The sequence below is a fragment of the Humulus lupulus genome, chromosome 9 (genome assembly GCF_963169125.1).
Source record: "Humulus lupulus chromosome 9, drHumLupu1.1, whole genome shotgun sequence".
Classification (NCBI taxonomy): Eukaryota; Viridiplantae; Streptophyta; class Magnoliopsida; order Rosales; family Cannabaceae; genus Humulus; species Humulus lupulus.
The window spans coordinates 22502060-22574148 of NC_084801.1; the positions used below are offsets into that span (position 1 = coordinate 22502060).

Here is a 72089-nt window from a genome sequence, read left to right on the forward strand (position 1 = left end):
TTATATATTAATATAATAAAGGTTCACACCATTTTGAATCTTGTATTTTAGTCGACTACCCATTGGAACCTTTATTTTTAAAAATTAACTTGTGGACCTCAAGTTTTGTCAAAAGTTTAAAATAGGAATAGATAGATTGATTATTTGAACACTACATTTTGGCAAATTACTCGTTTTGATTCTTTATTTTTTAAAATTAACCTTTGGATATTATATTTATTCAAAATGTTAAAAATTCTTTATAAAAAGTAAATTATTGAAATATATATAATTTATGTTTTCTATAAGGGTTCACACCATTTTGAATCTTGTATTTTATTCGTTTACTGTAATGTCCCAAAATTACATAATAATGTTTAGGGCCTTGATTAGGGGGCTAGGATGGAATTATATGTTTATTTGATATATTTGATTGTGATTATGTGAGTTATATGATAATATAACTAGTTATACATGTTTAGGGATATTAAATATGCATGTGGGCTGGTTTCTTATTAGAATGACAACTTTTGTAATTTGGCATGTTATGGGCATAATTGTATATATCTGCATATATGTGATATATGTGAGAGACCCAATTATTATGTGGGTTTATTTGGGTTACTCGGCACGAGATGATCATAGGGAGCATGTTAGCAAGAAAGTCACAATGAGACCCAGTACCCGACTCAGGGCGAGTCAAGGGGTATTTTAGGTATTTAGTATTAAATCGCGTTATCGATTAATGGGAATGAATAATTGAGGATTTATTTGGAGTTAGTGAGATTGAGAGGGAAATTTTGACCATTTTTCCCTCGGGGACGTTTTTGGTACCCCGAGCCTCGGGATTAGCCTAAGTCGTTTAAGCCTCAAGGAAACAAAGCACAAAACACTCAAACACTTCACACACTCAACTGACTTTATCTCTCTCTCTCTCTTTCTCCTTTATATGTTCTAAGTTTACTCTTGAGAAGTTAAGGAGATTTTGGTTGGAAACCAAGGAATTGAAGGCTTGGGTTAGGATTCGGGATTAGTTGTGGCTAGGAGAGCATCACTCATAGTTGAGGTAATACTTTAATCCCTGTTCCAGTGTAATTTCTACCTTATTTTTCTTAAACTTTAAGGTGTTCTTGAGCTTGTGGCTCATGTATGAGATTTTAGATTTTGGTGGGTCTTTAATCTAGTGTTTTGTTGCAGGGAAGATATTAAAATTGTTATGATAATTGAATTATTGTTTTAGGGGTGAAATGGGATGGTTTTGGTTGAACTTGGCTGATGAAAAATTAAGGAAATCTGGGTTCGCAGGGCCAAGTTATGGCCCTGTTCATGAGGTGTCGCAACCCAACCGAACTCAGGGCCCTTGGGGGCTTCTGTCTAGGAGGCGTGCTACGACCCTCAAGTGCAGTTCGCAGCCCGTCTAGGCTGTTTTGGCCATGATGAGATTTTAGTGACGGGAATCTTTTCCTTAGGGCTCGGGATCAATTCTACTACCTGATTTAGTAGAATTCGATGTCTTGGATGCTAGGACTCAGTCCGGAAGCCTTTATTTTCTCATTATTAATGTAATCCTATAACATGGTTGTGGCTAGGTTATCGCTAGGGGCTCAGAACTGGGATCGTGCTTGAGGGTCATTCTTATTTTACGCTATACTCGGATCTGAGGTAAGAAAACTGCACCCATTACGTGTTATATGTGATTAGGTCTTGGCGCGACTATCAATAATAATTATGAATAAGGCTTGGGCCCCTGAGAATGATTATGATTAAGTTATCGTTTCGTTTATTGATTAAACATACTTGAATATTCTATACCTGCTTAAGTGTTTCGTGAATGTTCGCATGGTTTGTGTGGCTAGGGCTTGGCCCCGTTAAATAAGCATGATTATTACTATGATTATGGTTACTTGATGATGTTACGTGATTAATGTAACGCCCCAACTCCTGGGACCGTTATGGTGTGCCTTGTAAACGGTGCTAAACTCGCTAATCGAGTCATTTGGCCAAAATCGTGAACTAAGTATGATTAGCGGTTTAGGGATTAAGCATTTTGGTTAAGATGTAACGTTTCACTAGAACGTTTAATATATACATTGGGATCCCGAAAATAAAGTTTCAAAGTTTATTACAGAAAATATCTACAACAGGCCGTTCTAAGCGGCAAAACAGGGTTCAACCCTAGTTCCACTTTAAACCTCGGCCGTGGCGGACGAGCTGCTGCATATGTACACGTCATCACCTAAGCTCTCCAACTCAAGGATGGTCCAGCTTCCTCTTGCCTTTACCTGCACCACGTAGCACCCGTGAGCCGAAGCCCAGCAAGAAAACACAATATAACATGATATAATATCAACAACGATGATAATAACCTTTCAGGACTATCAGTCCAAACAAATAGGTGACAATAGCCAAAAGTCACAATAATGAGCATCGCTCCCTCTAGCCATGTGACGATAGGGTCACTAGGGCTTAACTGATAAGTGATCCTTTCATAAGTTTGATTAGGACAGGTGCAAGGTGATTAGTCACCAACATAACCTTCCTCACGACTCTAGAGTCGAAACTATGGACAGCGTCCCTTAGCCATGTGACAAACGGTCACCGGGGTCATATACCTTGGCTATAGTCATCTGGTCGTAGACCAGGCAAGCGCTTATAAGTTCTTCGACCCTAGGGTCGGTCTAGCACTAATGCCATAGAGCCATTCAATGCATGATTCTCGACTTTAGAGTCGGTCCCTGACTAGTCAGTGTCACAAGTAAGACATGCCACCAATCATATATCACATGTTCCATATCCATAAACGAGGCATTTAGCATGCTTACTAAATAGGTATTAGTGCTATCAGGGCCATGCATAAACACAGAGGCTCAAGCTCTGAACAATATCATACTCAGTATATAAAGCATGTCCCAATCACATGTTTCTCATGCATCATATGCAATATATCCAGCAATCCAACATGCACCAATAACAGCCATGCATGTCATGTTAAATAGTCAACCAACATGCACCAAGAATAGCCATGCATGTCATACCTAATAATCAACTGACATGCATCAATAATAACCACACATGCCATACTCAGTAATCAACCAACATGCATCATAATAGCCATGCATGTCACATAATAATCAACCGACGTGCATCAATAATAACCATGCATGTCTCATACTCATTAATCAACCAACATGCATCATAATAACCATGCATGTCATACATAATAATCAACCGACATGCATCAATAATAACCATGCATGTCTCATATACACAAGGTGCAGTTTTCTTACCTCAAAGTCGAGCTAGAATGATTTAAAGAACGACCCTTCAGAACGATCAACCTTTAGTCCTTTAGCGGTCACCTAGTCATAACCAAATATAAGATACCATCAATAAAAATGGCCAACATAAGTTTCCAAACCAATATCTAGCCTCCGGGACATCAATCCCCACTTAACCGGGTACTAGGATCAACCCTGAGGCCTTAAGCTAGCATCCCTAGGCCAAAAACCCATTTTTGGCCAAATCTGCCTTGATGGGCCGCGGCTCACCAGAGCCATGTCGCGGCTCACCCTCCTGACAGAGCCATTTTCACCTTTAAAGCCATCACAGGCCGCGGCACACCATAGACAGGCCGCAGCTCATTTCGCAAACCACCCAAGAAACCAGCACGCACCAGCCAACTCTCCCCTGCGTTTTCCTCTCAAACCAACCCTTCAAACCAACTCAAAACCTCTTCCAAACACTCATTTAAACCTCCAAACATCACCCATAACTCCCCCTCATCAAAACCCAAGTTCCCAAACTCAAGAACTTCCATTAATTCAAACTTTCTACAAGTGATTCACAAGTAAAAAGCTAAAACTCAAAACAGAGTATGAACCAGAAACTAATGGTTGAAGCTTACCTCAAACATGATTTGAATCCTCTTTAATGGCTGAACTCAAGCTAAACCTCCCCAAGCTTGACTCCCTAGCTTGCTTCCTCAAGATAGGCTCTCAAAACCTAAAGAAGAGGGTGAAGGAGGACTTGTACGGGAAGGAAGGGAGAAAGAGAGGATAGGCTCTGTTTTAACTCTGTATTTTCTACAGCCTTCATGTCATATATATCCTTAGGGTCAAAAGACCATAATGCCCCTAAGCCAAATTAATCCCTCTAAAAGCTTCCAAGGGTAAAACCGTCCTTTCCCGCCTATCTTGTTAATTATAATTAACGCTCTCCAATTCCCGCTATTCTCAATATTCCCAAATACCAATAAATCATATCCCATTACCCTTTAATTCCCGGTAATGCTCTAATCATTAAATTCACCCCGAGACTCACCCCGAGCCCCGAACTTAAACCCGTTATGACTAGACCGAAAACTTACATCTCATGATCGTCTCATGTCAATTAGCTCGAACCAATCCACCTTATAATGTGGCTATATTAATTAATCACAATCACGCACCCAAAATATACAATTACGCCCACAGTGGCCAAATTACCAAATTACCCTCATAATTAACATATGAGCCCATATGCATGCATTCACCATCATATAATAATATAATCCACGTAAACATGCATATAATCTTTAGTACTATAATAAATCAATTATGGCCCTCCCGGCCTCCTAATCAAGGTCCTAAACCTTATTAGGAAATTTGGGGCATTACAATTAATATGTATGTGTGTTTGTCTTGTTGAAGTATGCCTATCCATATATATTTCTGTATTGATATTTGAATACCTGGATCAGGGCTTCACTTATTAATCAAGGATGGAAATAAAAGTCAATAGTTCCTTTGACAAAAAATTTTAACCCTAACCCTTGACGTTAACCTTAGTTAGACGTTTATATCCGAATGAATTTATTAGCAAGTCTAACATAATTGAAAGTACATAGTGTAACAGTCCTTGATTAGGAGGACGTTACAACTTAGTATCAGAGCTACCTATGAATAGTAGCGCGGATCCCAGAATTTCACTTGTAAGCAAAAACTCTGTTGAACTTGTAGAAAAGCTCCATTGTCAAAACTCTCTAAAGCCTAATACTAGTGACTCTTGGACTAAGGCTCATTAACTCCCCAACCACCTAAAAATTGTGATTGTTCATCTCTAATCCTTTCTTTCCAGCTCTTATTTCATAAGAAAGCTTCAGACAACCTTGATCATCTGCAAAAATGGTGAACACCAGGCATACTATGTTTGATCTTGCTCACCAGCAACAACAAGACAATGGAGAACAATTGCCCAATCAATCACTTCCTCAAGGCCAACCCGAGGACATGCCTTATCAGGGGCCTATGCGTGAAAACTCCCAGAACTTCGGGGAAGGGGGTGACTACGACAGGGGCTATTACAAGGAAGACGAAGGGACGTATGAAGATCACGAGGCTGAGAACCCCATTGATCATGACGAGAAGGATATGGATTCTGAGCAGGAGGATCCAAATATGGTCCGTTTGAGACAACAGGTCCTGGATAAAGAAGCCAGGATGGCTGAACAATAAGAGGCCACGCGCCAGATGCAAGAGTCCCGCCTGGCTCTTCAGCCATTCCTTTCCCAGAAACATAGTCGTCTATCCCGCCTATGAGGACTGGCGTGCTCGAAAATGCTGCTTCTACTCCTCCTATGGGACAATCCCCACATCCCGAAGTTGATCCATCAAATCCAGCTTAAGACAAAGGGAAAGTCAAGATGGCTAACCCTGTTGAAAAAGCAAACCCCCAAAAGAAAGCTCCTCCCGCTCAAAAAACCAGGGCTGACCCAAGGAAATTCCTTAGGAAAGAATGGAGGAATCTCACCCCAGGACGGAATTATTTGAATAATCCGCAAGGGAATCGCCTGTAGGGTACAAAGCCCCGGAATGTCCTGAGACAGGACAAGCAGGGAAAACGCTTTTATCCCAGCGCATTTGTGAACAAGGATCATAGAGGATGCAGACGCGGAGAGGACCCAAAAGTGGTCAATTAGGGAGATGACACATCCCGAGTTGATTTTCGAGCCAGCCTCAACGCTCAGAAGGAGCGGACCTGAAAAGAAAATATCCACCCTCAAGGAGGCTACTTTAGGAATAACCTCAATGACAGGAGGAACGAAAGAGTCCCCCTAAACGATGGAATGGCCAAGAAATTCATGGAACAGCTGCCCACTCTAAAAAATGTCATAGAGATCAGACAGGAGCCATGCGCCAAGCACATAGTGGACATTGTGTTACCTAAGGGGTTCAAGATGCCAGACATACCCACCTATACCGGGAAAACTGACCACAAAGATCACTTGTCCCACTACAATTTCCCGATGATTGTAGTTCACTTCTATGACAACGGCAAGTGCCTATGTTTCTCAATCACTCTGGCTGAACTCGCAGAAGAGTGGTGGAAAAAATCAAGACGGGATCGATCCAGTCATGGTCTGGATTGCAGTCATCTTTCAAAAACAATTCGTGGTCGCCATAAAGGTATACATGGAAGTCAGTGCGCTGGCCAACATCAAACAGCATCCAACGGAGACCCTTAGGGCTTACATCCAACGCTTCATGGAGGAAGCCTCAAAAACTAAGGTGGATGACAAACAATTCCAGGTAGTTCTCCAGTTCGTAATCAGAGTTGGGTCCCCTATCTAGGATGACATGCAACGCAGTAAGGCAGCCACTCTTGAAGAATTTTTAAGGAGGGCACAAGGTTTCATCAATTGGGATAAGGCTCGAATCTAAGCCTTTGGGTGGCAGCCAGCAACCCAGTCGACAGCATAAACCTTTCCTGGTTACGGAGCGGAGTATCCGGCAAATATTTATCCGACACCCCCAGCGGCGTCCAGACCCACTGGAACTCTTGGGATACAATTCATGACCCCGAAATTCTATGGGCCCACTTTGACAGGATATGCTCTGGCTTAATCAACCCCATTCTTCGGGTATGGAGTGGCACCAACTAGGTATAGTGCCGCTCTTAGTGGTGCCCAAACGCCTCAGGCAAAAGCAGCTGAGGTGAGCATAAACCCTTCATGGGGAAAGAGATCGAGCAAAAGTCTGAACTGAACAGAGCCCTCAAAGAAGGGAAAAAGGGGTACGAGCCCCAATACACGGAGTATACCAACTTGGTGGACACCCGGGAAAACACCTACCTTGCAACGGGCAATGTAGTCCATTACTAGAAACCAAGCCGCATGTTCAAATGGGGAAAGAAATGGAGGGACACCAGCAAAAGGTGTGCCTACCACAAGGACGTGGGCCACACGACCAAGGAATGTCGTTACCTGAAGGATGAGATTGAGAACCTCATCAAATTGGGACATCTCAACTAATGGGTCAGGATGCTAATGGGAGATCCGGATTACCAGCAGCTCCCGGACAACCTTTGGCCCTAGCCGCCTAGGCATCGCATCGAACTCCTCAGGGAGGTTACGCTCCTGGGTCGGGAGCACAAGCCCCTCAAGGGACCCCAATAGTGCAATCACCCGAAGGACCTATGGCTCCTAGGCTCGGAATGCCATATCCTCCCAGAACTGTGCCTCCTCGAGTAGACGGCCACATGGCCACCATATCAGGAGGCCCGTACCTAGGAGAACCATCGCAAAACGATCATAAAAGATACCTTAGTGAGCTTGATCACGACCATGAGGTGTGCACCTTGGTCTGGACTCTGGCCCAACGTCTAATGCTGATGAACTTGCCCATAACGTTCACGGAGGAAGACACCTGGAACGTTCATTTCCCGCATCACAACCCTTTGGCCATTGACGCCCAAATCGCCAACAAACGAGTGCCATGAGTGTTGGTGGATGACGAGAGCTCTGTCAATGTCCTATTGAAGCCATCCTTCACGGCGATCGGGCTAATAGAGGCGGACCTAGCCTCCTTCCCTAAGCATATTTATGACTTCAACGAGGATTATTTTCTCCTGATGGGCAAGATTCAAGTCCCCATGACACTGAGAAACGAGGTTCAGGGCTTCTTTAAGTACTGCACTTTCATGGTGGTGAATTGCCCCACTACGTATACAGTGATCTTTGGGCGTCACGCTCTAGTTGACTTCGATGCCATAACCTCCATCCACCATCTATGCATGAAGTTCCTGTGTGATAACGACAGGGTGGAAACTGTATGGGGAGATCAGAAGAGCGCCCAGAAGTGTTATCATGTCTCTGCCCGACCAATCTCCATGGTCCACAAAGAGCCTCTTTAAGAGGAAAACGTTAATCCAATCCCACTACCACAACCAGCATAGAGGGTGGTCCGGGAGGACGACGAATTGGACCCGCGAATAGAGGTGGATAGGGCATTAGAGACCATGGAGGAAGTTGAGAAGGAGTGCATTATTGACACCGACCCGACCAAAGTGATTCGGGTAGGGAGGAACTTAAAGTCGGAGGTCAGGGCTTGGTCTCATTCAGATATGACCGGGATCAACCGCAATGTCATATGTCATGCCCTGAACATTGATGAGAATGCGACTCCAGTTTGGCAGAAGCGAAGGCCCCTAGGCGTGGAAAGGGCAGAGGCCCTCAATTTAGAAGTCGAGAAGTTGTCCTCGATCAACATCATCTAGGAATCCTTATATCCTGTATGGCTGGCCAATCCAGTGCTAGTACCGAAGCCAAATGGAATGTGGAGGACCTACATCGACTTCACGGACCTCAACAAGGCATGCCCGAAGGATTGCTTCCCTCTCCTCTAGATTGACCAGATTGTGGATGCTACATCCGGGTATGAGTTGTTAAGCTTCATGGATGCTTACTCCAGTTACAACCAGATTTCAATGCATGTAGCAAACCAGGAGCACACCATTTTCCAGACAGACAAGGGTGTATACTACTACATCGTCATTCCCTTCAGGCTTACAAATGTTGGGGCCACCTATCAGAGACTGGTCAATAGGATGTTCCGAAACTAAGTGGGGTGGAACATGGAGGTCTATATATAAGGCATGTTGGTAAAGTCCAAGACCTCAACCCAACACGTGAATGACCTAGAAAAAGCATTTTCCATTATCTGAAAGTATGGGATGAAGCTGAATCCCAAAAAGTGCACTTTTGGCATGGCACCCGGGAAGTCTCTAGGCTTCATAGTAACCTCGAGAGGAATAGAAGCCAACCCAGACAAGATTAGAGAGTTGATCGAGATACCATTGCCACGAAAGCATAAAGACATTCAACACTTGACCTGAAGAATAGCAGCTTTGAGCCACTTCATCTAGAAGTCCACAGACAAGTGCATCCCATTCTTCAACATACTTTGCGAAAACCAGAGGTTCGAATGGATGACCAAATGTGAAGAGGCCTTCAAAAAATTGAAGGAACATCTGGCCCAAGCGCCAATCTTGTCGAAACCAGTGGGTGAGGAGCCATTGTACTTCAATTTGGCAGTGTCAGAACACGCCTTTTGCACCGCTTTAGTGCGAGAAAAGGTCCATATCCCAGTCTATTACGTAAGCAAAAGGTGTTAGGCATGGAGTCCAGATACCCCTTGATCAAGAAGTTGACATTTTGCTTACTGACCGCCTCCAGGAAGCTGAGACCTTACTTTCAGGCCCATGCCATTAAGGTACTGACGAACCATCCCCTGCAAAAAATACTACAGAAACCCAAATCATCGGGAAGACTTTTGAAGTGGGTCATGGAGCTTAGCCAATTTGATATTGCGTATGTCCTCAGGATTTCTATCAAGGGACAGGCCCTGGCCGACTTCATCTTAGAATGTACCGGGATAATCGAAGATAAAGAACCCGTCGACCCCATAATGCCCTTGTGGAAGATCTTTGTAGATGGAGCCTCCAATGAAAATGGGACTAGGGTCGGGATCATCTTGATATCCCTTCAAGGTCACCAGTTGCAAAGCTCCCTACGCTTCCGGTTCAAAGTGTCAAACAACGAGGCTCAAGGTCACCAGATTACGCTTGGCCCAGGAAGTAAGGGCAGCAAATATTGAAGTCCACAACGACTTCCAACTGGTGGTCAGGACAATTTCAAGGGAGTACCTAACAAAGGAGGTGAAGATGGCCACCTACGTGGTGTGAACCCGAGAGTTGCTCCAGTCTTCCAAAAGACACTTCATCCATCAGATCCTTAGGGAATAAAATGTGTTTCTAGACACGCTGGCCAAATTGGTCACAGATGTTGAAGGAGAACACTCTGGGGTAGTCCACATCAACCATTTACCCGCACCCAGTATACAAACTCCTGCAATCGTCAACGCCATTGATTACACTACATCTTGGATGGGCCCTCTCATCCAGTATCTAACCACTGGGGAATTGCTCGCGAGCATGTCCGCCGCCAAGAAACTTTAGTACTAGGCTCCCAGATATGTCATGATGCATGGAAAACTCTATCGCAAGGGGGTTATCCATGCTTTACCTTAGATGCGTATCCAGGATCGAAATGAGCGCAATCATGCACGAAGTGCATGCAGGTTTTTGCAAAGAACACACAGCCAGACTTAGCTTGTCCAAGAAGATCATCAAACAAGGATATTTTGAGCCAACAATGAAGAAGGATTGTGTAGAATACATCCATAAGTGTGAACAATGCCAAAGGTACACGAAGATCCCGCGAGCCCCTTAACAGAGATAACCCTGATGACAAGTCACTGGCCATTTGAAGCTTGGGGGATTGATTTGGTAGGATCCCTCCCGACCGGGAAGGGTGGAGTAAAATACGCCATTGTAGCCATCAATTATTACACCAAATGGGTTGAGGTGGAACCAATGAGCACCATCACCTCCAAAAATTCCCTGGACTTCGTCATCAACAACATTGTGTGCTGGTACGGCCTCCCTCACAAAATCATGTTTGATAATGGGAAGCAATTTGATAGCGTCCACTTCACCGACTTCTATGAAAGACATGGCATCATCAAAAGATTTTCCGCAGTATCAAGGCCTCAAGAAAATGGGAAAATAGAGGCCATGATCAAGATTTTGAAGGGGACATTAAAGAAAAAGCTACAAGCCTACAAGAGCAAGTGTCCAGAAGAGTTGCCCCACGTCCTATGGGTGTACCAGACCACCTAAAGAACATCTATCAGTCATACTCCCTATTCAATGGTGTATGGATGCAAAGCGGTCATCCCAGTTGAAATGGTGGTCCCATCTCACAGACGAGATACGTATGATCCTGTCCAGAACCATGCCTTACACTAAGAATCCCTGGATCTCATCGAAGAGATCTGGGAAGAATCACAAGTGCAGCTGAAGATGTATTAGGGAAAGATCTCAAGGCACTTCAACTCAAAAGTTAAGAGCCGGGGGTTCGGAACCGATAATCTAGTCTTGCGAAGAATCTTCCCTGGATCTCAAGATCCAAGAGTGAGGGTTCTGGGACCAAACTAGGAAGGACCCTATGAGATCCAAAATGAAGTATGTCCGGGAACATATCACTTAAAGCGGCTAGACGAAACAGAGGTCCCAAGGTCCTAGAACGCAGAACACCTCCGCCGGTACTATCAGTAGTCGAGAGGATCTAGTTTTGCTCTTTCTAACATTTTTAATTTCATGAAATGTACGCCCCAGGGCCATTTCTTTTTTAATGAAAATGGTGTGGACAAAAAACCATAAGAAATGTTGTAAGAAAAGAAAAGTTCACATCCGTCTTTAATTTTTCTATGAACAAGTGACCTAAGACCACACTCTTCGATCACTTAGGGGGTAAGACCATCTATACAAATCCAAGATTAAAAACAAAAAAAGGATACAAATCTCAGAGCTTAGTCCTAATCCAAACTCGTACATACTGAGGGTTCAAAACCTAACTCCCAAAAAAATAGGATGCAAGGCTGAAAGCCCAGTCTTAGCCCAGACCCACATTGTCCGGGGGGTTTAAAACCTAACTCCCAAAAGATTGGTCCAAACCCAACATGGTCCAAGATAGTCCAGTCCCTCTTCATGTTTTCCTTAACAGTCCAGAATTGTTGGAACTTGAATCTTAGGCTTAGATTGATTAAATTTGGTCTCGTACACGGTCCAGGTTGTTGGAACCTAAACCCCAGGTTCGAGATAAGTTAATCAGCTAAAATCTACCTAAGTCAATTTTTAATAGTCCAAGCCGATGAAACCTAAACATCATAGTCAGGACAGATCAATAAAACGACAGCTAATAACTCCTTAACGGTCCAGGTCATTGGAACCTGAACCTCGGGTCCGGAACAAGTTAATTAACTAAGTCATATCTGAGAACTCCATAACAGTCCACGTCGTTGGAACCTGAACCATAGAGTCAAGATAAATCAATTAAATTTTATTCGGTAAAGTTCAGGACGGTCCAGGCCGTCAAAACCTAAACTCTACTCTCAGGTCAAAGTAGTTACCTTCTACAAACTTTCCCCTAATGGTCCCAGCCATGAGGACCATGACTCCACATTTAACCCTAATTCATTCAAGGTGTTAACACACTTAGTGAATTTTTTAGAACAAATAAATAAATTTAAAGTGTGAATCATTGTATGATGACAATAACCGATATATTAACATGACAGAGAAATAAGAAATTGTCTCAGACGCATCCATGCCATTTAAAAAAAAAGTATGTTTACAAAAATGAAGGAAGGAAAAGAGGGAGCCCCAAAGTAAAATACAAAGGCTCAGGCTTGAGCTTCATTCTGGTCAAGGACGTCTGGAGCATTCTCACCTTGTTGATCCCTAGCAAGAAACTTTGCATCTTCCCATTCCTTCATTTCAAATTTGGCCCTCTTTGCCTCCAGATCTAGATAGAGGAGGAGGTTCATATTTTTGTCTTGGAGCTAGGCCATGGAAATGACCTCATCAAAAGTGGCCTCCAGTAATTCATCAGCCTGCTCCTTCTTCTAGCGAGCCTCCTCACTTCGCTTCATTTCCAACTAGGTTGTGGCCTCCAGAGCCTGGTTCTACCTCTCGACAGATGCAACCTTTTCCCGCTCCTGAAGAAGCTGGACCTCGACCGCCTCCAAGAGCGCCTTGGTAGAAGCCTTTGAATCGCGAGCACGAGATAGCTCCACCTCCAGGGCCTCCGTCAATTTCTTGTGCTCAGCATCCCTCTTGGCCAGAGCCTCCTCATACTCGGTCTGAACCCAAGCGGCTTCTTTGGCGAGGGCCTCCCTGGTAGTCTCTCGCTAATTGATGGCCCCCTCCAGTTCCATGTGGATCATCTCCAACTTCACCGTCATTTCGGCCACCAACATCCGCGTTCTTGTGAGCCAACAACGCATCCTGTAACAAAAGAGAGGTAGAAATAACACAACAAATAAGGTTGATACAGAAAGGAAACCAAGATGGACGTAGGACTTACCATAGTGGCTTGATGACAGATGGCCTAGGAGACAAGGAGTGCATCCTTATTAGCCAATGTGGCATAACGCTTGAGTTGAAGGGTGGACATGGTATTCCTCACCTGGGCCAACAAGTCCACTGCAAGCAAGGCTGTGTCCTTCCCTAGCTTGGGCTGAAACCTAATCTTAGCGACCAACTGATCCATGATCTGCTGGGGGGCGACAAAGGCCTTTGGACAATCGGCGAACGCTACCTTTCGGCATATGACCAGGGCCTGGGCCACCTCGTCCCTTTTCTCTCGCCCTTCGTCCCAAGCTCAGGACACCATCTTCATCCTCTCCTCCTGGAGGATCAAGTCCTCCTCCCCAAGAAGAATCGGGTTAATAGGTAGCTCGAGAGCCTCCGGGAGCTCCTGCATGATGATAAGGCTTTTATCAGAGGAATGCCCCTCGGCCAGGAAGAAATCCTTGGTCTTGGCCCGCTTCGAGGACTCTGCGGTGACCAGATCCATTCTCTTCTTACTCCCTCCACCTCCTTCTGAAGGCTCATGCTCAAGATTAATGACCTGGACAGGAGTAGGTTGGATTGGACGTTACTCAATCGGTGCTTCCGGGACCAACGCAGTAGCTTGAAATCCCCCGAAAGCTCCCAAGTCTGACTATGAATCCCTAAGGATCAGCTTGATAATATTCTTCTTGGTCGAACCCTTGGCCGTAACAACTCTGGCCTCGATCATCTCTTTCATCTTCGCCACTAGGTTAGACATGTACAGGTCACCGTAGATAGAAAGAAAAAGAAGACTGATCGGTAAAGTAAAGGAGTGGGGGTGACAAACAAAAATAAAAGAAACACTTAATTCTAAAGTCCTCTAGGATAAGCCATCATCCATGGAATGGGAACGACTCAACTCTTCTAGTGAAAAAGAATGAATTCGGTCCCCCATGTCATCTAGGTCCAAAAAGCTACCGTATTGAAGGAACCAAGATGAGTACATGAGGGTCAGCGTGTCTATAGCAATGGGTCAAGGAAGCCCCACATTGCTAACAGTCCCAGTCAAATAATCCCAGTAATTTTTCCTATTCAAAACTAAGCCCATAATATGAGGGGTGTAAGTTGAAACCGGAGGCGTTTTACCTTGCTCTGAAATGCTAGCCCCGGGAGCACCACTGTTGGGCTGCCTCCCCTTGAGAAGGGCATCCAGCTCCTTGAACGCTGCCCTCTCTCCAAGGCCCGCTTGCTCTTTTCTCTTCTTCTCTGTGTCCCCCTTGACCGCGTCCTCCACTGCCTCAATGTGAATAAGGGCCAGCTCCTCTCTCAAGGCAAGATCCCTCTCGCATTGTAGCCCTCAGAAGCTAGGGGCATCTATTGACTGGTTCTCGACAATCAACTTTACCAGCCGAAGGTTCTCCGTGGTCACGAAGTCTCCTGTATCTAGCTCATCGACACTAAGAGTGGCATAATACTTCTTTCAATCCAAGATCGATTTACTAAGCCAAGTTTCATTGCACAAGCAACTTATATGCTTGGGGCAGAAGCTGGAAAGACGCGATCCCCATGAACTTGAAGAAGCGCGCAAAATAGTCATGGAGCGGGAGAGTAGCTCTCGCACTGATGTGGCATATGCTCCAGGCCCCAAACATGCTCGTTCTGGTGTGAGCTTTATCTTCCTTCTGGGCCAGTCTGTTGTAAAAGAGCTCTGCAGTCGACTCCACTCCAAGGGCCTTCTCCAACTTATTCAGCATCTGGTAGTTCCAGAACTCGTTCTTTTCCTAGTCCATCTCCCAAGTGTTACCACTGGGAAGTTTGGTCCCCTCCAGGACTATGGGGCCAGCTTGGACAATATCTTCCACGTACAAAGTAACGTCGCGACCCATGATCAAAGACTTGGAAGCGACAAGAAAAGCGAGAACCAAGCAGTTAGCACCGAAACTGAAGAAAGCTAGTTAGGTGCGAGGATTCTCCTAAAACTGCTTGGAGAGGTCCCCTCCGGACTCATATCCGGAACCAATAGAGATCCCAAGAACATAAGTCAGGACTAAAGGCCAAAGGTATTTTCTAATAAACTAATTCACCTGAATGACTCTAAGGCGTCATCTTGAAACCCTACTATTCAACTCTACCACTACCACTACTCAGAACCTCCCTACACGGTGGCCACGGCCCTAACGACTCTATGTTTACAAAAATAAGACGACAATAAAAATGACCAAAAAGAAAAAGAAAGTGACCAGAAAATTTGTTGTGGGATATTGGAGTTGAGATTCATTGAGTTTCAGGCGACAACGTTGGCAAAATTCTGGTCTTGAAACAGAGGAGATGGTGTAGCAGCTTGTCAGTACTCCCAGATGAATGGACCGGGACAGATTCATCGGCTTGATGAGTTTAAAAAGACTCCGTCGGAAACAAATGAGAGCGAAGGAATAGTAATCGCCGGAGAATCTCGTCAGCAATTTTAGACATATAAAACTCTGGCTCTCTGCTCTCTAGATTGAGAATGTGGCATGTGTAAAATGTAGAAATGAGCTTGTCGGGGTATTTATAGGATAAAAATCCACTATTTGATCCAACGGTCCACGATGGGGATCCCAAGATTATCCCCATTTGACAGTCCTGAACGATGCAGGGGCATTAATTGGCCAAACTGATTACTAAATCGTGGATTCGTCAATCCAAGATCTACTCCTACTTCATCCAATGGTCCACATTGAAAATCCAAAAATATCCCCATCTAATGGCTCCAGATAGTGCAGAAGCATTAAACAACCCACTCTAGTACCCAAAGCACCTTTTTCGTACAGACGAGACGCTTTGAGACATGTTGACACCCATCAGTCACCTAGGTAATCAAAAGATTCTATCCAGATTTCTAAGGCACAAGTAGTAAAGACGCACCATCAACCTGGTGACACGATGTAGGACATTAGAATCTGAAAGGATAGAGATCGCCCAAATGGCCCCCAAGTAAATGAACTCGAGTCTTGGTAAACAAACTGGGACTCAAGTAAACGAACTGGGATTCTTGAGATTAATCCAGGAAAAGGAATGCAAGTCTCCACCATGCAAACACGGATGAGGACTTGGGGGTAAATTTTACCCATATTTTCCAACTTTGACACTTGGCAGGGCCAAATGGATCCAAGGGCCCTCAGAAGAGGTCTGGCCCCAAACTGGTCCTAGTGAACAATGTATCAGGAAACCTGACGGCCCAGACCATACTAAACTTGATGACGGGCAAGTAGCATAAACATAGTGAGGGGGCCAAACCAAGGTGCAAGCCCATATTGTCTCCCTGACCACTCTCAACCTACATCCTCTAGGATGTAAATGGTGATGACGGATGACTCACTCCAAGAGACGGATCCCATCAAGTAGGATCCAAGAGAATATGTCTTCAACAAGGTATCTTCCTTGGTAAATGAACCTGGGTACTGGTAGATGAACCAGGACTAAGGTAAACGATCCTGGATATTAGTAAATGAACCTGGATCATATGTTCGAAAAGGGCAAACCTTGTGTTCCTTGATGCTGTCGTGGTCCTAAGAAATCCAGATGTTGGTCTCCCTAACTAACCTATAGAATGAGGTATGCACGGAACATACATTGTTCCTAGGAAACAGTACTGTCACTACTCTGACGAATCCTTGTAAGGCTCGACCATACCTAAGTCGGCCCAATGGGTCCAGATTAACAACAGATAATTATGTTAAATTCTTTGTATTGTGGGTCCATTAACGGGAAAATTGTAGTTACATCCCTATTGGCCCGGATTAGTCCGGCCCAAGGTACTTGACTGCCCATAAATAGGGTTAGTTGTGCACAGTAGTGGAGATCCCAAAATTTCTCTTGTAAGCAAAAACTCTACTGAACTTGTAGAAAAACTTCATTGTCAAAACTCTTTAAAGCCTAATACTAGTGACTCGTTAACTAAGACTCATTAACGCCCCAACCACGTAAAAACTGTGATTGTTCTTCTCTAATCCATTATTTCCAGCTCTTATTTCATAACATATTTCTAGTTTCTGAAAAACTCGGTAAACACTAACATTTCGATCACGTGTTCTGTCAAAAAGTTAAAATATAAATATATATTTATTATTATATAGATATTTTTATCTATTATAATTATTATTAAAATAAAAAAGAGAAAATAGATTAAAAGAAATATCCTTAATTAAATAATAGCCATAAATTAGAAAAGTAAAATAAAAAATGAGAAAAAAATATTATTTACTTATATTTATAATTTAATAAAATAGTTGTGGTAATTAAATATCTAATCAAATTTAAATTATATATGGTTTTAAGATATATTTTTGTAAAACTATTACATTTAAATTAAAAAAAACATAAATAATTTAAATAAACATTTATTATATTTATTAATTTTGTTGTTGTCATCATCTATCATAAATTAGAAGTGTTGTTTGTTTAAGCACATGAATATGTATAACTTAAAAATAATTTCTTCGATTTTAACTTTTTAAAATTAATTTATTTATATATTTTTATTAATATTCTTTTTAATTCATAATGTGTTCCTTATTTCTAAAAAGAAATTTCCGTGCTTCACATCAACCTCCACATTTTTTGTTGCTACGTGAATGTCCACTAAAATTACAATCTACAAAATATTTATTTACTATAGTGAAAATAAATCACAAATCCAAACAATACCATTAGTAATATGTATTGTCACAAGCTTAATAAAATATCAAATGAGAAAAAAATACATTTATTAATATTGATGATTGATGATAATAATCATAATATTTTGTGAAACTATGTACTTTAATTTGAATAAATAACATAATTATAATATAATAAGAAAAATAGATATATAGATAACCGAAAACTATTATGTAATATGTGGGTCTCAATCAATGAGTTCTCTCAACATTTGTCAGGTACACAAAACTTACTTGAAAATACTTTTTTAGAAATTGCAGTGTGAACATAGTTTGAAATTCATATGTGTGTGGAAATATGCATGATATACATTAAAAGTCATGTACTTGTGTATAATACACGAAAAACTTAAGGAAATGTTCGTACACTTAGAATGATACTCATAGGATATACACAAACCATCAATTTTAGATATACAATCTGTATATTTATACACATATATTCATAGGGAGAGAAAAATTCTACATTGAAATTAGAATTATTGATTACTATTCTCTTGAGCAATTGAGAACCAGGCCATGAAGCTAAATAAATTTTTTAATCAAATTAATAGTATATGTATATATTGATATTTTTAATTGTTAAGTTATTTAATGTTAAATTTAAAGTAATTTTATTTTTTTAGTAATTTTTAATGAAAAACTACTTGTTAAAACATGTGAAGTATACTTGATTAGATTATTATTATCATTAAGATGGTAAATAGGAATAACGACACGAGAAAACGTGTATTGTACATTTTTTAATTATTTCTTTTTTTTTAGTATTTTTCAATGATTAAGTAGTTAAGATATTTAAGCTAAATAAATTTTTAATCAAATTAATATGTATATACACATTGATATTTTTAATTGTTAAGATATTTTAGTTTTTAATTTAAATTAATATTATTTTTTAGTAATTTTTAATGAAAAACTACATGTTAAAAAGTGCATGATACATTTTATTAAATTATTATTTAGATGGCAAAAAGAATTGGAATAACTACATGATGACTCAAATTCTAATATATAATAAATGTGTATATAATTTATCGTATATGGTAGTTCAAGAACAGATATTTTTATATAATATTGTTAATATTAATTTAAAGAATAATATGACATTTTTATATATAATATTATCAATTTAAATAATAACATCTTATAAATATCTTATTTTAATTTAAACTAATGTGTAACTAAATTTATACTAATTAGTTCCATGTAACTATATTTTTTTAAATTAATTCATACATAGAATAAAAAAATTAAATGAATAAAAAAATTAGATTAAAGCATAAAATAGAAAGAATGCTTAGAAGATATTTTAGAATATCACATAATCTCCTTGAAGCTCTCTGAATTCAAAGTATTTTTTTTTTGTAATTTTTAATGAAAAACTATATGTTAAAACATGTGAGGTACATTTTATTAGATTACTATTATCATTAAGATGGTAAACATGAAGAACTACATGAGAAAATGTGTATTCTACATTTTTTAATTAATTTTTTTTAGTATTTTTCAATGATTAAGTAGTTAAGATATTTAAGCTAAATAAATTTTTAATCAAATTAATATGTATATATATATATTGATATTTATAATTGTTAAGATATTTTAGTTTTGAATTTATATTAATATTATTTTTTAGTAATTTTAAATGAAAAACTACATGTTAAAAAGTGTATGGTACATTTATTATATTATTATTAAGATGGCAAATATGATAAGAATAACTACATGATGACTCAAAGTCTAATATATAATAAACGTGTAAGTAATTGATCATATACGGTAGTTCAAGAAGAGATATTTTTATATAATAGCATTGTAGAGTCCCAGAATGTTTGCTTAGCTAGCTAGATAGTTAGTAATAGTTTGTAGTATTTTAGATTTCATGGATTTTGGTTCAAACCAAGACTTAGTAGGACACTCGTAGCAATAGTTATGGATTTTATAAGTTTAACCTATAGTTTAGAAATATTAATTATAACATAAGGTTTGATTAATATTTTTTGTCATAGAAATATTTTAATTATAACCTAAGGTTTAGATAGACCATTGAGAGTATGACACTTGTCATAATTATGTTTATGTATAGTTTAAATAAAGTAAAGTTCTAGAAACTTTTAGAATCTTCCAGAACCAATAAGAGTATAACACTTGTCACAATCTTGTTTATTTGAGGATTTAAGCATTTTTAAATGGATAATTAGATAATAAAAGTTTCTAGAAGCTCTAGACCCTTCCAGAACTTGCTGGAATCTCGTATGACTCAGTCAAACCTTTTAATCAACTCTAATTATCGTGCAAAAACGCATTTTAATTATCTATGTATGCCGATATATCGCAGCCTTATAGGCGATATATCGCAGCACGGGAGATACGGAGAACACATTGACATTGCATGAATGAAACCACGACCACTCGGGACATAGGGCCAGGCGATATATCGCATAGGGTGGGCGATATATCGGCCCTAGGACCATAAATTTGAACGTTGTAGAATCTGAGCTTTATTCATCCCTTAGCCTCTTGACTTTCCTCTGAACGTCTTTGACCAAGTCTTAAGCCCCTGTTGACTGAATAATCATTTAATATTCATTATTTTATTCAAGCCAAAAAGAAGATATTTTATTCCTAGAACTCTATAAATAGGACCTAGTACTCAGCCTTTTCTCTCATTCTTCAAGCTGTGTTCAGAGCCTTCCAGCTGCTAGTAGTTCTTTAAGAGTGATACACTTGGGTTTGGGATAAAAGCTTTATAAACACTTGGGGAAGTGAGATATAGTGTGTTTTCAATATTGAGGTGTAGTTCGGTTCTAGCTCATCCAAAGGTATTCTTATTCTTAAGTTCAATTCTGTTTAATTCCTTAGTTTCTTTAGTTTTCATTCAGGTTCTAACTTTTGTTATGGTTTTGTGGTTAGGTTTTTAAGTTATTTGAACTTAAGGTTTCTTTTCGTTAAGTTTCTTTTTGGTTATTTAGTTCTATTCTTTTCATCTCTTTTCTCTAGAATTACTCACCATTCTTGTTGGTTTTAGGAGTGTTCCAAGTCCCGTCCTTGTTCTCAAATATCCCGGTGTTGGTACGGAAAATAGGATATAACTTTATATGTTTGTATGCTATGTTATGTTATGTTATGTTATGTTATGTTTACATTATGTATAGTATATAGTCCTTAGGCATAAGACTTGTCTAGCTAGCAAGCCCCAATAATTTATGGGCATATGACTTGCTTGGCTAGCAAGCCCCACAAATCTATTGGGCATATGACTTGCTTAGTTAACAAGCCCCAAGCAGTATAATGGACATTGTAGTATTATATGACATATGTTTATAGTATATGTTTATGATGTAATTTATGTATATGTTTTATGTTGTTAGTATTTTTTCCTTGCTCGGCATTAGGCTCACTCCTTTACTTTTAGTGTGATACAGGAAAATAGATACAAAGGCGGAATGATTCTTGGAAGCCTGGCATGTGTGTTGAGGTGAATGGAGTGGATGGATCGCGTGTCGATTTGAGGACGACGATATTTTTAATCTCTTTAAATTTAATTTTTATGTATTTTTCGCATTTAGCTTTGTAAACAATTTCATTTAAAGTTTTGTTTTACTTTAAAACAATGGGCTCATTTATGTATTACAAATATTATTTTAAAGTTTCAATAAAGTTATGAATATTTCTCATGTATGTTCTCTTCAAAGTAGTAGTTATGTCTAGTAGTTTTAATGGTCTAAGTCTTAGAAATAGTTGAGTCATTACAAGCATTAATATTAATTTAAATAATAACACGAGATTTTTATATATAATATTAACAATTTAAATAGTAACATCTTATACATATCTTATTTTAATTTAATCTAATGTGTAACTACATTTTTTTAAATTAATTAATAAAAAGAATAAAAAATTACGATTATTATGTTAATCCATAAATTGAATAAAAAAATTAGATTAAAGGAGAAAATAGAAAGATTGTTTTGAAGAGATTTTAGAATGTCACATAATCTCCTTGAAGCTCTCCTTTATATATATATTGTTACACCCAAATTTCGAGAATAGAAATTTTGATCTTGAAAGTCAGGCTCGTAAGGTGTAAGCTCGAAATAAGCGTATTCATCATATAGTTGGCTGTAATGAGAATTAAAGGACGGTCTCACTGAGTATTAAAACAGTGACGTCGGAATTGGTGAGCTCGGAGTTACGCAATCTCGAAGGGGTTCCGAGGCTACAAGTCGAGCTCGAAGTTACAATGACAATGGTTCAGCACTTGTATAAATTTACTAGTTCAATTTCTGCCATCAGGCAAAACAACTCGAGCTCAGGCATTATGAGCTCGGGGAGGGATGATCTCGATAAAGTCTCTTGCTAAGACCAAGGCAAACCGAACTAGCAACCTCGTGATGATTGTTGATCTTGGAGGCATTCATTCGAGGTCAGTAGACACATGTGAACGTAGTTATTGTTTGAATATCCCTATATATAAGGGATTGGTTGTAATCTATTAATAAATCCTGAATATCGTGGGATTTATGCGTGTATTGTGTAATTATATGCATTTAATAATATTTAATTTGCAATTTGGATAATAACTCCCTCGAAATGTGAGGGGAGATATTCTGTAAACCACTCTATAAATAGTGTGGAACAATTCATTTGTGGGGACTGAGAAATTTGTATGGGAAATAATCTGTAAAATTGCTTCCAAAAAAGCTTTGAGAGAATTCCAAAAATTGAATAACACCGACTCGTGGACTAGGAAGATTTTAACTGCTGAACCACGTAAGAATCGTGTCTCTTATTGTTTGTCTCCTTTGATATTTTGTTTCATTGCTCTTCATTTCTAAGTTGACGAAAAAACGGTGTCAACAGATATATATATACTCAGTGCAAAAAACCTCCAATAAATAAACACTTTTAGATTTATTAATTATTTTTATTAAATTTTCATGATTGTCACATAAATGTTTAAATTAATAAAAAATATTAGATAAATATAAAAGAATAAAATAAACATATTAAAAAATAAATAAATCAAAACATTGTCTATGATTAATTTAGAAAAATAATATGATAACATATTTGATTTATACCTTTTTAGATCCATTATTTTGTTTCATTACTTAATGTCTAAATTGGGAACTTGTCACCCAATGAGGATTTCCTTAAACCACTTCATCATAAAGGTTAATGGCGTGGGAATAGTACAAAAAATAATAAAGGGGCATGGTAGTGCTAAATGAAAAACTATTCCCTCCAAACATCATTTACATCCTATCTCAGGGTATGAATTAAATTCGCTTGTGCAAAATATATATATTTAGAAAATTACAACAAGTAATAGGATGTAATCCCCCTACTCAAATCAGTTTCATTCCAGCAACATTTATCAGCCAAGCATTCTTCTTACGGCTAGATCCAATCTCCTGGTCCCTGCGGAAAGGAGCAATACTAAACTTCTATCAAGAAGTTTGGTATTGATCCTTTAGATTTCTTTTTTAGTTATTTTCATGCTTTTCCCGAAGGTCTGGAGAAAGTTTCAATCAATAGGAAAAAAAACCTCAATGTCCCGGCTATTCACGGAATGTGAGAAGCAGATGATTATTCATCTGCTTCCGGAAGAAATCAGACTGAGACACGGCCTAGACTCCTACGGGAGGCAGCAGTGGGGAATTTTCCGCAATTATCAGTAAAAAAAGAATTCAAACACGACAAGCTTTACTGATGGAATGGCTACAAGTGAGCCCTTAATTAAAGGTATATGGGACAATACTTCATCCCTTATAAAAATAAAAATAAAAGTTATAGCTATACACGGTGATTCACCTGAAATCAGTGAGCATAAGGAGCACTAACGAAGGTTTTGGCCTGTAAATGCTTTAGCAATGACTATTAAGGTCTAGTTTTAAGTTAGCATTAAGTAACTTTTGAGGGCATATTAGTTAAAATGGTTCTTGAGGTTAAGTATAAATAGGAGATCGTTTGTAAAACAAGCTTAGAACTTTTGTTTTGGAGAATCACATATGTAAATGGTTGGTGACATGATTGACAAATTTTAGAATCCAAATAATGTAATGCCTCGATTTTCTAGCTAGGTTAGTTAAATTAATATTATTATAAGGATATTTTTCATAAATTAAAACCACAATACAAAATTTTCAAAGTACTTTTACATGTCTTGTACAAATGATGTTAGAGGACATTTAATATCCTACAATGGAAGACATGAAGTGTTTTAAATTTATGTCCTCCAAAGTAGGACATGAAATGTAATGGGGGACGTGAAATGTTTAAAAGCAAACATATGGGCATTTATGTCCCACAATGCAAGACATGAAATGTCTCTTTGAAAACATAAAACAAGTCTCACATCGTTTAGAAACAATACAATTCCGCTTTCTCCCTTCTATAAATTCGATCAACACTCTACATTTCTAAACATAGTTAATAAAATAATAAAAAAAATTTACAATTATTATTATTTTATGATAAATAATTATTTTATATAAATAATCTAATAAAAAAATATAAATTTGAAAAAAAGAGGAGAATTTTACGTCTTTTATTTGGGGATTTAAAAGTGGTACTTTTGGGACTACTTTTTCCATCCCACAAAGGGAATGTGAAAATCCTTTCATGTCCATCCTCGAGGTACTTTTTACGACCTTGGATTCTATGACTCACGTAAGAAACCCTTTCATGTCACCCCTAGAGAGTCCTAATAAATAACCCAAATTGTAGTAGTGAATATTGAAAAACTAAATACAAATTAAGCTTTAATAAACATTATAACTTTCACTACAAAAAATGCATAGTATGGGATTGTAAATTAAAATAAAATAGTACTTATGTTCAAACAAATCCAAAATGTTTACAAAACATTACTTGAAAAACATGCACTATACATAAATAATATAGAGTCTTAAAACAGAAAATATAGAAGCCAGGAACCCGCCAACCGTCTTGGTCCCAGCTGCTTCTTTTCAATCCAGGAGTTGCATGATAAGAAAGCTCTCTTACACTTTGCTCTTACATGTACCACATAATTAACTAAATAAACTAACACCCAATAAGGATTGAAATCAAACAAAAACTAACATGTTGTAAACTATCTGAGATAAAGTTGTTTTCATTAATTTTTGCGAGGATTTTGATTAGTTTAGTATGTTTTAGGTTTATTGTAACATCTCAAATTACCTAATTATGTTTTAGGATTTTGATTAGGGGAAAAAGATGACAAATTATGGAAGAATATGTGTTTATGTGATATATATGTGTATCATTATATGATTATGTGAGTTTTATATAATAATATGACTAGATATGTATGTTTAGGTGTATTAAATATGCATGTGAGCCCGTTTCTGATTAAAATGAAAAATGTCGTCATTTGGCCCGTTATGGGTATATTTGGAGTATATGTGATATATGTGTGAGACCACATCATTATGTGGACATATTTGGGTTACTCAGCACAAGACGATCTTAGGGAGCAAGCTAGCAGGAAAGTCACAACAGGACCAATACTCGACTCGGGGTGAGTCAAGGGGTATTATGGGTATTTATTATATTATCAGGATATTGGGTAATGGGATTGAATATTTGAAGATATATTCGAAGTTGATGAGACTAGGAGGGAATTCTGGAAATTTTTTCCTAAATCCCCCAACATACAAATCACAAGGTCTACACAAATAGTCTATCACCATAGCAGATACAAACGAATGAATAGCTCCTGAATCAATCAATGCAGTAGATGAAGAATCAGCACTAGAAATTTGACATGTCACGATCGAGGGACTAGGCTCAGCCTCGGTCTGGGTCAAAGTGAACACTCTAGCTGGAGTGAGTCTGTCATTTTTCTTTGGTTCTTCTTTTTTGGCTTGTGGACAGTCCTTCCTCAAGTGATTGACAGTTCCACAAATGAAGCATGCTCTAACTCTACACTCCCCCAGATGTTATCGCCTACACCGTGGACACTCTGGGAAGCTTCTCCAGTACTCTCCCCCGCCCTGACGGCCACCAGAGGCACCCCATGCCCTCCTATCTGGACCAGGAGGAACAAAAGAATCTGGGGCATTTTTCTTCTGCTCACTGGGGCCCTTATTACCAGGAACAGGCCCACATGCATATTTAATTTATCTAAACATGAACATATGTCATATAATAATACAATTCGAGTAATCACGAACTGATAAACATATATAACAATTAATCACATAATAATACCATTAAATCATTTAATGCCTTCGGTGTCGATGTGTACATATGTGGCTGCTCGACCACCACGGCCAGAGTTTCTCAGAGGAACTAGGGTGAAACCCTATTTTTTAGATTAGGTCGGCTGGTTGTAACTTTTCAATTGTAATTAACCTTTTAAATGTTAGTTTGGGATCCCATGTATGGAAGTAAACATTTTAGTGAAACAGTTATACCTTTTGACCACATTTTTTAACCCTAAACCGTTAATCACGTTTAGTTACACAGTTATTGCCAAATGACTTGTTTAGCGCATCTAGAACTATTTAAAATACACACTGTAACGATCCTTGATTAGGAGGGCATTACATTTATTTTCTTTAAGTTTTATTGTTAATAGTTACTTTGGTGTTTGTGATGGAAAATCTCAGGAAAAATATGAAGTTTGAGATCTGTGATTTCACATTTAAGTCTTGAATTAATTCGGTACGTGTTACACAAAACTGGACCTTCAACCCTAATTTTGACTATGATCCAAGCGTTTTCTGGGAAAAATTATTAAAAGAGAAGTTGTAGATCTCTTTCTCATCTTTGTAAATCATTTAACCATCTTATTTGGAGTTCATATGAGAAAGTTATGTGAGTTTTTCTAAGGAAGCTTGAATGAGGAAAAATGCTTTGGACAGCAAGTTGTGCGAGGCCTCGTGGAATTTTTGCGAGGTATCATGGGGAGTTGCGATTTTTACCTGTATTAATGATGTTTAAAGCCCATTTAAGGGGGGATTTAATTTTTCACTAGAGTTATCATACGAGATGTGAACATGGAGGGCACAATTTTTAGGAGAAAAACACAAGACAACGTTGGATTTTGAAGATTGAAGACGGATCAAAATACCTAGTTTCGTCTTTCTTTCTTCTTCTTTATTTGATCTTGTTCTTTTTAATTTCAAACCATGAATTGTTATTCTTGTTTGGTATTCTACTTTAAAATGATGAACTTAATTTTTTTTCAAGGGCTTTAATGGAACCCTATGTTTATAAATAAATTTTATTTTTTATTCTTTATTTTGATGTTCATTTTAATTGTTTATATTGATTTATGCTTATTGATTTTCAAAGAGTGATTAACTTTGAAATAGATTTAGTAATTTAGGTGGAACTTGGAAGTGAAAATCTAAATTAGACCCAATCAATTCAGCCTAAGATTGACATGTTTATGTTGATCTGTGTTTAGAATAAGAATATACCTAATCACCCTAGGTAGAACAATTAAGGCTAGACTTAATGCTATTGATAGATTTAAATTCTTTATAGGAATATTGGAATTAATATATTGGTTGGATTCACTTGTGATTTTGAAAAACCTTGTAAATACTTAAGAACCGTAGACTAGCAATTAGATTAAAGATGATGAAAGATTCTTATGGAAGAACATAGGGGAAATTAATGACCTAGATATTTTAATCTCTTGCATTCTTGTTTTGTGTTAGAGTTATTTTATTGAACTGTACTTACTTAAATTATTATTTTGACTTGGATTGAAAGAAAAATAGTGTTTGGTAATTATTAGCTTAAAGATTAGTCTCTGTGGGATCAACTTTAATATACTACTTGTTACGATATGTGTTATTGCATAAGGTTGAGAGAATAAATAACATAAGCAACTATATATTCATTACATAGAAGCTACAATAGTTACTAACCTACATTGTAAAACTAGTCGTAAGGAATAGAAAGATTAATTAAGGTTAACAAACCCCCCTAGATCTCATATGATAGATTGGAGCAAGCGACTCAACTTACTTTTCCCGCATGACAAATCTTCATATTAAGATCATGTAATACCACACACACAATATTAACATCCACAACGTGAACATACAAAATGGACGAATAAATGAAAGAACAAGTAGAAAAACCTAGGTTTATTCAATTTATATCAATAAATATAAAATAAGTTATAAATGTTATAGAACTTGTTAGAAATATATAACAATGCATATGATTAAATTCAAAATGACACAAAATATATATAATATTAACAAATAATATTACATAAGTGAAGGAACAAGATAAGAAGAGATTACATAACTTATGTAAATCAACATGTTGATGCGGTTTTTTTGCCAACAGTTGATTTAGAAATCTAATAAGGATATTAGTGCTTGTTTGTAAATCGTAATGAACTTATAAGAACCCTTTCATACTCACAATTTTACGTGGTTCAGTGGTTTAAATCCACCTAATCCATGAGACAATATTATTGCTATTCTCTCACAATTTCTGCAGAGTTTCAGTAATACAAAAAGGTCGTCCCCTTCCCTGTCCATTATCCCTGATATTTATAGTGGAATTTCCTGGACATGTTTGGGTAACCGTGTGTATAAATACGATATACATTTAAAACAGATAATTCACATTTACATTGGGATACGATTGCAAAACAGAATATGCTCCTGCTATCTCAAATAATAAATGATAAATGTGCAATACATCCTAGGCATTAATAAGCGTATAAATAACTTCCAAGTCTCTTGGGATCCTTCAGTATGCGTTCTGAACAGGTTGCCACGAGTTAACTATCTTCATCGAGCTGGTGATCAAAGATTATTCAAACTTTAGCTCGGATTAACTTCAGAGCGCCCAAAGGGGGATCTAGCCACTATATGTCTCGAATTGGACCATTATCCTAAGAGCTAGCCTAATAATCACCTAAATGTCGTATTGCCAAGTCCGAACTCTAGCTGCTCACATCATCATCAAATAGAATTTTTACTTGTCTTCTTCTCCATATACTCATCTTCCAATTGTACCCCTGGCTGAGTGACTAAACTTGTGCAAATTTTTAGGGTACAACATTTTCCCCTAAGCTCCTGCTCGTGCTTGATGTCATCACTATCTGACATGCATAGTATGAGCTTTTAGGCTTCTGTCATGTAAAATCGTGCCTGCCTTCTACTTGAGTGTTGGACACGCCGCTGTCTATAATTGGCATCCATTCAGGTTTTGAGGACTGTGACAACTGTCTCGTCAACTTTTTACCCCCGTATGGCTCATTTAATCTTGGCCCTTGGATCTCGAGCTAACCAAATCAAATGGCCCAAATTAATCCTCAAAGTTTACGTATAAATAGGGAGATCAGACTTGAACCTTACAACCTTTGCATTCCAAAACTTTTATTTCAGAAACAAAAACTCCCTTTTTCTCTCAAACTTTTCCCCAAAAACCTTCATCGCCCTTCAATCTCTTGGAAGCTTTCAAGCTTATGCCTGTGGACGCATCGACATTCTCTTTGAATGAACATACAAACTGTAAGTATTTCCTCTTCTAGTTTGAATCTTTCATTTCTTTACTTTCCAATGAGTTTTTTACTTCGAAAAACATTCTTTTGTTCAATATTGTTTCATGTTTTTTCTATGTCTGAGTTTATATAGGGTTCGGTTTAGGCTAAATGAACGTAACTAGGTTTGTTTAGAAATAAGGTATTCAAAAACTGGGCAAATTTTATGGGTTTTACAAAGAAAATGTCACTGGTAAATCGAGTAGGATACCTTTTGGATGTAGAAGTCGAGAGGGTTTTAGGTTTGGTTCTGGGTAGCTTAAGGGTCATGATTCCTTTAGCAGTTTTGCATTAAACTGCTTTCAAAAGAAAAGTAGTGGGTCTGACAAGTTTGACACATGATCCCGAAGTATCAAATAATTTCACAAATTCAAAGAGTGTGGCCTAGGGATACGCGTGGAACCACGGGTTGATGCTAGGACACATCTAAGCTCGTGTAAATTTTAAATCACCAAAAGTAAACCACTTAACCCCTAGGATCATTGTACCTTTATCGCCGTAGCTAGTAATTGTCTTAGGTCGCCACTAATAGGCCACTTTGTCGTCAGGCGAGCTATATCATGGCCCCCCAAAGAAAAACTTCGTGAGCTCCTCTACTCTGAATAAGAACAAAGGCAAGCAGGTCGCGTTTGACTCTCCAATTCCTCATTTCAGTCCAGTGGTGGAGAGGGAACTTGTCCTCGATCCCAACACTTTCTTCAAGGCCGAGCACATCGTGTTCCGGATAACGACACAGAGGAAAGTTAAAAAAATCCTGCTGAGCCATGGGATTGAGATGGGAGTTGATGGCCTCCTTGCCCGACCTACGTTTGAAGGAGAGCGGAGCTGCGCCCCTCTCCAAGATGACTATGGGGCTTGAAGTGATAAGCACCTAAAGGCAGGTTCATTCCTCCCATTGGACCAGTACTTCGTGGATTTCCAGAACTACGTCAAACTGGCTCCGTTCCAGCTCCCCCCAAACTCATATCGACCTTTGGCAGGGTTAAAATATCTGTTTTTGAGGAACAAGTGGGAGGTCCCCACCCCGGTGGATATTATGTATTTCTTCTGCCTCAATGCCAGTCTTGATCAGAAAGGGCGAGGTGACGGCTTTTACTACCTCACTCGCTTCCCCAACTCGACATCCATCATCGACCTCCCTAGCCACCCAAATGACTATAAAGATCAGTTCTTTATGTCAAACAAGTTCAAGAACTGCGATCACTGATACTTCAACCGCCCTCATAAGTCTTCTAACTTTATGATTTCTATTTGTGAACTCTCTTATCATTTTCATCATTAATTTTTTTTTTGTTTAATCATTCTAACTGAGTTCGTTCCTTGTGTAGCTATATTCGTGAGGACAAAGTGGTCTGAGACCCTTGGGGGTCAATATGAGACACTATCTCATCTTCCTTCGAAGGAGAAGGACTTCCATCAGGTTATGAACCATGCTACCATGGTGGCCTGCAACCTGATTAGCAAAGGCCAGACGCTGGCTCTCAGGACCTGAGGTCCACTTCCCGTTCTTCCAGATCTCCCCTATCCTCAAGGAGTCTTGCCCGCCATTGAGGACACCGAGGAGGAAGAAGACGTCACACCACTGGTGCGCAAAAGGATAGCTCCTGAAGATGATTAGGGTCTTGATCCAGAGCGAGCTAACTCTGGTGCAGCAGCCGGCCCTTCCGGCCAAGGTAACCTCTATAGAGAATTAGATCGAGATGCTGCCAGATTTAGGCTAGTTCACTTAAACCCCCATTAGCTCGTTATTCGCCATCCTACTGACCAAGACCTAAACACAACACTCCTCTAATGTGTGGATCATTTGGTGGTACGCTATGACCATAGCTACCCCAGATGCACCATTGTGGTTGACAACACTCTCCATTTTAGGTCCTCCATTTTTTAGGAATATGGGACAAACCATAGAACATGGGCTTCCTTACGTCACAGTGTATTCTCCCTTGTTTTTAGGCAGTATGAAGATGAGTCCAGCCCCAAAGAAGGACTTGAACCCCTTAAGACCCAAGAAGTTATAATTCTAGACTCTCCCCCACCTCCGGTAATCCAGGAGTTAGAGGTTATGCCTAGTCTAGTCCATAACCCCGAGCTGATCGTAGTAGACTCCTCCCCTAGCTCGGAGGATAGGGTTATTTTTCTTGCTCTTGTCTTTGCATAACTTTGAATAATTATCTCTTATATTTGAATCTTCTGTTCGTTCTTTTTCAGTCGAAGAGATCGACTTGCCAGATGCCTCAGGTTTAAGGGGTGCCTTCAAGGCTGGCGGAGTTGGAGCTGGTCCCATGGTGAAGAGCCCCATATTGTCAAAGAAACACGCTCCCAAGACTAGGACTCCCAATGAGTCTTCATTCAAAGACAAAGGTGCCAGCTCCACTCGGTAACATCCACAAAAGAATCAACCCCCACTCCGGTGACAGCAGTCACAGTTTTCTAGGTTGCGCCTCCTCTTCCTTGGCATGTACCTCCCTCAATTCCTTAAGTGATCCAAGGTTAGGCTCCCTCCATTTAGATCCTAGTAAAGCCACTTGATCTAACAAGGATCCCCGAGGTATACGAGATGGCAAGCCATATGGTGGGCCACGCCTATAAAGTCAATGCCAAGGGCCTGAGGGCCATGGAGGAGCACACTCCTGTCGACGTCCTCGAGGCTGCTATGGGGATGAACCTCACTATGAGCCCTTCTCATTCTTCTAACTTTTCTTTTTCTTTTCTCTTAAGTTTTTTTAAACTAACCTTGACTTGCCTTATCCCTTTACAGTCTGTCCTGGCTCAACTCCGTGAAATTGCTCGGGTTCGAGCTAGGGATGAGGAGCTTCAAGACACCTTGAGTGCCGCCCAAGTGAGCGAGCAGTTCGGAAAAGCCGCCCTGGTTTCCTCCCAGGAGAGCGAGCGATCTGCAAAGGAAGGCGAGCAGATAACTAAGAACCAGGTGGTGGAAGTGAGTCGTTGCCTGGACTAGCTGCAAGCTGAGAATGAGGGGCTCAAAAAGAAACTTGATAAGGTTGAGGCCAAAGCCAAGGAGGAGGCTGAGAGGGCAAGTTTAGAGACTGCGGATTCATCGAATCAAATGGAGGAGATGCTTTACCACAGCTGGGCTTTCAACCAGGACGGGAACTTCACCTACATGCAGCCAGGGTTTTGGGAACCATATCTTGCTAAGTTGAAGATTCGGTTGTCACAAGAACCCTCAGAGACTGCCGAAGCTTCTAACACTGCTGAAGGGGATGGCGAGGAAGTGACCTCCTCTGAGCGAGTCGATGGACCTCAATGATTTTATTTTTATTTCATGATTTTGTAGCTAAGTCCATAAGGACCAAACACAATCGCCTTCGGGCTTAGGTCGAGGTTTTTTCTCCTCGAGATAACTATATATTTTTTAATACATATTTAATTTGTGATCTATTCGTGTTCCCCTTATTTTATTGTTTTCTCATGTTTGTGAATCCTTGGATTCTTGTACACTTGAAATCTTAGGGTATTCTTTAGATGAGGATAGATTTTTTATGGCTCTACTAACTAATTTTTAGTCGATATCTTAGTTGTATCCAAGATTTTGCGAGCCTAATTGTGTCATGCCCGTTAGGAATCAAGCCTTGGACCCGGTCGTATCCAGGGGTTTTAGCAAGCTTAATAGCATGTACATGTTAGGAATCAAGCCTCGGACCTAGTTATATCTAGGGGTTTTAGTCTTCTTAATAGCATTGTTCCTGTTAGGAATCATGCCTTGGACCTGGTCGTATCCAGGGGTTTTTATATTTAGAAATCTCTCAAACTTAGTTCGTGTTCAGAATTTTGAAAATCTGAGCTTTAAAAAACCGGTTAATAATAAATTTTTCCAAACTCTAAGTTTCAGATTTCATTTGAATAGGCTAAATTCTTTTCAAATTCTTTTAAAAGATCTCTTCGATTATGTGCCCCCTAAGTGACTAGAATTTATAAATGTTCTCGGTTGCTTTTACAAAGTGAGCCCGCGATAATAAAACGATAAAATTGACTACGTAATAATCCAATTGTTATTAAAATGAAATGGATTTTATAGAAAAGCCTTATATAAACAGTAATTCTGAAAACATTAAAGATAACAAAATTATTGATAATACTTTTTGAGGTGTAGGGCATTCCAGGTCTGTGAAACTATTTCTCCACTTAACCGGGCTAGCTTGAAAGTCCCTTCGCGCAAGATCTCCACGATCTGATATGGTCCTTCCCAGTTCGGCCCTAAGATGTCATCCTTGGGATCTTTATTTTCCAAAAAACCCTTTGGAGAACCAAATCGCCTAACCCAAGTCTACGTCCTTTTACCTTCGAATTGACATAACGAGTGAGTTTTTGTTGATAATGGGCGAGCTGTTGTTGTGATGCCTCTCCTTTTTCCTTGATTAGATCAAGAGATGCACTAATTATCTCGTGGTTCTAATCTTGATCAAAGGTATTATGTGTGTTGATCGTCAATAGTGCTTCAATCGGGAGCATAGCCTTGCTTCCAAAGGTTACGGGAAAAGGGGTATGTCCCGTGGAGGTTTGATGTGAAGTTCGATTGGCCCAGAGTAACTACGGGAGTTGCTCGATCCATAATCCATTGGCTTCATCTAATCATTTCTTCAAGCTCGTCTTCAGAGTCTTATTTACGACCTCGACCTGCCCATTGGCATGCGGATATGCTATCGATGAGAAACTCTTGGTTAAGCCATATTTTTCACAAAATTTTGTGAAGAGATCGCTATTGAATTGAGTTCCGTTGTCAGACACAATCTTTTTCGGCAGCCCAAATCGACATATGATATTTTTTACAACAAAATACAGGACTTTCTTTGAGGTGATGATTGCCAGAGGTTCGACCTCTACCCACTTCGTGAAGTAATCGATGGTGACAACAGCATAACGAACTCCTCCTTTTCCTATCGGTAAAGAACCAATCAAGTCAATTCCCCATACTGCAAATGGCCAAAGGGATGAGATCATGGTTAGCTCGATGGGAGCAGCTCGGGCAACTATGGCGAATTGTTAGCATTTTGTCACATTTCTGCACATACAAGATCGAGTCCTTTGTCAGTGTGGGCCAAAAATAGCTCTGTCTCACTACCTTAAAAGCCAGGTTTTGCCCCTCAGCATGGTCTCCGCAAAAGCCTTCAAGTATTTCTTGCAAGATAGTTTGTGCTTCCTCGGGCAGAACACACCGTAGAAGAGGTAGCGAATGCCATCGTCGATATAGGATCCCTTCAACCATAACATATTGCGGAGCTTGATACAGTAGCTTTCTTGCGCCCTTTCGATCATCAAGTAACTTTCCAGCTGTGAGATACTCCACTATGGGGGTCATCCAGGTCAGTTTTATGTTAATCATTATGTCCTCAACCGTTTCTGATATTATACTCGGGCTTTCCAAGAATTCTACCGGAACCACATTCAGTGTATTTGCCTCTTTGGTGGTAGCAAGTCGAGCCAGAGCATCAACATTGGAATTTTTCTTGCGGGGTACTTATTCAACGGAGCTAAACTTGATTTCAAACAACTTGCCCTTAACCATGGTTAAGTAGGCCGCCATCTTGATACTGCGAGCTTGGTATTCTCCCAATATCTGATTGACTACAAGCTAAGACTCAGTAAAACATTAGATGGTTTTTTCTTTTAGCTCTTTCGCCACCCTTAACCAAGCCAATAATACCTCATATTCGGCTTCATTGTTGGATGCTTCGAATCCAAACCTAAGAGTTGTATGGAACTGATGCTCTTCAGGTGAGATTAAAATTATCCCAGCTCCTAATCTGTTTTCATTAGAGGATCCATCAACAAAGATTTTCCACAATTCCTACACTGGTTCCCTTATTGGCTCGTCCTGAAATTCTGTTCACTAGGCCACAAAATCACTGAGGGCTTGAATCTTGATTGCTGTCTGTGGCATATATAATATTTTGAACTGGCTGAGTTCGATGGCCCATTTCAGTAGATGTCCTGACGTTTAAGGTTTTTGCAAAACCTACCTTAAAGGTTAGTTGCTTAATATGTGGATAGAATAGGACTGGAAATATGGTCTAAGCTTCCTTGAAGCCAAAATAAGACAGAACGCAAGCTTTTCTATCAATGGATATCGGGACTCAGCTCTGAGAAGTCTTTTACTTACATAATACACGGGTTTCTACGCCTGATTTTCTTCTCGAACTAACACAGCACTAACCGCATTTTCTGTCATGAGATATAGAAATAGACGTTCCCCTAACACCAGTTTTGATAGTATGAGTGGTTCAGCTAGATGCGCTTTCAGGTCGTGAAATTCCTATTCACATTCTTCAGTCCATTCGAACCTCTTGTTTCCTCTGAGCAAGTTGTAAAATGGGAGACACTTTTCAGTGGATTTTGAAATGAAACGGTTTAAGGCATCCACCTTTCTAGTTAAACTTTGTACTTCCTTACACGACCTAGGCGAAGGCATTTTCAGCAATGATCTAATTTTCTCTAGATTTTCCTCTATCCCCCTTGGGTTGACCATAAACCCTAGAAACTTTCTCGACAAAACTCCGAAAGTGCACTTATGGGGACTCAACTTCATGTCATATTTCCTTAACATGCCAAAACATTCTTCCATGTTAGATACATGGTTACTGGCAGTCTTTGATTTAACGAGCATATCATCGACATATACTCCATGTTTCTCCCGATCTGGCTAACAAACATTTTGTTGACTAAACGTTGGTATGTAGCACTGACATTCTTCAGCCCAAATGGCATAACTTTGTAGTAGTATACATTATGCTCAGTCATGAAGTTGGTATGCTTTTGGTCTACAGGGTTCATCTCGATATGGTTATATCCAAAATATGCTTCCATGAAATACATGAGCTCATGACTAGCTGTGGCGTCTACCAATTGATCAATTCTTGGGAATGGGAAACAATCCTTAAGACAAGCTTTCTTAGATCGGAAAAATCAATGCAAGTTCTCCACTTCCCATTTGGCTTTGGGATCAGTACGGGGTTAGCAACCAAGATCGGATATTTTGCTTCTCAGATAAATCTGCATTTAAGTAGGGGAGCTTCTTCTTCTTCCAATTCTTCTGACTGTAGCTTCCCCAAAAGCCTTCGTTTTGGGGACTTTGCAGTCACGTTCTTGTCCTAGTTAAAAGTATGCATTATTATACTCGAACTAATTCCCATCATGTCTTCATGTGATCAGGCGAATACGTCTAGGTTCTTCCTCAGGAATTCTACCAGCTTCTTCTTCCTTTCAGCTCCAAGATTTTCCCCAACTCTTACAACTGTTGAAGGTGTTTCTAGGTCGATATTTATTTCCTCAAGCTCGCCTACTGCTTTGAGCTCAGATCTATCTTTGCCTATTCGTGGATCATTGTCGATTGTTGGGCGAGCTTGCTATCCTCTTCTTGAGGTTATTTCGTCCCATGGGTAACTTCCATTACTTAGGACTCCTCACCTCCTTTGTCTATGACCATTGCATGCTGCCCAGGTTTTGATTTTCCCTTCATGGCTACATTGTAGCATTCTCTCCACGTACTGTGCATATCCTTGAGGCTGAGGGGAACTTCATTGCCAGGTGTCGGATTGAGGTGATGGCTTCAAAATCCATCAGTGCGGGTCGTCCCAAAATCGCATTATACGCAACTGGACAATCAATTGCTATGAACTCAAGTATTTTAGTAACAGTTTGTGCATCATCTCCTAGCGTAACCACCAGTCTGATTGTTCCTATGGCCACCGTCCCTTTACTTGAAAATCCATACAATGTCATTGAGCTCGCTTTAAGATCGGTCACGGACAATCCCATCTTTTCTAGGGTGGACCTGAAAAGCACATTTACTGAGCTTCCATTATCTACAAATATTATTTGCACCCCTCGATTAGCGAGCTGTAGGGTTACCACCAGCTGGTCATTATGCGGGAACTAAATGTGGCTAGCGTCCTCCTTTGTGAAAATGATTGGTTGTTTTTCCAACCGCTGTTGTTTTGATAATCGTTGCTCTGGGATAAATTCCATACAGTTATGAGTTTTTACATCATGTATATACCTCTTTTGGGCTCCATTGCCCGTGCCCGCCAAATAAGGTCCTCCACCAATAGTAGTTATATCTCCTCCTACTATTGGGGGAGGGTCGACTTGATTCTGATTCATCTGATCCATCTGAGTCCTCGACTGACCTGTCGGAGCTTTTAGAGCTGGACAAGAATTCTTCCTGGCGGACTGATTGGGAGCAACTCGATTTTGGGCATACTAGGCTAACGGTCTGACCCAAATGAGAGGCTCAATCTCATCATTCAGTTGTCGGCAATCATCGGTGTTATGACTGATGTCATTATGGTATCTGCAAAAATTTGAGGGATCTCTCTTCGCCCTCTGATGCCTTAATGGCTCTGGTTTCTTCCATGGAAGGCGATTAGATTTTGCCAAGAAGATATGTTCTCATGTATCGTTAGGTTAGTGTAGGTGGCATAAACGAGCTTGAATTTTTTCCCCACTTGTTCTTCTTTCTGTCATTCTGGTCACCCTCACCATTCCCTTTTCTCTTGTTGTTTCCCGCTTGGATATTCTAGGTAACAGGTTGGGTCGTAGTCGCAACACCTGTCATCGCTGCAGCAGCCTGAATAGGGGCCTGGCTGGTTCTTGCAGCAACAGATCACACTTCTTCCAAGTTTATCCACTCATGAGCTTTGGCCAAGAACTCGTCTACATTTTTAACTAATTTTTGGTGGAGTTCCTGCCATAGATCGCCTCCCACAATGATTTCTGTTCTCATCTCTATGAGCTTGGAGCTATCATCAGCGTCTCTAGCTCGTGCTACAATGTTGGTGAATCTGCTTAGATATGCTTAAGGACTCACCATGTTGTTTTATGTTGGTCAATGAGTCAGCCTCTACGGAAGTTTCCTTTGAAGCTCGGAACATTTTCTTGAACTCGAAAGACAGCTTTTTCCAAGAGCTTATCGAATGTTTTTTGTATTTCTTGAACCACTCTTTGGCAGGCCCGATCAGAGTCGTGGGGAACAGAATACACCTTAGGTCGAACCCGACATTGTGGGCCATCATCAACGTATTGAACATCCCGAGGTGGTCAGATGGACCTATGTTTCCATCAAATGAAGGCATGTTCAACATCCTAAAGCCAATAGGATACGCAGCTGCTGCAATGTTTGGAGAAAAAGGTTCGAGCTCCTCATCAAAGTCACAATCATCAATCCCTTTTACAGATAATAGCTTCTTCATCTGCTCCTCCATCAAGGCCAGTTGTTCAAGGGTTGGGTCTTTGGTCTCTAGGTTAGCTGGGGGTTGTTCACCAGCTCCCATCCAATTGTACGCGTTTGATGGGTTGTTGTCCCTCCAAGTTCGAGCTTGGTTAGGTGGGATGTTGAGTCTAGTTTTTGTCATGTTTGGGTGATGTTTTAAGTAGTCTTTTATTTCGTTTTTCTTTCATTTAGTGCGAGTTTATGCTTTGTTTGTTTGTCTTTGTGAATATTAGGAAGAATTGAGTATTTGGAGGAAAATTTCAAAGAAAGGGAAGAAATAACCAAGTTTTTCTACATATTTTGAGAAAGAATGGATCTCAACATGATTTGGGAGTGTTGGTGAATTTTTGGGATGAAAACTTGAAAAATTGAGCAATCCCTTAAGAGCCACGGCATGAGCAAAGTAGAGCCGCGGCTAGGTGGTGAAACAGAACCATTTTGAAGGAGATCCACGGGCCGCGACATGGATGGGCATCAACCCAGAAATCGTCGACACGGGCCGCGGCATGGAGAGAACAATTCGCCCAGGAATTTAGACATGGGCCGCGACATGGTGTATGTAGAGCCGCGGCCCGCCTCTTTTAAAAATTGAATCCTAGGTTTTTATAAGGCGAAAAATAGAGAAGAAAGGGACGTACGGACTGGGGGAGAAGTTCTTGCTTGAAGGCTGAAGGCTTGGAGTATTCTATCTACATGTTTTTCTTCTACTTTATGATGTTATCTTTAATATTTGTTATGATTAGTATTATGATTATGAACTGATTTTCTATTTAGGATGTTTAATTGAATCACTTGAATCCCTATTATGAACTAATGCAATTGCAATTCTCTTCTTCTTCAATCTTCTTCAATTCCATATAACCTGTTCTTATAGACTGATTATTGATTGGCCATCTATAGTCATATATATATATGTTTTTAATCCAAACTTGAGAAGTGAGATTTGAATCTGTTGTGGTTATATTGGACATAATTCTAATTTGGAACGAAAGTATCCAAATTAATTGTGTAACTGTTTATTAAGTTGTCAAGATTAATGCTACCTTTGTGGTTCAATTTACCATAGAAATATAGGAAATTGTCACTTAGGTTGAGTTTATAATTCACAGTATGATTATAAGCTGCTGTATCAACTTGATAATTGAATTAGGCAAAAAGAAGAAGAACTCAATACTTTGCATTAGGGAATAATAGGGAGGATAGTTGATGAGATTAAACATCCTAATTGCTTCTTCAGTGGTTAAATCAAAAGTTTTACTATTAGTTGTTATTCCATTTAATTTTCAATTATTGTTTCTGAACTTTATAGTTTCTTTTGCTGTGTCTACAAAAAAAATCAAGAATTTTAATTTATCAAATAGAAAGAGAAATTAATTAACTGGTAATTGATAATTCAATCCTTGAGGAAGATACTTGGTTTCTTTACCATTTTATTACAAATTGCGACTGTGTGCACTTGCATAGCAAAAATATCACAACATGGGACATTCCCATTGTTGCGTACGATAGACGGACCTCCCTCCTGTCGAGTATAACTCATATCATCATTGCGAATTGCATACCTCCTTTGTGAGTTCAGATGATCACGTAGGTCGGGATGTGGATAGAACTGAGGACTTTGTGATGAGCTAAGGTGATTCCTCAGGTCACTCTTAGACCTATCTCCACACTGGCTCCCTATCCAGTAACTTCCATTTGCAAAACTTATAGCTCGCGGCTGAGATCGAGGACCTGGATTATTAGCACATGCTCGTGGGACGTAAGTGTCTACTGACGGGGGAGGATTTCTCCTACTATTTCCACGAGGTGGAGCGTCTCCTTGTAGGCGCAGTGGTGTAGGATGCTAACCAAAGATGGCAGATGTCTTTTTGGTGAGGCTATCCTCATTCCATCAAAACAAACTAAATTAGCCCACCTTAGCTTTACCCCAATGTCCCGAGTTCTCTGTGCCTAGGGTTCTGATCGCGGCGCAGGAGGATTCGCTGGGGCGTTTTGCCTCTGTGAACTTGTCCTAGCTCGCCCTGGTGGGTTGTTATGGGCATTCTTGGGAATCTGTGCAGAAGGCACGGAGTTGGGGGTCGCAGTTCTGACTGACCGACTGACATGCAGATGATGGTTCCTGTGATGACTAGTGGGCTGAGCACTTTGGTGGTTTCGCTCTAAAGGTACAGATCTCAGAGTGGCGGTCTTGACAGAACGACTGGGTTGGATCGGTTATTCATGTGGGACTTATGAGACCCACTTTGCCTCTTTCCGACATTAGTGTCTGTTGCAAGAGGGGGTAACCAAGCCAGGACCTCCTCGATCTATCTCTTTGCCCTAGCAAGATGGCTCCTTAATTGGAAATTCTCCATCTCGACGGCTATTAAATATTTTGGATTAGGATTTGGTGGGAGTGACACTGAACTCCCAGCGTCATATTAGCCCACCGATTGCTTCGCAAGATGTTGCTAAAAATCTGGGCCCTTTTTCAGTGGGAACGGTTGTATGATGTGCCTCTTGCCCACCAGGCTGTTCCATTTCGTTGTCATGCATAGATCGAGTAACCACTATGATGAACGTTGAATAAAACTTGTAAAGCACTCATTTCCTCTAAATAAAAGCACCAAAATGTTGACACGGTTTTTTTGCCAATAGTAGATTTATAAATCTAATAAGGATATTAGTGCTTGTTTGTAAACTGTAATGAACGTGGTTCAGTAGTTAAAATCCACCTAGTCCATGAGAGAATATTATTGTTATTCTCTCAAAATTTATGCAGAGTTTCAGTAATACAAAAAGGTCACCCCTTCCCTGTCCATTATCCCTGATATTTACAGCGGAATTTCCTAGACATATTTTGGTAACCGTGTGTATAAATATGGTATACATTTAATACAGATAATTCTCATTTACATTGAGATACGATTGCATAATAGAATATATCTTGCTATCTCGGATAATAAATGATAAATGTGAAATACAGCTTGGGCATTAATTAGCATATAAAGAGCTTCCAAGTCTCTCGGGATCCTTTACTATGCGTTCTAACTAGGTTTCCACGAGCTGACCATCTTCACTGAGCTGGTGATCAAAGATGACCCGAACCTTAGCTCGGATTAACTTCAGAGCGCCCAAAGGGGAATATTGCCACTATATGTCTCGAACTGGACTGTTATCCTAAGAGGCGACCTGATAATCACCTGAATGTCGTATTTCCAAGTCCCAACTCGAGCTGCTCACATCTTCATTAACTAGATGGTCTACTTGTCTAGTTATCCATATACTCATCTGCTTACTGTACCCCTAGCTGAGTGACTAAACTCGTGCTAATTTTTAGGGTACAACACAACATAAGAATAGAAGGTAGAAGATGAAGATCTCAAGAACAATACAAGGCTTAAACAGTATTCAAAATCTTTGTCCTAAAAGTTATTTCCTCCCTCATAAGAACACTTTGATAATACTCTCTATAAATTCTTCTAAGGATTTATCAAGTTTTCTCTCATACTCATCGTAGTGTTCTAAAGATAAGCATGCCATCACAAGTGTTATAATCTATGTACTGTGTTTTACCACAATCACACATTACATCCAAGTGAGCAAAATAGTTTCTGTTTCTAGAGTTCTCATCCACCATTTGATTTTCTAATTCCACTAAGCTACCTTGGGAGTTAGAAATATGCACACAACAACTATTAAATACTATAGTTAATGAAAACCAAATTCAAGATGTGTAACTCCTTTTACACTTCAATTGGTGAATATTTGTTAGAGTTACAAAACTTATGATCATCATTTTTTAAGAATTATAACTCCACTCTATATATTACAAACTTATTATGATCATTTCTCAAATTGTAACTCCACAATATATGTTACACTTGACAAAATAACATTTATCACACTCTATTATTTATCACATAATTTCCCCAACTTGGTTAAATGACATTTTTCTAGTGACAAATAGTTTGTAATATTTATTTAATTAATCAAACATTATATTATAGAATAATATAAAAGAACTTCTTCATTTGAGTTATTGTATTAAGCTATGAATGATCGCATCACTTCTAGATACTATATAAAAATATTACACCATCTTACTTTAGACGAATTATTATTAGTGAATAAGGAATCTAAACCTCTTTTGAAACTCATTATCAAAAACTTGACTCAAAATTGAGATCGTAAGGTAAAATGACCAAAGTATCATTCTTTAGTAAAATTACTAAATAACCCTTCTTTAGTAAAGTTACTAAAATAATCTTCTTAATAAATTAATGAATGATTGAAATACCTTACCTAAAACACCCTTACTTATCAAAATTATTGAAATACCTTTACCTATAAATTACTAAAATACCCTTAAGTCGAAACCCAAGCTCCAACCTCAAAGTCATGACAATGAGCTTATATTTAATTAGAAGACAAGTAGGGGGAGGCAAGTGGGGGCTTGAGCCCCACTAAAATTATAAAAAATTTATATAACATTAAATTTATGTAAATATGAAGAATAATTATAAGAAATTATATAATAAGCCCCACTAAAATCTAATATCAGCCATTTACAATAAATATATACAGTATTAGTCCATTTAAGAAAAACATATAACATTAACCCCAAATGTGTAATTTATCATAATATTTATATACTATTGTTAGCTTGTCCCTGGTTAGAAGGAGTCCTTCAATCTATAATGTAATTCGATTACTTTTTTGTTTTTCTTTTAAAAAAAAACAATAGAAAAATCAAACACCCTATTTATTTATAAACTTTATATATTTTCATTTCACTTTTAAAGCATTTTTTTTTTTAATGAAAGTTGCTATTTGACATATGAAAATGTCCAATACCATAAAATATAACACCCTATAATTAATCAGTGATACTAAAAAATAATTATTAAATTAAATTGTGTGAAAATACATATTTTTCTTTCATGATATATTGTAAATTCACAATTTATTTAATTTTTATCAATTAAACTTTTATATTTATTTCTTTTCTTTTTTCTTTTTGATAAGATATTTATTTATTTTCAGTTTTGATGAAAAGAATTAGTTGTTCGCTCTATAATCAGTTTATCTCATTCGTTATATTTTTTTGGAGGGGCTTTCTTGTGGGAAAATGACACGTGTCACAATGTCTCTGAGCCCAACGGCTACTAATTATAAAACGGCTATAATTCAAAATCTCAGTCTCTCTTTGCTTCACCTTTCTACATTTCCCTTTTCTTTCTCTCATTACACTTCCGATCATCATCACTTTCTCACCAATTCCCAGAAAAAAGATCATCTCCGAGAAAACGATTTCCATCGGGAGAGAAAGTGGTTGTCCTTACCACTATATACTCTTTTCCATCAATGATTCCATCAAGAAACGGGTCTTAAACGAATATTTTCCAGAGAAAGTGTAGTCGTTCTTTCTCAATCTCTCTCGCCACACCCATTTCAAAGTCGATAACAAGGTTCTTTTCCCCGATTGCTGGAAGCGTTTTCTTGGAAATTCAAGATAAGGGCTTGGAGATTTTTCTCGAGAAAGTGATAACAGAGAGGAGAAAATGTGGAGCAACAACGATGAGTGTATCATTATTCCACCTTGCAAAGGGTTTTTGACGCCCTCTCCGGCGCCGAACTTCAAGCCTTTGTATCCTTCCGTTACATCGATGACTGAGTGTAGAAGAAGACTACCTCAGAACAAAGGTGATCCGTTTCATGTCATACATAAAGTGCCTGCAGGAGATTCTTCTTATGTCAGAGCCAAACAGGTTCAGGTTAGATATAAGTTCTTGTTTTATGCTATAGAAGTTTGTGTTTCAAGATCATATTGTGTTTGTTTAAAGTTTTATGTTAGTTTAGGCTATGAAGTTTCTTTTTCCAAGTTCTTTGAATTTCTTTTCCGGGAAAACATTTTCTAGAGAATCTCATTTGTTGTTTTATGCAAATTACATTGATTTTTATTATTATTTTTTAGCTTACTGAGAAGGATCCATTTGCTGTTTCAAGATCATATTGTGTTTGTTTAAAGTTTTATGTTAGTTTAGGCTATGAAGTTTCTTTTTCCTAGTTCTTTGAATTCTTTTCCGGGAAAACATTTTCTAGAGAATCTCATTTGTTGTTTTATTCAAATTACTTTGATTTTTGTTATTTGTTTTTTAGCTTATTGAGAAGGATCCAAGCAGGGCAATTTCGCTCTTCTGGTCCGCTATAAATTCTGGGGATCGAGTGGATAGTGCCTTGAAAGACATGGCAGTTGTGATGAAACAGTTGAATCGTTCTGATGAGGCAATTGAGGCCATTAAATCGTTTCGTCATCTCTGTCCTCTCGAGTCTCAGGAATCCATTGACAATGTCCTAGTTGAATTGTATAAGGTAAATGTGTCTCTTTCTTCTTCTATAAGCAACCCTTTTAAACTCTGGTTGACTTCTCTTACTATTTTCAACATAGAGTTTGATTTGGTTTTAGTAAGCCAAAGAACATTTAAGTTCTGAAATTACTTGCTTTTGCAAATTTATTTTTGTACATATGCGTTTGTTCTATTTGCTTCTACTTATTTTCTTCCTTTGATTTTTGGGCAGAGGGCTGGAAGAATTGAAGAGGAGATTGAGATGCTTCAAATTAAACTGAATCGACTCGAGGAAGGCTCAGCTTTCGGTGGAAGAAGGACCAAAACAGCAAGATCTCAGGGGAAGAAAGTTCATATAACTGTTGAACAAGAAAAATCTAGGTTAATACGCACAAAGTCATATATATATCCATATATACTACATATATTTAGTATACACACACTTTGAAACAAATATTTATGCATTTATAAATTCCCTTTCTCATCTGTCAATGCAGGATATTAGGAAACTTAGCATGGGCATACTTGCAACAAAATAATTATATAACTGCAGAAGAGTATTACAGGTTTAATTTCAAGCATGTTTAAAAATTTAATGTTGTTGATTTTTTTATATAAAAAAAAAAAAAAATACTACACACTTTGGTTGATAAAATTATCTTGTCTCAGGAGAGCCCTGTCGCTGGAGCAAGATATGAATAAACAGTGTAATTTGGCAATCTGTTTGATGCACATGAACAGAATGCAAGAAGCAAAGTCTTTGCTTCATGCTGTTAGAGCTTTATCTGGTAAAAATCCCATGGATGAATCGTATGCCAAGTCTTTTGACAGGGCTTATGAAACACTGACCGAACTAGAGAAAGAATCAGTAGTGAAATCAAATCAAAAGGATGGAAATAGCTCAAAAGAAATGTCAAGATCTTTATCATCCTCCATGACAAGTAATTTGGAAGATGTAAATAGCTCCATAAACGCAAGCAGGCAGTATCATATATCTGAAACTGTGGTACCAAGAGAAGTTTGTGGTGGTGGTAACCATTTGGAGAATAAGGCCAATTTCAATGTGTATGACAATAAAAATTCACATTGCACACCATTGAGAGCAGGAAGTAGTTTAAAAATTTCTCGGCAAGTTGTGCCTGTTGATAAGTGGACAAAAGATTATTCTGAAAGCACAGGTAAAAGCAGGCCTGGGGTTATCACCATTATGAAAAACCGAGTTGGTACGGTTGGAACGGATCCAAGTTCTTTGAATAAGAAGACATACTTTTCTCCAGCTCCAGCCAGGTGCAATCAGAGGACTCCATTTACGCAGCCTCGAAGGTGCTTATGGGGATTTAGTGATGAAGAACCGAGAAGGGTAGAAGCATGGGGAAAAGATGTGATTGGGAATTCAAGGAAGAATTGCAGCTATGATGATGGGAATTCAAAGAAGAATTGCAGCTATGATGAAGACTGGAGGAGAAAGAATTCTTGGCAAAATGGTGATATGAAAAGATATAATCATGAAGTAGAGTATTTAAATCTAGGGATGATTGCTGTAGAGTCACCAAATGATTTATGTAACACAAAGGCATTGGGAGCTTCCATTAGTGAGGATGACAGTACGTTTGGAGAGGGAAGCTCTGGCAAAGTAGAGAATTCTGGCCAACAAACTACAGAAACCCCAAAGCCAACTGTGGATTCTTCGGTTTGTAATAACAAGAAGAGTTGGGCAGATATGGCTGAAGAAGAAGATGAAGATCTGTGTGATAGAGCAGATGAGTTTTGCAGTGATTGGAGCCGTGAAGAAGCATATAATGATGAAAACATGAATTCGAACCTGATTCATGGGAGTCCTTGTCTACAGACTCAGATGAAAAACCCGAGCCAAAAGCTTGAAATCTTTCATGGTGGTTGGTATAGTGAAGGAGATTTCAAGGACAAGAGCAATAGTTCAAATATGATCCATGGGAGTTCTTATCTGCAGTCTCAGATGAAAAGGCTGACCCGAAAGCTTGAATTCTGTGAATTAAAAGATGAAGATAATAATAATAGCATACGTGGGAATGTGGCTGTTTCATCAGGGAATCCAACTGCTCGGCGTACTTTGTGTTTCGATCAGAAACACCAGAAACAAGATTCAACAGATTGCTTCTGCTCTTCACCAGTATCTAAGAAAGTTCAGAACTTTGACCGCTCAAACTCAGCGCAGCTTAAGGGAAGGTGTTCTGCTTCCGGAAAGAACACAAAGAGAAACAGGTTGAAGGTTTTTCAAGACATCACCCTTCATCTAGATAGTCCATGAGTTTGAATTAGAAAATTTTCTGTTTAAGTTTTACATTCTTCTTCAGTGTGTCATGTTTCTTAAATATCATTGCACAAAGATATGTACACCATAGCATTCTTTCATCTTCACCACAGTCTAAGAAAGTACAGAACTTTGATAGCTTACTCAAACTCTGCGGCAGGCAAACGAGAAAGGTGTTCTCTTTCCAGAAAGAACACAAGGAGAAACAGGTTGAATGTTTTTCATCCAGATATATCATGAGTTTGAGTTCGAGAATATTATGTATAACAAAGTCTCACTTTCTTTTTCAGTGTGATCTGTACACCATAGCATTCTTTGATTCTTTACAGACCAATGTTTTTTTTTTGGATATGTATGCTTCTCATGTTGGATTTTTCCTGTTTCACCATGGCACCCTACTGTAAATTAATTGATCTTCAAGATTGGTAACAAAATACATGGGGAACTTAAATTTACCACTTTTGCACTTTTACAAGAATTTTTTTAGTGCACCTGCATAAATATATATATATATATGTTTACGTGTATGTATAAATTTCTATGGATTTTCTTCTGTTATTTAATCTCCCTTTACTATGACATCCCTTCCATTATAGATCTTCAAAAGTATCCACTGATTGATCTTGAAGATGGTGAAACAAAAAATGGAAGAGAATTAATATGCACCTGCCAAACTGACCAGTTTCCATCAAATATCTATAGCTCAAACCTAGAAGTGCCCACAAAACCAATTTCTTTACTTACTCCATCTACGTAGAATGACATAAGTCTTAATTACAATCTTGATGACGAACCTGGCTATGATGCCACTGCTGAGTCATGAATGAAACGGAGAGAGAAAATAAAATAAAGAGAACACAGATTTTTCAGTTTGGTTCAACTTCTAATAGAAGCTCCTTCACTATTACGAGTCCTTAATGTCAACATATGTACACAGAAAAATGTTTATATGTTAGAGCAACTCCATTGGGAGCAACTCGAATAGAACTAACCCCAAGCCCACCTTAGATTTTTTAAATAAATCTAGCCAATCAAAAAAAAAAATTAGAAAAAAAATAGCATGGCAACATTGCTGACGTTGCTCATTTTCTTCTAATAAAAAGCCCCTCCTAACCAGTCTTGTTGGAGTTGCTCTTATAAGGATAATCAAAGCACTGTCTATTATTTTTAGACATATTGACATATATTTTGCTGAAATTGTTTTAAAATATAATATTATTTTAATTTTACAATAATGAAGTATTTTTTTTATCAAGAAAAGGATAGTATATTGATCAACCAAACAAATACATACAAAGGCCGGAGCAAAAACCCCCCCTCAATTACATTTTAGAGAAAAAATTTATCATTAATTTCTCCCTCAAAGTCAGTTTTTTACTCCTACTACAAAGATTGATTACTCTAGTCTGTACTGAATTTCTAATAAGATCATCAACATGAACAACTGAAAAACAGCAGCTTTCCACCCAGCATTTGTTCCTATTTTGCCATATATAGTAGACTGAAGCAGCCAAAAAAGCTGCCACAACCCGAGCCAGATCATCTTTACTTGGCTCTTCCAGCCAGCACCGCCATTCCTGGAACTGCCAAGGCCAAATGAGATTACCCAGCCACTTCTCAACTGCCTGAAGCACTTTCCTTGAAAAAAGACAGTCAAAAAATAGATGAGCATGGCTCTCCATTTCAGTTTCACAGATCGGGCAGCTTTGAGATGAAATTGGTATATTGCAGTGATGAAGGAGATCTCTGGTAAGAAGCTTCTGGTGATAAGCTTGCCAAAGTATAAACCTGTGTTTAGGCACTGAAAGCTTACACCAAATATTCTTCAGACCTTTGCTAGGGGAACCAGAAATGAAATTCAGATATAGTGTATTCAGCCTTAATTTCCCCTTGCAAACAGCTGTAATTAGCTCAGCTTCAGACAGTAACTTGCTTACCTTTACTAGCTTTTTCCAATACCAGCTTGTGTCTTGATGAATAGCATAATCCCAGATTCGGACCCCTTTTAAATAAATGCAATTAACCCATTTGACCCACAAACTATCTTGTTTTGAAGAGATCGCCCAAAGATATCTCGCAAGATTAATCTTATTCCAAAGAACACTCTCTTTAAATCCTAATCCTCCATAAGATTTTGGCCTGCAAACATGATCCCAAGATGCTAAATGAAATTTGCTTCGAACTCCATTGCCACCCCATAAGAAAACTCTGCATAAACAGTCTATTTCTTTGATAACTTTCTGAGGAAGGTGAAATATGCTCATCCAAAAGTCCTAATCCCCAAGAGAACCGACTGAATTAACTGCACACGCCCCGCATAAGACAGGTTACGACTAGCCCAACCATGAAGCCTTTGACGAATTTTCGAAATTATTATATCGCAATCCATAGCTTTCCACTTAGTAGGCCTCAAAGGAACTCCTAAATACTTAAGAGGAAAATGTCCTTCTCTCAAATTAGATATACACAACAACTTCTCCTTCTCAGCTGAAGTAATTCCTCCAAAATAAATGCTAGATTTAGCATGATTAATGCTCAGAACTGAAGCTGATGAAAACGCCTTGAACGCCTGCTGCATAATCTGAATTGAGCTGAGATGAGCTTTGCACATTAGCAACAAATCATCCGCAAAACAAAGATTAGTAATATTTAAAGTTTTACAGAGCGGATGAAATCTGAAATGCTTATCTTTAGCAGCCCCATGAAGAGCTCGGGTGAGATAACCCATAACTAGGACAAATAGAAGGGGGGAAATAGGGTCACCTTGTCGCAGCCCCTTACCTCCCTTAAAATCACCATAAAGCTGATCATTCATTAGAATACTATATGAAGAACCTCTCAAGCAGACCATAACCCATTTGATAAACCTGCCAGGGAACTTATAAGCATTTAACAGACTTTCAAGGAAATTCCAATCAATAGAGTCGTAGGCTTTGCTCAGATCGATTTTCATTAAGCACCTAGGAGACACTCTCTTCCTGTTATAACCTTTGAGGAGGTCTTGGAGAATTAGAATATTATGAGCAATACTTCTATTCTTAACAAAAGCACCTTGGTTCTGATTTACCACCTTAGGTAGGATAGGAATTAACCTGTTACAAAGCATTTTAGATATGCATTTGTATAGTGTATTGCAGCAGGTTATTGGGCGATATTCTGAGGCATTAGAGGGTTGAGTGACTTTGGGAATAAGAGCTAAAATTGTACTGTTCAGCCTCTTCGGAATGTGGCCTAGATCAAAAAATTCAATCACTGCTGAAGCCACTTCTTTCCCTATAATAGACCATAAACTCTTATAAAAACCAGCCCCAAATCCATCCAGTCCCGGGCTCTTTATTGCCTTATACTGAACATAGCTGTTTTAACTTCCTTGAAAGTGAATGGTTTAATCAGGAAAGCTTGGTCTTCAATGCAGAGAGTGGGTCCTGAGAGTGCTACAGAGGTATCAACCAGCCCAGTTGCTGCACTAGCTTCACCTAAAAAAGATTATAAATGCTGAGTAAAGTGACTAACAACTTTCGGATAATCCACTTCAACCTTTCCATTTTCATCTACAAAAGATACAATCCTATTGAGCACCTTCCGTTTCTTCATGCTGGAATAGAACAGAGAAGAGTTCTCATCTCCAAACCTCAGCCAATCAACCTTACTCTGCTGATATAAGAAGCTAGCATAGGCAGCCTCTTTCTTTTTAAAGTCCAGGTGAGAAGCTCTCTCTATATCACTCAGAATTTGGCTTTTTGGATCAGAAAATAACTTGTTTTTAGCTTGCTGAAATAACACCTTGCTTTCCTCATACTCCTTAACTATATCACCAACAACCTTCCAATTAAATCTCTTCAAAACAAACTGAAGGCGATGTAATTTCCTCAATATCTGTTGTAGTCAATAACCCTCTGATGGTAACTCTTTATTCCAGCTATCTAAAACAGTAGGCTTGAAGAGCGGATGATTAGTCCACATGTTGAAAAATTGAAAGGGCCGTAAACCATTTTTAATAACAGAAATATGTTTCAAAATGATGGCGCAGTGATCCGAAGTTACCTCCCAACTAGCGATTGCATTGACATTTGGAAACATATCAATCCAATCCTCATTTATGAAAACTCTGTCTAACTTGGAAAAGATGCGATTATTTCCATCTTGGTTATTCGACCAAGTGTAATAAGAGCCTAGAAATTTCATTTCTTCCACAATCCCAAGATCAAGCCATTTCCTAGCATCCTCAACTTCTTTAGGTGAAATGACCTTACCCCCAATTCGCTCTTCTACTTCAAAGACAGAATTAAAGTCACCAAGAACTAACCACGGTTTGACAGGAAGAGAGATTGAGGCCAACGCAGACCATAGACTTTTCCTCAATTCTATCTGATTTAAACCATATACTACAGTGAAGCAGAAAGATTGACCTGTAGCCCATATCAGAACCTTGCAATGAATAAAATGAACATGGTCAACTAGAATATCCACTTTGACCCAGCTACCCTTCCAGATTAAAAGGATCCTACCTTCCAAAGCCTTGCTACTGTAAAACTCCAAGTTTACAAAGCTAGAGTTCATTACCTCCTCTACTCTATCACCTTTTATTTTGGTTTCCAAAAGAGCCCCAATACCAATCTTATTTATCTTGCAAATATTATCCACTGCTATTTTCTTATTCCTCTTATTCAACCCTCTAACGTTCCAGCTCATTAAGTTGAAATTGTCCATTCAAATTCAATAATGGAGAAGGATCATGAAGGAACTGTTGCTGTTCTTGAAGAACACTAAAAGCATTTTTTGTATTCTGGCCAATATCAGGGGATTTCACCTTCATGGTACCTAGTTTTTTCGGTGTAGTCCAATCTTTCTCCTTCTGAAGTTCCCCACTCTGGGAATGCGAGTCCACTACTGTTACCGCCTGACCTGAAACATTTGTCTCGTTGTTGTTCTTACTTCCTGAAGCCGCAGTCTTAGTGTTATTTTCTGCAATATCAGCTGGGACTTCTTTTTTCCTCCAAACCAAACCTTCCAATTGCTTGCAAGAAGAAGCTGTGTGTCCTAACTTTTTACAGTTAGAACATTTAGTAGGCAGCCACTCATAGTCAATCAATTGATCCATAACTTGGCCTCTCTCATTGATGTAGTTAATGAACTTTGGAAGAGTTTCTGAAATTTCCATATCAACCAGAATTCGGGCAAATTAATCATCGAACGATCCTTTGTGACTTTATCTATCATGATTGGTTTTCCAATGGTACTTACCAATGCACTTAAGCATTTGGTGCCCCAATACTGTAAACCCAGATCAGGCAAACGAATCCAAACAGGCACCGATTTGATCGATTTCAGATTTTCTATGTCAGTCGTCCAAGGTCTCAAGATTACAGGCTTCCTATCAAAGTGAATAACTCCTGATTCTAAGATCATATCACGTGTAGCTTCATCTCTGAACTTGACCATCGTAAATCCAGAGTTCATCCGTGCTACTCGTTCAATCCCAAACTTTCCCCAAATCCTGTTGATAAAACCTTCAAAAACTGATAATGGTGGATTAGCACCCATGACAACATAGATCAATGCCGAATTCCACAATGATGCTTCAACTTCTATCTCCTCAATATCCAGCTGAGCTATCTTTTGTCCATCCTTCTGAAGAGGCTCCGTAAATTCTAATTTCGAACCCCCCTGAAACGGAAGAGCTTCCTTGAAACGTGACCAGGTAGCCTTAGCCTCTTCTTGGAAATTTTATGACTCTACCTCTTCCGCCCACGAACTAGATCTATCCTTTGACAGTATCGGAGCTTTAGGAGAAACAACTTCCTTCGCCTTATCAGGAAACTCTTGGGTCACAGAGGGCACTGCCTCATCTTCTCTTTTTTCACACACAGGCTCAGTCGAAGGAGCCTCCGATTGTAACTCTATGGATGAAGGGAGCTCTTGACATGGGACAGCCTGAACTAGCTTCTGCACCACCTTTCTTCGCCGTGCCATGGCAGAGAGAGAAGGAGGAGCTCACGCTTCTAATGATATTATTCTAATATGTATAATAAAGTAATTATCATTCACAAAAAATGAATATAATGAGATCCGTTGTGGTATGTTTTTTTTAAAACATTGGTATGTCATTTTTAAAATTTTTGGTACATAAATTAATTGTAACCCAAATTCTTTTAAATGATGATTTATATTGTAGATATTTAGGACATTCTGCAAATTTTTTAAGAAATATGAATAATTTAGGATGTTAAAATTTGGATTCAAATAGATTTTTGAACACATGTCTGTTTTTTTATACGTGTTTTCACCAGAGGACATGTGGCATTCATTAGAGGAGTAATTAAGCTCCTACTGTGACCTAGCCAAACGCAAATGTCTCCAAGTGAGGCCACGCCCCGAGGTCTATCCTCAAGGCACGTATGTCTCCAGGCGAGGCCACGTCCTGTGACCTGTTTCTAAGGCGCGGATGTCTCCAAGTGAGGCCACGCTCTGAGGTCTGTCCTCAAGGCGCAAATGTCTCCAAGTGAGGCCACGTCCCATGACCCGTCTCCAAGGTGTGGATGTCTCCAAGTAAGGTCACGCCCCAAGGACCATTCAAATGGTCCTCGCTCTCTTCATTCGCCAATTACCCAGGTCTAGGATTCTTGTCCTTAGACCTTGATTAGTTGCTAGGTGTTAATCGCCGCAGGTGTGGCCCACCAGAAGATCATCTGACAACTTTTGGTGAGCCTGGAGTAGTGGTGTCGAGATCGTACACTCGACAATCTATATTTCCCACAACGTCGCCTGACATGGGTGAACGTGCACCGTATCCGGACACGGTCAGATACCTATTCCTCATAAGGTTGGTAGGTAGCTTTTTGCAAATGGGCCCCTTGCAATTTGTATGGGCCCATGGTCTTTATTAGTGCATCCCTATGTAATTAATTAGTATTTTTGTCCACAAATAATGGGGAATGTTGTATTAATTTTCCTTAAAGGACATTAATGACCCAGGAATCTATAAATAAGGCTTGGATATTTCCTTGTAAATGGTTCAAACATTTGACAAGTTAAGCATCGAAAATTCAAAGCAATATATACACAGTCTGAGACTCCATTGAAGTTTGCTAAAACAAGCTTCAAACTCAATAATACAAAGGATCATGGACTAGGGCTCTTTTATAGCCGGAACCATGTAAAACCTATGTGTTATTTTCTTCTAGTTTCGGTTAAGTTCTTAGATTAGGTTGCTAGCAAAAAAGACAGTCAACATTCTGATGCTTTCATTGAGAACCTGAAGAAAGCTTGAAGAAAACAACCATGGTGACCACTATACGGAATGCACCAAACGATGTGGCTCATCTCACTGGAGTTGAGGGAGGAGAAGTTAGCCATCCACCTCCACAAGACTTCCCGGAGATGGTCCAGGAGGATTATGACGAGAACACTAAATACGATGACATAGACGACAATGGTGATGACAGATATTATGAGAAGGACAATCCTTAGCCTATGGATGCCCACTAGAGGTGGTGGTGCTCCGCGACCATGTGGCCACCAAGTAACAAAAACTTGATGCCCAGGAGGGAAATATCGCCGCCCTGCAGTAGATTTTTAACGCCATGAGGGCACATCTGGTAGCTCAAAGGCTGCGAGTGGACCCACGTGGTGAAGTACCATCTAGGAAGCCAACTGGTGTGCCACCCATGCACCAAGCTGGAGTGCCACCTGTTAACGCAGCAAGTGTGCCTCCTGAGCACCTCACTGAAATGGCGCAAGATCCGCCAGCTGGTGTGCTGCCTATGCACCCATCTGGAGCTAGAGCCCCACCTGCGCCACAAGAGCATGGCAAGGGCAGAGTCGATGACAACCCTGCTCCGGGAAAAATAAGGTTTGTCGAGCCCCCAAACACAACAAGGCCTTGAGGCAACTGATAAGTGCATACCGTTCTTCAACATACTCTGAGGAGGTCTGTAATGACCCAACTATTTCCAAGACTTAGATCATTAAACCTACTAGAAACAACTACTACTTTGAAGAGAACATACATGAGCAAAATTCATAACTTTATTGAAAACTTTAAAATAATATTTGTAATACATAAATGAGCTCATTGTTTTAAAATAAAACATAACTTTAAATGAAATTGTTTACAAAGCTAAATGCGGAAAAATACATAAAACGTAATTTAAAGAGACTAAAGAAAATAATGTCGTCCTCGAATCGACGCGCAATCCACCGAATCCATTCTAATACACAACCCCAAGCTGCCAAGAATCCTTCCAGCGCTGTATCTAGTTTCCTGCATCACACTAAAATAAAAAGGAATGAGCCAAATGCCCAACAAGGAAAACTACTAACAACATAAAACATATTCATAAATTATTTCATAACAACATATACTATAAACATATATCATATAATACTACAATGACCATTATACTACTTGGGGCTTGTAAACTAAACAGGTCATATGCCCAATAGATTGGTGGGGCTTGCTAGCTAAGCAAGTAATATGCCAATAATTTACTGGAGCTTGTTAGCTATACAAGTCATATGCCCAAGGTCTATAAACATACTATGCATAATGTAACATAACATAACATAAAATAGCATAACATAAGACAGCATAACATATCATATAAACATATAAATTCTATCTTATTTTCCTTACCAAAACCAGGATTTTTGAGAACAAATGCGGGACTTGGAACACTCCTAAAACCAACAATAAGAATGGTGAGTATTTCTAAAGAGTAAAGAATAATTGTGGAAACTAAACCTTCAATAAGAGACTTACCAAGAAAGATCTTTTAGTTTCAAGAACCTAATCAAAACCAATATCAAAAGTTAGGATCTGAATAAAAGGAACTAAAGAAAACTAAAGAGTTTTAAAGAACTGGACTTAAAGAATAAGAGTACCTTAGTTAACCTTATGAATTGGTCTAACTCCAATACCGAAATACACTAATCCTCACTTCCCAAGTATTTTATAAAGCTTAAGAATGGCAAAGCTTTTTCCCAACCCAAGTATTTATCACTCTATGGAATCACTAGCACCTTGGAGTCTCTGATCACAGCTTGAAGAGTGAGTGGAAGGGCTAGGTACTAAGTCCTATTTATAGAGGTAAGGAGTGAAACTAACCCCATTTTGATTTTGAATAAAATAATGATTTTAAAATGAAAAAGAATTGAATTTTCGTCAATCAGAGGCTGAAGACTTGGTCAAAACGTTAAGAGGTAGGTTTAAGTAGTTAAGGCTTGATTTTAAAATTAAAAAAAATAAAAAAATAAAAAAAAACTTAGGGCGATATATCGCCCCTATGTGGCGATATATCGGCTCTACCCTAATCCCGAGCCTCCATTTGTATAATCGTGCAACGTCAACGTGTTTTCTGTATCCTTCGTCAAGCGATATATCGGCATACGTGAATATTTTAAACACGTAATTGCACTTTTTCAGCATAATTAAGGTTGGATAACTGCTTTGACTGAGTCAAAATATGACCCTAATAATTTCTGGTAGGTGCTAGAGCTGCTATTTCTTTCTTTAATCATTAAAACACTTAATTCCTTAATAATCATGAATATGACAAGTGTCATATTCTTTTTGGCTCTATCTAAACCTTAGGTTATATTAAATAATATGTCTAGGACCAGCAATATTAATCAAACCTTATGTTATAATTAATATTCTTAAACTATAGGTTAAACTTATAAAATCCATAACTATTGCTAGGAGTTTCCAACTAAGTCCCGATTTGAACCAAAATCCACAAAATCTAAAATACTACAACTACTACTAACTAGCTAACTAAGTAAACATTCTGGGACTCTACAAGGTTAAAGTTTCAAATGGATGGAGGAGTGCGAACATGCGTTCCAGCAATTAAAGGGGCACATGGCTAACCCATCATTCCTCTCAAAACCTGTAGATGGAGAGTCTTTCCTCCTCTATATGGTTGTCTCAGAGAGTGTTGTTAGTGTCGCATTGGTGCACGAGGAAGGTCGTGTCCAGCATCCCGTGTACTATACAAGTATAAGACTCATCGGGGCAGAGTCCAGATACCCGCTTATGGAGAAATTATCCTTTTGCCTAATGGTGGCTTCTCGGAAGCTAAGGCCCTATTTCCACACACATCCCATCAAGGACATCACTAACCATCCCTTGTGTTGACCGCGTTTTTGGCCAACGACGTGAGGACGTCAAAAACGATAAAAACCTTCAAGAGAAAATAAACGACACACATGATTTTTATAGTGGTTCAGCCCCAATGTGTTGGTAATAGCCTAATCCACTTAGAGTTATGATTATAGACCTACACTCAAGATCAGATGAACCCGAGTCAACTGAGTTTCTTCAGTGCAGATTACAAGAATACAAGAATTATCTCAAATACAAGTACTCTCTCTCTCTAGAAAATTCGGATTTTGATCAAAAGTCCAAAAGTCCTCTTTATGATACCATAAGCCTTGTATTTATAGGCTCAGGATCGTACAAATGATATCCCCCCATAATCGGGATATTTTGTTATTCTCAGTATATTTAATTTACAATAATATTTAAAATATAATAGTACACTATATTCGTGGGATAAATGAGAGATTCCCGCGCAAGCCAAGACCGATTCTTGTTGAAGCTGTTTCTGGGATCTCATGCGTAGCTTTGCTCTATCTAGTCGATCCATATCTCATTCAAGTTGGTTGACCACACCTTTATTGGGCAGACACGCACCTGATTGGGCAGACATGCACTTGACTGGGCAGTCATGCACTTGACTGGGCAGACATGCACTTGACTGGGTAGACATGATCATGACCGATCGGCCAAGGTCATGCCTGGTCGGCCAAGGTCATGCCTGGTCGGCCAAGGTTAGGCCTGGGCAGACAAACATGTGACTGATCAGACAAGGTCATGCATGGGCAGACAAACATGTGATTGGTCGGACAAGGTCATGCCTGGGCAGACAAACATGTGACTGGTCGGACAAGGTCATGCCTGGACGGTCATGACACTTCTCTGGCCAGTCAAAATTCTCCACTGGTCTACCAGGTCACTCCTAAGCCAGGTCACCCAACCATTCCTCGCCATTTGTCACTTCTATTGCCACGTCATCGTTTTCAAATTTTGGGGATAACATTTTCCCCCCAAGTTTATTATATGATGTCTCACATAATAAACTTTTTCTCCACAGCTGACGACACTATTAAAAAAAATCAACTGTTCATTTTCCCGCCATGCAACAAGACCACAACTCCACAGACCACGATCACTGCAATTAACTACTCATAATCGTGGGGAGAAAAAATATCCCAGGAATCCCAAGGGTCCAAAAATAAGTGGTAATTCCCACTTTTTTCCTTTAAATAGACCCCTATATTCCCACACTTCCACACACACACAAGAGAGCTAAAAATAAAAAAACTCTCTCATTTTATTTTTCTTCTTTGGCTAAAACCCTCTCATCTTCTTCTCTTGACTGAACCTTCAAGGGTCTTCAAGGGGAAGCTTCTTATTTCTTCAAGAAAATCAAGGGCTCTTCAAAGTTGGGTAAGTCTTCTCTTTCATCTTTGTTTGTGTTGTATTTTTTTTTTCAAAAATTTCCATGAAAAATACAAGTGGTGGCCGAAACTTCATAGAGCATTTTTTCTTGAATCTATGTGTGAATCTTAGAGATATAATGTATTTGGTGTTTGTTTGGATGTTGTTTAGGTTATGGGTAACTCAATTTTACCTTCAATTTCGTAGAAATTTAAAGAAAAATGAGTCATTTTAACCTAAATCATGAATATGGGTTTTTGGATATTTGATGGCATATATGGTCTCAAGAACATTGGAAAACCTTTCAATTTCCCCATTTTGATCTTGTGGTTGTGTGCTTTGTATGAGAAATAGTGTTTGTGTTAGGGATTTTGGGTTTTGTTTTTCGGCTTAGGGTTTTTGGTAAGGTTCGGGTATGGGACATGGGGTATGGCCGAGTGGTCATGGCTCTTTCTTTTGTAAAAAGTATGGTCCGATCGGACCATACAATAGCCCCTTGGTCTCAAGATGCATCCGATCGAATGCTAGTTATGGCTCGAACTAGGTCCCTCGGAACCCTCAGTCATACACCTTGGACATCAAGTGTCCGATCGGACATCCACGCACACACACCATGGGTGCTGGGCTCATCAGACCCAAGGTGTGCAGCTCCTCAGGCCAGGCACACCGCACACATTTCCTCAGACCAGCAGCTCCTTGGACTCCCAGGTGCGCCTCTCCTCGGACCAGCAGCTCCCAGGCGCGAATCACACCACTCCTCAGGTGTCTCGGCACCAACAGCTCCTCGGACCCCTTGTCTACGCGCGTCAGCTCCTCGGCACTAGGCACGCGCATCCGCTCGGACCAAGGTGTCCACTCGGACATCACGGCTCCTTGACATCTCTTGGCTCCTCGGACCAAGCATGGCACGCCCTAGGCACTAGGCACGCCACTTGGACCAAAATTTTTGCCTATGTCCAAAACTTTTAATTCATGCTCATCCTAGGACCTTAAGCACTTTTTAGGCACTTTAGGTACTTTTAGACACTAAAATTATTTTTTCTCCATGCATGCTAAAATTTCACTACTTAGATAAATTTTTTCTAAGTATAAAAATAAACATTGCTCTTGTTGGTTTTTTATTTGTATGGTTACTCACCTCCCCATTTTTATTTTTTGTAGATGAATCGCTTCGACTATAGGGGAGGTGACAACCACACGAATTCTGATACGTCCGTCCCACAGTCGATCGAGACCCCTCAAAGCAGCGACTCTTCGTCAAAGTCTCCTAACAATCGCACTCCTGAGGATTGCCTCCGCCACTTTAAGAAGATCCTCCCTCATTTAGCTTTGTATTTTCTTCACGAAGAGCAGTTCCTTCATCAAGCTAAACAGTCGACAATGAGGGTAAAGAAGTCCAATAGACTCCCGCAGGACCAGGATCCTCAGGTAGCCCGCAGAGCGGTGCAAAAAGTGGTGGAACGCAGTGAGGCCCACACTGCAGCTTCTTCGAGACCACCCCACCAGATGCCAAAACCATGTAAGACTCGGAGAAAAATCACCCAGAACTTTGCTACCGTGGTCCAGCACCTGGCTATCCAAAAACCAAGGAAGGAAGGAGAAGAAACACCTTCTTGGTTTACCGTCAAGCCTACGAAACTCAACCCCGGGATGTTTGACAAACACATCCAAGCCTTGGGCTTGAGAGGGGTGAATGTGATATGTCCGTGCCCTCACCAGAGAGCTAACAGGCCTGGCGGATCGTACTGTGCCTGGTCTAGGCACCATATATATGCAGGAGCGACTATCCCGCTACACCCTTTCTTTCGGTCAGTAGCGGATTACTTCAACGTCTCCCCCTTCCAGATCGCTCCTAATTGGATTCAGGCGTTATCTGCTCTGTACATTCTCTACTACATGCAAGGCTGGGATGAGCCTACTCCTCACGAGATACATTACTTGTTCGACTTCAGAACCAACCCAAGCCATAAGAACACAGGTTTTTTCCACCTCTTTCACAGGCAAAAGGGGGTTAAATACCTTTGTGGCATCGCTCACAAGTTGAACCTTGGGAAATACTATACAGAGTATTTTCTCACATCAGACATCAAGGACAACAACCTGGCTTTTACACATGCGGGTCCATTCGAGCAACCCTCGCCCACAAAAGAGATGTTCAAGCGAGCAGAGGAGTTGGCCAACATGTGTATCGAGGAGAAGGACGTGAAAATTTTGGTTACAGTAGACAATCTTCAGATGGTGGGCCTGCTACCATGTAACCAAAACATCATAGTGGAGAGTACTTCTGAGAAAAATAATGCAACTGATCAGTCCAACGCCGGCACTGAGGTAGTGACTGACCAGTTTTCTCCTGGACCATCTCCTCACTCCCGTAGACCAGGCGATCTCGTCATTAGGGAGCCTCAGCCAGAGGATTAGCGCAGACCTGCTATTCCCACCCAGTCTGGGAAGGGAAAGACCATCCAGCTTGAGAGGGACCTGAGCTCATCATCCGACGACGAGGACGACCTCCTCGATCAGATCCTCAACTCAGGTTTAGTAGTCATAGTGATATGTTTGATAACTTGGTGATATGAGATTATATAACTGTCTAGTAGTAGTAATGTATTTATCCACATATTGCTTTATTTTTTTTTTACTAACTAATCTTGTGCTTCCTCTTTTGCAGATCCAGAGATGTTCAGGCATTACAACACCCCTCCTGCCTCGAAGAGGAAGTCTGGAGAAGGAAGTGGCTCCACTCCTCTGAGCAAGGTCCCGAGGACAGTACCGCCCAGCCAAGGGAGACAACCCGAGGGGTTAGTTGCACTCCCGCAGCTGACCCCTTCCTCGCTTCCTCCTTCAGCGAGCCTAACCCCCACTCGTCTGACCGACCTGAGCGAGGAACTTCACGCTGCTGGTACCATTGGGAAGGACGTGGTTGATCAAACTCTTCACGACGCTTCAACGATTCAAAGCTTTGAGTCCTTCCCTCGACTTAGTGTTGATGTCATCTTACAGAGAGGGCTTGCTCAGTTGGCTCATACTTTGTAGTAACCTCTTTTTTTTCATGCAGACGCTCATCACCATCAGTCATGCTCAGCACCGAGCAGTAGACTACAAGGAGTTGATCAAGGCCTTAAATGATCAACTAGTGGAGGCCCAAGATAAGGTGGGTGCTCTGAATTCTTCAGAAAAGGATCTTCAATCCAAGTTGGAGCGGTCAGAGAAGACTGTGGCTGAGCAAAAGGAGTCTCTTAGGGGGTTGTCTGATGGGAATGACAAACTAACCCAAACCAACAAGTCGTTGACTGACCGGCTAGACAAACTGACTTGTGAGAACGAGGGGTTGGCTCGCGAGAACGAGGGACTGATTCACGAGATTGAGGAGCTGAGGTAAGAGAAAGAAGCCGATCTTACTCGCTACGAGGAGATCTGCTTCAAGCTAAACAAGCCTCTCAACCTCGACTTTCTCACGGAGGAGGTTAAGGCAGAGGAGCTTGCTAAATGTGAGGCCAGGGCTGCTGAGGAAGCTGCTAATCCTACCGGCACCACATCTGCTTCCCCTACGCTATCATTCCGAACAGAAGGAGCAGTTGATGCCGAGGAAGGGGTTGATCAACCTGCCATAGCTGACCAGTGACCCCTCATCCTACCAGAGAAGCCTCCACACAAGTTGTCATCCTACCAGCTCTTTAGCATACTTTGTTTTGTATTTTGTTATATACTCTTGCTCGTATGATCGAGATGTTTGGCATTTGTACTTTACTTTTCTTTTTTGGCTAACTTGAAACATTCAAATCTTTTTATACTTAAAACATTACAAGTATATTGTGAATAGCAAAGTCACCCTGATATATGCCTTATATTTTTGCATGAGTACTTAATTTTCTAACTTAGAAATTCTAGACATTTCATAAGTCCATACTAAGTATACTTTCTCACGCTCTTATTGCTCTAACATTTTATGAGCATAACGTTTATTGTCACACAAACATCTGCTTCTAACTTAAAATTTAAAAAATACCAAGTTACTTAAGCTTTGTCAAACAAGTTAGCTTAATGGCCTTTTTGGACTTCAAAAATTTACAAGTCAGCCTAAAAACAAATATCTTTGCTCGTGCTCTTATTGCTTGTGTTGAAGTGCACGCCAGTATACCCTATGTGCCCCCCAAGTGATTGAGGGTTGAAAAATCCTTGATCACTTGCTACTTGACCGAATTTGTCCGAGTAGTTACTACTCGTGAAACACATAGAATATACAAACATATTTCAGCAGTTAACCACTGCAAAAACATGCCCGGTATATATATATATATATATTTTAGAAGACCTTTCTTGTTTTAAATTGTAATGACAGTTGAACACTGCCAAGCAAGAATAATAAACACATATGCAGAATTTGTAGCAAGATTCGACCACGCTGCGCGTGATCTCTTTTATTACTCGTAAAAAAAATGACAAAACGTGTCTAATTACGAGTCTCAAACAAAATAACATTGTTCAAAATAACATGACTGGTTAGCAAATAGCTAGTTCACAAACAAACTTAAATAACAAGTTAAGCACTTGATACAAAGCTACTACTCTATAAGCAGTATTCATTGATAATATTTCCTCAAGTGCTCGCCATTCCAATAGTTCCTGATCAGCTCTCCATTTAACCGAGCAAGCTTATAAGTGCCGGGTGGCAAGACTTGCTTAATTTGATACGGTCCCTCCTAGTTTGGTCCTAGTACTCCAGCCGCGGGGTCTCTGATGAACACCTTTCTGAGGACCAAATCTCCGACCTGGAACTTTCGATCTCTGACTTTGGAATTAAAATAGCGCGCCACCTTTTGCTGATGAGCAGCAACCCTCAAGCTTGCATTTCTCGTCTATCCTCGAGGGAATCCAAAGATTCAGCTAGCAATTGGTGATTTTCCTCCTGGTTGTACATGATCCTTCGATGAGATGGTGGGTCTACTTCCACAGGTAACATGGCCTCATACCCATATGCCAAGGAGAAGGGGGTATGACCAGTTGCTGTCCGGGCAGCAGTCCTGTATGACCAAAGGACTTCTGGCAATTCTTCTGCCCAAGCACCCTTAGCTCGCTCTAGACGCTTTTTTAAGGTGTCCTTCAGAGTTTTTTTTACGGCTTCAACTTGCCCATTGGCTTGCGGATGGGCTACCAAGGAGAAACTTTTTGTGATGCCATGTCGAGTGCAGAAATCGGTAAATATGTCACTGTCGAACTGGGTGCCGTTGTCAGACATTATCTTCTTGGGCAGACCATAGCGACATATTATATTTTTAACCACAAAGTCTGACACTTTCTTTGAGGTGATCGTGGCTAGTGGTTCGGCTTCAGTCCACTTAGTGAAATAATCCACAGCAACCACTGCAAACTGCACTCCTCCTTTCCCTTTGGGTAATTTCCCGATCAGATCAATGCCCCACACTGCAAAAGGCCATGGGCTATGCATTTGCTTCAAGACATTCGGAGGCGCTCTGGGCACTTTAGAAAATCTCTGGCATTTATCACACTTCTTTACGTACTCCATAGAATCCTCGTTCATTGTAGGCCAGGAAAAATCCTTGTCGCAAAATCTTTTTAGATAGACTTTTCCCCCCAGCATGATCTCCACAGAACCCCTCATGCACTTTAGCTAATAAAGTTTTTGATTGGTCGGGTGCTATGCACATGAGTAGAGGCAAAGAGTACCCTCTTCTATACAGCACCCCATCCATCATAATGTACCTAGCAGCTTGCCTCATAATCTTCTTTGCTTAATTACGATCATCTGGGAGGGTTCCTTGCTCAAGGTAAGCAATGATGGGTGTCATCCAAGTGTTAGCTAGTTTTGCTAAAGCATTTGCGTTAGAGTTCTGCTCTCGTGGTACCAACTTAATGGTGTACTTCTCGAATTGTGCTAGCAGATCCTTGGTCTTATTTAAGTATGCCACCATGCGTAGGCCCCTTGCCTGATATTCCCCCAAGACTTGGTAAACCACCAATTGGGAATCACTGTTCACTTCCATCGACCGGGCATGCACATCTCTAGCCAAGCGTAATCCTGCTAGAAGGGCTTCATACTCCGCCTCATTATTAGAAGCATTGAATCCAAACCTTAGTGCACAATGAATTCGGTGCTTTTCTGGCATGACCAATATAATTCCAGCTCCTGAATGATGCTCGTTCGATGACCCATCAACAAAAAGTTGCCAAGTAGGAAGTTCCTCTTTATGCTCAGTGACACGCTCTTGCTGGTCGGGAACATCAGCAATCCCAGTACATTTAGCAATGAAATCTGCCAAAGTCTGACCCTTAATAGCATATCTCAGTTGGTACTTGATTTCGAATTAGCCCAATTCAACCGCCCATTTAAGTAGCCGACCAGATGACTCTGACTTCTTCAAGACTTGACGTAGGGGCTAGTCGGTAAGGACTTTAATGGGGTGTGCCTAGAAGTACGGCCGCAACTTACATGATGTAAGTACCAAGCAATAAGCCAACTTCTCGATCATGGGATACCGGGATTCTGCTCCTATCAATCGCTTGCTAACATAGTACATCGGGTGCTGCACTTTATCTTATTCTCGTACTAAGGCAGCACTGACAGCGTGCTCCGTGACTGCTAGGTACATAAAGAGGTCTTCTCCATCAACTGGCTTCGACAGAATAGGAGGTTGGGCCAAGTGTTCCTTTATGGATTGGAAAGCTTGCTCACATTCTGATGTCCATTAAAACTTCTTGCTCCCTCTAAGCAGGTTAAAAAACAGGACACACTTGTCCGTTGATTTAGAGATAAACTTGCTTAGAGCTGCAATCCGCCCAATCAAGCTTTGCACATCCTTGATTCTGGCTGGAGACTTCATTTCTGCGAGAGCCTTTATCTTTTCTGGATTTGCCTCTATTCCTCGGGAGTTCACAATAAACCCAAGAAATTTTCCAGAACTTACTCCGAATGAGCACGTGAGGGGGTTCATCTTCATGCTGTACTTTCTGAGTATTGCAAAGCACTCCTCCAAGTCTCGTACATGTCCTTCAGCTTCCTTTGACTTCACCAGCATATCGTCTACGTACACTTCCATGCTCTTGCCGATTAAGTCACGGAACATACCATTTACCAAACGCTCGTAGGTAGCTCCCGCATTCTTCAATCCAAAGGGCATGACCCTGTAGCAGTATAGCCCTATGTCTGTTCGGAAGCTGGTATGCTCTTCATCAGGAGGATGCATGCTGATCTAGTTATACCCCGAATACGCATCCATGAAGGACAATGTTTCATGACCAGAGGTTGCATCCACCAGCTGGTCTATTCTTGGTAAAGGAAAGCAGTCCTTTGGGCATGCCTTGTTCAGGTCGGTAAAGTCTACACAAGTCCTCCAATTTCCATTGGGTTTGGGCACTAACACTGGGTTTGAAACCTAGGTGGGGTAATATGCTTCTCTTATAAACCTATTCTCCTTTAGCCGTTCTACCTTCTCCTTGAGAGCCTTTGCTCGATCTTTGTCAAGAAATCTCCTCTTCTACTGCACTGCTAGATAGCTTTCATCCACGTTGAGCACATGGCTGATCACAGTTGGTGAGATACCCACCATATCCTTGTGAGACCAGGCGAAGACATCTTGATTCCTCTGCAAGAATTCTATCAGTTGTGCTCTCACCTCTGCCTTCAACTTTTTTCCAACCTTGACTCCTCTGGTCAGATCATTCTCATCTATTGGGACCTCCTCTAACTCTTCAGACGGTCCCACATCACTTTCATAATCCCCAAAGCGAGGATCAAAGTCCCTTCCCTCGCTTTGGGCAACGCCCTATTTGGTGACTTCATCACCGGATGGGGCTTTTTGTTCTCTTAAACCAAGAGTGCTTTCTTGGCCAAACTCCTCTAACATCTCTTCCCGATCGGTTACAACTGCAAAACTTAGGTCGACATCCATCTTGTCTACCTCCTCTTTCTCAGCTCATACAATCATGTTGCTCTCCTTGGCCCCCTTCCTTTCTTTAGCTACCAAGGCATTATAGCACTCCCCAGCCTCTCTCTGGTCTCCTCGGACGCAGCCTATGCCTGCACTGGTTGGGAACTTCATGGAAAGGTGACAGATTGAAACTGCCGCATGTAAGTTTGTGAGTAGTGGTCGACCAATAACCACATTGTAGGCGGACGGGAAGTCGACAATCAAAAACTCGGTCATCACTGTCTCATGTTTGGGAGCCTCCCCTGTCATGACTGGCAACTTGATTGTTCCAGCTGGTGACAATCCTTCTCCAGTGAACCCATAAATGACTTGAGAGCATGGCTTCAAGTCATTGATAGATAGCTTCATCCTCTCAAAGGATGACTTGTAAATAATGTTCACTGAACTCCCTGTGTCGACCAAACACCTCTTCACTTTCATATTCGCAATTTGGACTGTCACAACAAGAGGGTCATTGTGAGGATATCTCACATGTCGAGCATCATCTTCAGTGAAAGTGAGGGACTCACTTTCGTATCGTGGGTTCTTCGGTGGTTGCTCCTCCACAACCATAACTTCGGAGGTTGATGCTGCATCCAACTCATGACGAAGGGTACGAGCATACCTCTCCCTTTCCTTATTGCTATCTCCTGCAAGATGTGGACCTCCACATATGGTGTCTAGTGTGAAGTCCACAAGCTCAGGTTGCAAAGGAGGGGATCGTTGCCGCTTGAACCCAGGATTATTGTTACTTCTCTCTCCCTGGGTCTTCTCTGTTCGATACTTCTTCAGTTTCCCCGACCGGAGGAGAAACTCTATCTCATCTTTGAGATGATTGCACTCATTCGTGTCGTGATCATAGTCTCCATGGAAGCGACAGAACTTGTTCATATCTCTCTTACTCATCTCCTTCTTGATTGGTGAGGGTTTCCGGTAGGGGACCTCCTGATGACTTGCCAAATATATCTCCGCTCGGCTCGCCGAGAGAGTGGTGTAATTGGTGAACCAAGGTTCATACTTAGTTGGCTTGTCGTTTGATCCCGACTTAGCCTTCTTTTCATTGTGGCGGTCAGACCCGTTATTCCCACGTTTCTTTCCACCATTTTGATCATTTCCACCATTCTTGGGAGGATCAGTCGATCCGCTCGGATTGTTCAGGCCCTTCTCTCCCTTCTTAATTGCATCATCCAATTTCATGTATTTGTCTGCCCGGTCTAGAAATTGTTGTAATGTTGAAATTGGATTGCGATGAATGCTGTCCCACAAAGGACTCCGATAGATAATTCCGGAAGAAATTTCCACCATCTTCCCCTCATCTCCAACTGCAGTAGCTCGATTAGCTTCTCTCATGAACCTTTGTAAGTAGTTCTTGAGAGACTCATCCTTTCCTTGCTTAATATCCATCAAGTGATTGGCGTAAACAGGAGGGGTCCGAGCAGCACTAAACTGCCTGCAAAACTCCTTTCTAAAACTTTCCCAAGAAGTGATGGAGTTAGGCTTAAACTTCCAATACCACTCCTGGGTAATGTCGGACAATGTGGTGGGGAAGAATCTGCACCGATAGTCATCACTCACCCCTAGCAGCTCCATCTGTTCTTCGAATTTCCCCACGTGCCTTATTGGGTCTGCCTTTTCTGTATAAACTGGTAGTACCGGTGCTTTATACTTTGCTGGTGGCTGGGCTGCTCTAATTCGAGCACAGAACAGGCTGCCACTCCTGTGGTCTACTGGATCAATCGCAGAGGGTTGTTTTGATAGACTCTGAACTGCTGCTGTTAGAGCATCAAGATGGGCTTGGATGCCTGGGGCCACTGTTTGGGACTCATTCTCGGGACCGCCTGGTCGGGCGCTCCTATCCAGCAAACCATCATCAAGTATTTATACTTGACTGGTAGGTCGGATTGGATCTCGCCCTTCGACTGGGACAATCCTTCTCCTCTCGGCAATAACGTCTCTTAGATCCTTCTGAGTGGTGTGCTTTCCTAATTGATCGAACACCGTACTTCGAGTTTTCTCGGAAGGTTTGCTATGCGGAAACTGCTCCTTGCCACTGCGCTGGTTGGGATGCAGTGGTGGCCTTCCTGTCTGAGCTGGGCGATCTTTTCCTCCTCGATGGTTGTTATTATTCTTCTCCTTCGACTGGTCAGTGTGATGACTGTCAGCTTCATCACGACCATGCCCATCTTTGAAGTGGGAAGTTTCTTTACCTCGATGAGCTCTATTGTGCTCCTGCTCAGGAGGAGTTTTCTTGCTACCTGATTTATGACTTCCAGACCTAGAAGTCTCTGATCGGTGGCTCCTTGAGGGGGTTCTGGAGTTCCCCCTTTGAGTCGAGGCAGTGCCCAACTGGAACCCATCTTCCTCCCGACCAGGTGGGTTACTACCGATCCTGTTTGGCCCTCGAGAATGGGGTCTATCAGTGTTCTTATGACCAGCATCTGTGGTCCTTGCTCCTGGGGTGGCTGCCACTCTTGTTGCAGCTTGGGCATTGGCCCGGGTCAGTTGCGTAGCTGCCTCCAGAGCGAGTGCAGCCTCGCGATGTCACCTATCGGCCTCCTCCTGCTGTTGCTGGATCTCCTCACTCCTGGCGTCCATATCCCATCTTTGCTGCTCGAATGCAGCCTTTGCCTAGCCATTTCTACAGCGAACGCCTCCTGTCTGGCATTGAATTGTGCCATCTCCTCCTGGAAGGCCTCCATGGCTTCCTGGAGTTCTTCAACTTCTAGAGTCACGTACTCGAGCATGACTCTAGGCTCAGTCTCATGGTCTTGAGGGCCAGGACCTTCTGATCTAGTAGGCTCTTTAGACGAGCTTGTCTTCTTGGAGGCTGCATTGATGTTCTTGGGTGCCATTATACTTCAGGGATCGTCGGTCTTTCTCTTCAGGCTCTCAATGAAAGCACCAAAATGTTGACCGCGTTTTTGGCCAACGACGTGAGGACGTCAAAAACGATAAAAACCTTCAAGAGAAAATAAACGACACACACGATTTTTATAGTGGTTCAGCCCCAATGTGTTGGTAATAGCCTAATCCACTTAGAGTTATGATTATAGACCTACACTCAAGATTAGATGAACCCGAGTCAACTGAGTTTCTTCAGTGCAGATTACAAGAATACAAGAATTATCTCAAATGCAAGTACTCTCTCTCTCTAGAAAATTCGGATTTTTATCAAAAGTCCTCTTTATGATTCCATAAGCCTTGTATTTATAGGCTCAGGATCGTACAAATGATATCCCCCATAATCGGGATATTTTTTTATTCTCAGTATATTTAATTTACAATAATATTCAAAATATAACAGTGCACTATATTCGTGGGATAAATGAGAGATTCCCGCGCAAGCCAAGACCGATTCTTATTGAAGCTGTTTCTGGGATCTCGTGCGTAGCTGTGCTCTATCTAGTCAATCCATATCTCATTCAAGATGATCGACCACACCTTCACTGGATAGACACGCACCTGACTGGGCAGACATGCACTTGACTGGGCAGATATGCACTTGACTGGGCAGACATGCACTTGACTGGGCAGACATGCACTTGACTGGGCAGACATGGTCATGACCGATCGGCCTAAGTCATGCCTGGGCAGACAAACATGTGACTGATCGAACAAGGTCGTGCCTGGGCAGACAAACATGTGACTGGTCGAACAAGGTCATGCCTGGGCAGACAAACATGTGACTGGTCGGACAAGGTCATGCCTAGTCAGTCATGACACTTCTCTGACCAGTCAAAATTCTCCACTGGTCTACCAGGTCACTCCTAAGCCAGGTCACCCAACCATTCCTTGCCATTTGTCACTTCTATTGCCACATCATCGTTTTCAAATTTTGGGGATAACACCTTGCGACAAGTCCTTCAGAAGACAGAGTCATCTGGGACGTATACCTCAGATATTAGACAGAGTCATTATGACATGTGATAAACCATCTATGTCCCTTATCTAATATCTGAAGTAGGTTAGATCACATGATAGTTTATGATAACTCATCTAGGTCCTCTGTCTAATATCTGAGGTAGCGTATATCATATCTCTAAACATGAAATGATAAACACTAGGGCTTGCAAACTAAGCAACTATGAGCCCTAGATAAAAACATAACATAATGTATTATAGCATAAACATATCATAACATATTATACATAACATAACACATAAGCATAGAGAAACTATCCTATTTTCCTTACCAATACCAGGATATGAGAACAAGGACGAGATTTTGGAACACTCCTAAAAACTACCAATGAGAAGGTGAGTATTTCTAAAAGAAGGAAATGAAAAAGAAATGAGTATAAACCACTGAGAAGAAGATCTTACCGAAAAGAAACCTCAAGTTCAAGGAACTTAAATACCTAACCAAGAAAATGAGAAACAATGAGTTAGGATTTGGGTAGAGAAAACTATAAGAAACTAATGAAACATGCAGAAATGAACTAGGAATAGGAATACCTTTGAATGTACTGTAACCAAACTATACCTTGATATCAAAAAACACACTATTAACCTTACTTCCCAAGTGTTTTTAAAGCTTCAAATGATAAAGCTTATAACCCCAACCCAAGTGTTTTTCACTCAAAAGTAAACCTAGCAGCTTGAAGGCTCTGAACTCAGCTTGAAGAATGAAATAAATGGTTGGGTACTAGGACCTATTTATAGAGTTCAAGGATGAAAAGATCTTCTTTTAGCTTGAATAGAAATAATGAATTTTAATTGAAAATATTTGAATATTCGTTCAGTAGAGGCTTAAGACTCAGTCAAAAGATTCAGAGGCTTGCTAAGAGGTTAAGGATTAAGATGAGCTCGATTTCAAAAATGTTTTAAAATCTTGCCCTAGGGCCGATATATCACCCATGGTAAGTGATATATCGCCTGGGCTTATATTCCTGAGGCTCGTCGAAGCGTTCGTGCGAAGTTACATGTTTTCGTATTCCTCGTGTGGCGATATATCGCCCCTAGAGCTGCGATATATCAGCATACGCTGAAATATTATACACGTAATTGCACTTTTTTAGCATAATTTGAATTGAGTAAATAGCTTTGACTGAGTCATATAACAATTTTAAAGCTGCTGGCAGATTCTGGGGTTTTCAAATATTTCTCTTATAAAACTATTCCTAAAAATTACTTAATTTCACAGTAAACATGCACATGACAAGTGCCATGACCTTATTAGTTCTATCTACACCTTATAGTGTAATAAATAACATCTTTATAATCAACTATATTAATCAAACCTTATGTTATAATTAATATTCTTAAACTATAGGTTAAACTTATAAAATTTGTAAGTGTTGCTACGAGTGTTCAACTAAGTCCCGACTTGAACCAAAATCCACAGTAATAAACATACTACTACATCCACAGTAATAAACATAACTACTACTGCTAC

At 40.0% G+C, this 72089-nt stretch overlaps 2 protein-coding genes across 2 annotated transcripts; one reads left to right on the forward strand and one right to left on the reverse strand.

The window, feature by feature from the left end:
- Nucleotides 1-43787: 43787 nt before the first annotated feature.
- Nucleotides 43788-47617, forward strand: LOC133801721 (uncharacterized). Its single transcript, XM_062239982.1, has 5 exons — nucleotides 43788-44403; nucleotides 44789-45001; nucleotides 45209-45357; nucleotides 45474-45542; nucleotides 45646-47617. The coding sequence occupies exons 1-5, from the start codon at nucleotides 44191-44193 to the stop codon at nucleotides 47261-47263; spliced, it is 2262 nt and encodes a 753-aa protein (XP_062095966.1). The 5' UTR covers nucleotides 43788-44190; the 3' UTR covers nucleotides 47264-47617.
- A 1909-nt stretch (nucleotides 47618-49526) lies between these two features.
- LOC133799506 (uncharacterized) lies at nucleotides 49527-53239 on the reverse strand. Its single transcript, XM_062237520.1, has 8 exons — nucleotides 53006-53239; nucleotides 52511-52933; nucleotides 51947-52400; nucleotides 51775-51846; nucleotides 51311-51675; nucleotides 50846-51142; nucleotides 50717-50742; nucleotides 49527-50622 (listed from the first exon to the last, which is right to left on the reverse strand). Exons 1-8 carry the CDS (start codon nucleotides 53237-53239, stop codon nucleotides 49527-49529), a joined length of 2967 nt encoding a protein of 988 aa, XP_062093504.1.
- Nucleotides 53240-72089: the final 18850 nt, after the last annotated feature.

Excerpts from the sequence above, each read along its gene's own strand:
- LOC133801721 (XM_062239982.1), top strand. The coding sequence starts at position 44,191 with ATGTGGAGCAACAACGATGAGTGTATCATTATTCCACCTTGCAAAGGG. Across the intron at positions 45,002-45,208 it reads TCCTAGTTGAATTGTATAAG|AGGGCTGGAAGAATTGAAGA; the intron begins GTAAATGTGTCT and ends ATTTTTGGGCAG. Across the intron at positions 45,543-45,645 it reads ACTGCAGAAGAGTATTACAG|GAGAGCCCTGTCGCTGGAGC; the intron begins GTTTAATTTCAA and ends ATCTTGTCTCAG.
- LOC133799506 (XM_062237520.1), bottom strand. The coding sequence starts at position 53,239 with ATGGCACGGCGAAGAAAGGTGGTGCAGAAGCTAGTTCAGGCTGTCCCA. Across the intron at positions 52,934-53,005 it reads CTAGTTCGTGGGCGGAAGAG|GGGGGTTCGAAATTAGAATT; the intron begins GTAGAGTCATAA and ends CTTCCGTTTCAG. Across the intron at positions 51,847-51,946 it reads TCAACTTAATGAGCTGGAAC|GTGATAGAGTAGAGGAGGTA; the intron begins GTTAGAGGGTTG and ends CCAAAATAAAAG.